This window comes from Mesoplodon densirostris, chromosome 1 (genome assembly GCF_025265405.1).
Source record: "Mesoplodon densirostris isolate mMesDen1 chromosome 1, mMesDen1 primary haplotype, whole genome shotgun sequence".
Lineage (NCBI taxonomy): Eukaryota > Metazoa > Chordata > Mammalia > Artiodactyla > Ziphiidae > Mesoplodon > Mesoplodon densirostris.
Genome location: NC_082661.1, coordinates 4,582,764 through 4,643,711, shown reverse-complemented (window position 1 = coordinate 4,643,711; position 60,948 = coordinate 4,582,764). Strand labels below are relative to the sequence as shown.

The 60,948-nt window shown below is 45.5% G+C and overlaps 1 protein-coding gene across 2 annotated transcripts; it reads right to left on the bottom strand.

Moving 5' to 3' along the window:
• Window positions 1-639: 639 nt before the first annotated feature.
• Window positions 640-26,777, bottom strand: MKI67 (marker of proliferation Ki-67). Of its 2 annotated transcripts, none has more exons than XM_060098406.1 (15): window positions 26,693-26,777; window positions 26,101-26,280; window positions 23,285-23,363; window positions 23,078-23,193; window positions 20,714-20,780; window positions 18,766-18,811; window positions 17,248-18,321; window positions 15,764-15,939; window positions 12,534-12,855; window positions 12,326-12,444; window positions 12,047-12,218; window positions 10,088-10,243; window positions 3,540-9,145; window positions 2,211-2,654; window positions 640-942 (listed from the first exon to the last, which is right to left on the bottom strand). In XM_060098406.1, the coding sequence occupies exons 2-15, from the start codon at window positions 26,190-26,192 to the stop codon at window positions 877-879; spliced, it is 8,535 nt and encodes a 2,844-aa protein (XP_059954389.1). In that variant the 5' UTR covers window positions 26,193-26,280; window positions 26,693-26,777; the 3' UTR covers window positions 640-876. The 2 variants fall into 2 exon arrangements, with proteins under 2 accessions (XP_059954389.1, XP_059954390.1); XM_060098407.1 differs by having other exon boundaries at window positions 26,101-26,285; window positions 26,693-26,771.
• Window positions 26,778-60,948: the final 34,171 nt, after the last annotated feature.

Genomic DNA, 60,948 nt, shown 5'->3' with positions numbered 1-60,948 from the left:
GGAGGAGATTTGCAGAAAGCTCAGAATATGTAAATGACATGAAAGCTCAGAGGGGTGCTACAGTTTGGAATTGAGGGGCACCCTGGCCTATGGCCCTAAGGTTGAGTGGGGGGGATGACTTCTCAGATGAAAGCAGTCCTAGTTTAGACAAAGATACTGAACGTGAAAAAGGCAAGCTACCCGTCATTCCTCAAAGTCTCATTGTTAGCCTGAAAATGGCATCACAAACTGTCTTCCAAATCACAGTTATTCCCTTAAGTGGTCAGGACACCAAGGAGAGGACAGTCCTGTGCAGACGACCCACAGCCCTAGTGCCTGGACCCGAGGTCTCCCCAGTGTAAATGTATATCTTGTAACTTTCATTTTTCTCTTCCTATACCCATTCATTCATATTTCCAGAGTGCCTGCCTGGTGTTGGGGAGGCAGGATAGAAGCCCCGCCTTTCACATTTGGATGGAGGAGGTATGTACATGAGGGACACAGACACACACAGAAACATGTACAACACAGCACGGCAAGTGCCTGAGCCCACGGCCAATGGGGGTTGACCGTGCAAGTCACAAACTCCAGGGCTTCATCTCGCCAAGTTGAAGGCCACACCTTGGCAAACCCTCCCCCCACCCCGCCCCCCACCCACCCAAGTTTTAAATTTTTTTTCAGTTTAGGAGACCCAGCAGTCGCCTTCATAACCTCCGTATGGGGGTTTGGAATAAACTATTCAGAGTTGGAAAATTCCAAGCTTTCTTCCCTTCAACCTGCCCTCCCCTCCAGACAGCATTATTTACAGAATTCACTTTAAAATTTACGGCAAATATTGTACTACAACTTATCGCTAAACTACATTCTTTACATGTTTTTCCCTTTTAAACTTCTTGGCTATTTATCTTCACTGTCTCGATGACTTCTGGTTCTTATTTTCTTGACACCCACATTGTCATTTTCCTGTTTGGGAACAAAAATATAACTCTTAAGTAATTTAAAAGAACAATTATTGTAACCGACTCTGCAAAAACCCCGATCCTTTCTAGGTGTGATGCAGGTCTTTAGTCCTAGAAAATTAATCTTGAGGTTGGAAATAAACTTTAAGATAGAGCCTGTAAAATTTGCCTTAAACTGCTTTTACTATTTAATTTTTTAAAGTTAAATATTGTGTCCTTTGATAGAAAGGTTTGTAAGCTATTTTTAAGTTAATACATCATAAAAGGAGAAAGAAAATTTCCACACAAATACATACATTTTCACTAATTTTCATAAACACCATTCAGAAAAAGTGAATTCAAAGGTATATTCAGGCTGAAATCTTTTTTTTTCTTTTATACACAAAGACAATTATTTAAGACCTTTATTAACAGGTGCTTGCAGTTGGTTGACTGATTTGAAAAAAATTAAGCTGTAAACTTTTATTACAAATAAAAAATGAGGTTCTTAAAAACCTCAACTTGACCAGATGTGAAACAAATTAAAAACCAGAAGACCCAAAAGGTTTCGGCCTGGTTTTTTTCTCAGGCCAAAATCTTTAGGGTCTTCTAAACAACTGAGGTGTTTGAACGGGACCGCCCCTCAATGCTACGTGAGTGTCAGCGGAAAGCACATTTGGGGCGGGACAAAGGACACCAGACTGCCTCCCGGGTGGGAGCTCGGAACAGTGCTACCCACCTAAACACACCTCCACCTGATCTTCATCCCAGCTTTCCAAAGGAACGCCTTCGAAATGAGGCGTTACCCCTCTGGAAGTTTCATTCAATCTCTAACCAGGGACTGAAGACAGCTGCCTGGAATCTTAATATAGGGTATGCAACGAGCAGTCAGAAAATACTAACTGGATAAATCCCTTTTCCTTCCTTTTTGAAAAATTTTTGGCCACGGCAAGCAGGATCTTAGTTCCCTGACCAGCGATTGAACCCGAGCCCCCTGCAGTGGAAGCTTGGAGTCTTAACCACTGGACGGCCAGGGGAGTCCCATGCCTTGTTTTTCCTGAATGATGACTTTGTAATGTGAATTTACTATTCAAAGTGGAATTCCCAAGTCAGATACACCTGAATATAGAGACACAAAATGTGGCTTAGATTCATGCCTCTTACATTAGTCTAACCGGGAGCTGGCGGCGCGTTATTACATATCATGTGCTGTGTCTGCTCTAGCAACATGGGGCAAAAATTATATTGAAACATTCTATGCACTTAAAAGAAGAGAAACAGGAAATTACTTGCCTTTTGAAGGCTGTTGGCACATCTCCTGGCACCCCGGGTTACTCTCTGCTCGGATTCACTCTCAGAAGGCTTTCCTCGAGGGCGGAGAGTAATCTTTCTGGATCTCAGACCCTTGAAGTCTGAATATTCCATTACTTCTTTCTCTTCCTGCTTCTTCACGGGGATTTCCACCCTTTCCTGCCTTGCTGTCTCCTCTGCTGCATCAGGCAAAGGCTTCTGATTCTCCTTCCCAGATCTCAAGTGCCTCCTTCTCTCTTGAACTTTGCCCCCAGAGGTAGGATTCTCGGCTCCATCTTTTGGGCTTTGTAGCTTCATCTCTTGGGAGGTCTTCATGGACTTCTTTTCACTTCTCTTTATTTTCATCTTTCCTGCTGATATAAGAGACCCAGGTCTTTGCTCCTCTATATTGGTTTTAGTGGGGTGCCTGGTACGCAGGGATATTCCCTAAAAAAATTCAAAAGACATCCACAAAACATCAAGAATGAGGAATACAAATCTTAAAACTCAACATGGAGAAAATCATTTGAAAGTGAACTTAAAGGGGAATTAATTGGAAACTTTTCCATCGGTGCATTTTCTAAGATGCCAGTAATCTAATCGAGTCAAGGGAGTGCCTGTCACTTTGTTCCAATGGAGAAATCACCATTTCTACTGATAAATCATAAGTAAGGAATTCAGTATAAATTCCAATCACAATGTCTGAACATCATATACGTCAGTCTGATTATAACAAGCGTTAAAAGGGTATTCCAGGAGAATGCCCCATTATTCAGGTAGTAAATGAATTCCTAATCCTTTAACAATCATTGATAGAGCAGGACAGGAAAATCTCAATTTCTGGAATCGAATTTACAAGCTTCTCTATCTGACCACCCTGACAGTTATGGTCTGCCCAAGACACACACCCCATGTAAATTGTTCTAATTGTTTCAATACTGATGCAGATACTACTTCTACCCAGCACTCCAGGTCTCGGTGTCTGAAACAAGGCAGGACTGAATTGCCCACTTTTTCTCGGCACAAAGCTCCACACCTTTGAAGATGAACACAACTCAGTCACTTCCCGAGAAGTTCTTGGCAAAATGTATAATAATAATTCTGACCAGTTATTTTCCCAAATTAGCCTATTCTCTCTAGAAATCCCCAAAGGATGCTTTACAAAGGTCTGCAGTTACTCAGTGTTGAATGCAGAACCCGCGGGGAAAGGGTACCCACACATACATTCGGGTTATGTACAATTTATAGCAAACGTTATACCAGAATGGAGAGCGCCCACCCAAGATGACATGGTACGATTACATCACACGATTACATCACACCACCCGTCACCTTATTTGGAGCATGTGCGTCTTCTCCTTGTGGATCCGTAGCTTCAGTCTTCGTGTCACTGGTGGGCGGGTGTCCCACAGGATTAGTCCTTTGTGCCAAAATCCTCAGACTTCTCTTCTTCACTCCCGAGGGTTTGGGGGGCTCCCGTCTCTCCCTGGGGGCTGTCCTCTGCTTCTTCTGGAGGGGCTTCTCTTCCTCAGGGTCCTGTGCAGCCATCGTGGGGCATAGCCTCTTCCTGCCCACAACCCTTGCATCTTCTTCCAGTTTCCTCTTGGGGGACGGGGAGATGCAGCTTTCACCTGGTGATTTTACAGGGTCTCTGCTGCCCACAAGGTCTCCCATGAACCTTACTTTAGGGGCCCTGAGGACTCTTCGGGATATTTCTACAGGTCTTCTGTCTGCTGTTTGCTTTGGGGCTCTCTTAACTCCAGAAGCAATGCTTCCCAGTTCCTTGGCCTGATCTGGCTTTTGGAAGAGCTCTTTGAAACTGGCCGGATCTTCCAGGGGTTGGGCCTTTTCCTTAAATGTTCTTAGCCGACTCTTGACACAAATTACATTTTCTGCTGAGTCCAGGTTCTGCCTTGAAGTTTCCTTAAACACATTGATATTGTTCTCATCACCTACTGATTCTCTGTGCATGGTTTCCCCTGCTGTTTGGATGGGCTCTCTGAGTACTGAGAGCTCTTCTAGGTCTACTTTTCCCAGTGGTGACTTGAGCCGCCTCTGTCTACTTGCTGACCTGGTGACTCGTTCGGCTGGTGGAGATTGGCAGGGCACTGCAGTGATTTTCACATCACTCACCGGTTCTTTGGCCTGATCCGGCTTTTGGAAGAGCTCCTTGAAACTGCATGAGTCTTCCACAGGCTGGGTCTTTTCCTTAAATGTTCTTAGCCGACTCTTGATGCCCATTACATTTTCTGCAGGGTTGAGTTTCTGCCTTGAAGTTTCCTTAATCACTTTGCTGTCTTTTTCATCACATACAGGCTCTCTCTGCATATCCCCTGGAGTCTGTGTGGGTTTCCTGGGCGCTGAGGGCTCTTCTACACCCACTTTCTCTGGCGGTGACTTGAGTCGCCTCTTTCTACTTGCTGGCCTAGTGACTGGTTCAGCTGGTGGAGATTGGCAGGGCACTGGAGCGATTTTAACATCGCTCACTGGTTTCTTGGCCCGACCTGGTTTTTGGAAGAGCTTGTTGAAACTGCACGAGTCTTCCACAGGTTGAGCCTTTCCCTTCAATGTTCTTAGCCGACTCTTGATGCCAATTACATTTTCTGCCGAGACCAATTTCTGCCTTGAATTTTCCTTAAATGCTTTCCTGTCTTTTTCATCACATACAGGCTCTCTCTGCATATCCTCTGGTGTCTGTGTGGGCTTTCTGGGCGCTGAGGGCTCTTCTACATCCACTTTCCCTGGTGGTGACTTGAGCCTTCTCTTTCTACCTGTTCGCCTGGTGACTGGTTCTACTGCTGGAGATCTATAGGGTCTTGTGGTGGTTTTCTCATTAGTCATTTTTTCCTCTGCATGATCTGGGGTTTGGAAAAGCTCTTTGAAGCCAGCCAGGTCTTCCAGGGGTGGGGCCTTTTCCTTGGGTGTCCTTGGCCGCCTCTTGCTTCCAGTTACATTTTCTGCAGGGTCCAGCTTCTCTCCTGGAGCTTCCTGAGACACTGCAATGCCTCTGTCACCACCCTCTGGTTCTCTGTGTGAGTGGGTGGTTTCCCCTGGTGTTTGTTGAGGCTTCCTGAGAGCTGAGACATCTACCTGTACATCCACTTTCTGGGAAGGTGTCTTGAGACGTCCCTTTCTATTTGGTGTGTTGACTGGTTCTGGTTGTGGAGATTGACAAGGTATGTTGGTGGGTCTGTCACCAGTCGTTGGTTCCTTGGCACGATCTGGGGTTTGGAAGAGCTCTTTGAAGCCAGCCAGGTCTTCCAGCGGTGGGACATTTTTCTTGGGTGTCCTTGGCCGCCTCTTACTTCCACTTACGTTTTCTGATGAGTTCAGTTTCTGATGTGGAGTTTCCTGAAACGATTTGATGCTTTTATCATCATCTACTGGTTCTCCCTCTGAGTGCCTAGTTTCCCCTGGTGACTGTGTCATTCTGCATGCTGAGAGCTCTGTCTCTATATCTGCTTTCCCCAGAGGTGTCTTGAGCCATCTCTTCGTATTGGTTGGTGTGACAATTAGCTGTGGTTGGGAGGACATGCAGAGCGTTTTGGGAGTTTTGACAACAGCCCTTGGTTCCTTGGCATGATCTGGGGTTTGGAAGAGCTCTTTGAAACCTGCCAAGTCTTCTAGAGATTGGACCTTTTCCTTGGGTGTTCTTGGCGGCCTCTTGCTTCCATTTACATTTTCTGCTGAGTCCAGTTTCTGCTTTAGAGTTTCCTTAGATAATTTGATGCTTTTATCATCATCCACTCGTTCTCTGTCTGAGTGCCTGGCTCCCCCTGGTGTCTGTGTGGGCTTCCTGGGCGCTGAGGGCTCTTCTACATCCACTTTCCCTCGTGGTGACCTGAGCCGTCTCTTTCTACCTGTTTGCCTGGTGACTGGTTCTACTGCTGGAGATTTATAGGGTATTGTGGTGGTTTTCTCATTAGTCATTTGTTCCTCTGCATGATCTGGGGTTTGGAAAAGCTCTTTGAAGCCAGCCAGGTCTTCCAGGGGTGGGGCCTTTTCCTTGGGTGTTCTTAGCTGCCTCTTGCTTCCAGTTACATTTTCTGCAGGGTCCAGCTTTTCTTCTGGAGTTTCCTGAGACACTGCAATGCCCCTGTCACCACCCTCTGGTTCTCTGTGTGAGTGTGTGGGCTTCCTAAGTGCTGAGAGGTCTTCCTGCACAGCCACTTTCTGGGAAGGTGTCTTGAGACGTCTGGTCATGCTGGTTGATGTAACAACTGGTTCTGGTGGTGGAGATTGGCAGAGCATTTTGGGGGTTCTGTCCTCAGTCATTGGTTCCTTGGCTTGATGTGGAGTTTGGAAAAGCTCTTTGAAGCCAGCCAGGTCTTCCAGGGGTGGGGCCTTTTCCTTGGGTGTTCTTGGCTGCCTCTTGCTTCTAGTTACATTTTCTGATGAGTCCAGCTTTTCTTCTGGAGCTTCCTGAGACACTGCAATGCCTCTGTCACCACCCTTTGGCTCTCTCTGTGAGTGTGTGGGCTTCCTGAGAGCCGAGACACCTTCCTGCACAGCCACTTTCTGGGAAGGTGTGTTGAGATGTCCCTTTCTACTTGGTGTGTTGATTGGTTCTAGTTGTGGAGACTGGCAGAGCATTTTGAAGCTTTTGTCAGCACTCATTGGTTCCACTGTGTGATTTGGTGTTTGGAAGAGCTCTTTGAAGCCAACCAGGTCTTCCAGGGCTGGGGCCTTTTCATTGGGTGTTCTTGGCCGCCTCTTGCTTCCAATTACATTTTCTGCAGGGTCCAGCTTTTCTTCTGGAGTTTCCTGAGACACTGCAATGCCTCTGTCACCACCCTCTGGTTCTCTGTGTGAGTGTGTGGGCTTCCTAAGTGCTGAGAGGTCTTCCTGCACAGCCACTTTCTGGGAAGGTGTCTTGAGACGTCTGGTCATGCTGGTTGATGTAACAACTGGTTCTGGTGGTGGAGATTGGCAGAGCATTTTGGGGGTTCTGTCCTCAGTCATTGGTTCCTTGGCTTGATGTGGAGTTTGGAAAAGCTCTTTGAAGCCAGCCAGGTCTTCCAGGGGTGGGGCCTTTTCCTTGGGTGTTCTTGGCTGCCTCTTGCTTCTAGTTACATTTTCTGATGAGTCCAGCTTTTCTTCTGGAGCTTCCTGAGACACTGCAATGCCTCTGTCACCACCCTTTGGCTCTCTCTGTGAGTGTGTGGGCTTCCTGAGAGCCGAGACACCTTCCTGCACAGCCACTTTCTGGGAAGGTGTGTTGAGATGTCCCTTTCTACTTGGTGTGTTGATTGGTTCTAGTTGTGGAGACTGGCAGAGCATTTTGAAGCTTTTGTCAGCACTCATTGGTTCCACTGTGTGATTTGGTGTTTGGAAGAGCTCTTTGAAGCCAACCAGGTCTTCCAGGGCTGGGGCCTTTTCCTTGGGTGTTCTTGGCCGCCTCTTGCTTCCAATTACATTTTCTGCAGGGCCCAGCATTTCTCCTGGAGCTTCCTGAGACACTGCAATGCCTCTGTCACCAACCTCTGGTTCTCTGTGTGAGTGTGTGGGCTTCCTGAGAGCTGACACATCTTCCTGCACAGCCACTTTCTGGGAAGGTGTCTTGAGGCATCTCTTGCTACTTGTTGGCATGTTGACTGCTTCTGCTGGTGGAGATTTGTAGGGTACTGTGGTAGGTTTGTCATCAGTCATTGGTTGCTTTGCATGATCTGGGGTTTGGAAGAGCTCTTTGAAGCCAGCCAGGTCTTCCAGGGGTGGGGCCGTTTTCCTGGGTGTTCTTGGCCGCCTCTTGCTTCCAGTTACATTTTCTGCAGGGTCCAGTTTCTCTTCTGGCCTTTCCTGAGACACTGCAATGCCTCTGTCACCACCCTCTGGTTCTCTGTGTGAGTGTGTGGTTTCCCCTGGTGTTTGTTGAGGCTTCCTGAGAGCTGAGACATCTACCTGTACATCCACTTTCTGGGAAGGTGTCTTGAGATGTCCCTTTCTATTTGGTGTGTTGACTGGTTCTGGTTGTGGAGATTGGCAGAGCATTTTGGGTTTTTTTTCATCAATCATGGGTTCATTGGCATGATCTGGGGTTTGGAAGAGCTCTTTGAAGCCAGCCAGGTCTTCCAGAGGTGGGGCCTTTCCCTTGGGTGTCCTTGGCCGCCTCTTACTTCCAGCTACATTTTCTGCAGGGTCCAGTTTCTGCTTTGGAGTTTCCTGAAACAATTTGATGCTTTTATCATCACCTGGTTCTCTGTGCACGGGCATAGTTTTCCCTGGTGTCTGTGTGAGTTTTCCGAGGGCTGAGGCATCTTCTACATCCACTTTCCAGGAAGGTGTCTTGAGCTGTGTGTTTGTCCTGGTGGGCGTGCCGACTGTTCCTGATCTGGGCGATTTACAGAGCGTTTTTGTGGCTTTGTTCTCTGCATCCACTGCTTCCTTGGCATGAGCTGGGGTCTGTAGGAGACTTGGGATGTCCACCTGGTCTTCCTCAGCCTGTGTCTTCTGAAAGCTCTCGAGGGCGGTCAGGTCTGCTGCTAGTTCACACTGCAGCTCTGAAGCTCTTCTTGATCTCCTCACAGCTACCATCTTTTTGGAATTTTCTTTTGATTCCATGTGTTCTGTCCATGTTTCACTTTCCCTCACGTCTCCCTCCAGCTTCTGCTCTGGTTGTGGTGCTTTCCTCAGACATCTTCCCAAGGTGTTCCCAAGAGCGTCAGGTTTGGGGCCTTGGTGTTTACGCTCTACACCTGGTGTCTGTGAGCGTCTGAGCCCCACGGACCTTCCACACTTGTTTGCACTCGACGTTGTCTTTGGTATCCTTGCCTCAGACGCTGGGGTTTTCATCTCAGCACCTGTGGTTTTATACACGTTCCTAGGAGTTTTCATAATCCTTTCACTTATGTTAATACACCGGCGTCTTAAGGCAGGGCTCGCAGAACTTTGATCAGACAGCTCTTCTGGTGCATCTTGAGTCCTGGGAGACACATTCTGTCCTATAAGAAATTAAAACATGCATGATGAGTATATTCTGTGCACTGTGCGCCAATATGGTGTTTTAGCCTCATAAGGTATTTAAGAGCCAATAAACCAGCCTCCCATCCATCTCAGGATACGAGGCTGCCTATGTGGCCGTAAATTTGCCTGACAGGAACCACACACAATTAAGAACAACGTTTTTGGGTGACACAGAGTGGGGTCATGCCTAGGCAGTGGTAAGGGTCTATGGGGATCGGATAAAAGAAAAACATTCCTTAGGCTGCCAGCCAGGTCTCAGTGAGCTGAACACACACACTTTTTTCATCAAATGTGAGAAACAGCTGTTTCATCTGCTGGACCATCAATGCAATAATATGGATTATACTTAGTGCGCTAAGGGTCCATGTTACACAGGAAACATCAATTCTTTAGCAACAGGAAGCATCTTGAGTGTAGCACACTGTCCCCTCTATGACAGAAACTCAGTGACCAGTGTAAATGAGAGAGAAACAGACTCACATCTCACTCTCATCCTGCAGCAGGTGCCCAACCAGAGATTAACAGGAGTACCTGCGCGGTGCACACCTGCTGCCTTTCTCTTTGGTAATTGACAGCACTCTCCCATTTGAGTAATTTACATATAAGTATGATGAGAGATCGTTACATTTTCCTGCTTGTCAGCCTCTTTACTTATGCTAAATGAAGAAGGCCACGTGTACACACGTAGCTTACGGTTAGTTAACAGGCGTGCCTTTCCGTGCAAGTCTCTGAAAGCCAGTGCTAGTTCAGCTGCTGATAGAAACTTCCCCTAAGAACAATGGGACAGGGAAGCTGGACACGGTACTTTATCAGGAATATCTGTCGTAGAGAAATAATACAGTAGCTGTTGTGAAAAAGGAAGACCATCTACAGTTTCCACTGAAAAGATCAAAGTGCCAGGGGAAAAAAAGGAAACCAACCAGAATTTTCTGAAGCGCACAGCAGAGGTTTTTCTCCTGAATGAGGTACTGGAAGTTCTTTTCCAAGCAAATCCTCTGAATTTGAAAAAGTGGAGGGACACAGGCTCATCCTTTGTGGTTTCTCTTTCACTGGAGTCTTGAACATTTCAGGCAGCCCTGTTACATGAAAATAGCGGAAAAACAGTTAACAGACTGCTCATACCTGCAAATAAGCACGCCTGTCCTCACGTACAACAGAGGAAATGTCGGAAGGCAAACAACAGATCACTCCCTAGAACTTCTGGGAGACAGGGTCTCACAGGACAGGTTGATGCATCAGCTGTGAACCCATATTTTGAAGAGGGCAATGGGAAGTTAGACTCATATATGGCCTCTTCTCTTGGAAAGAAAATGGAATGAAGGAAGTCGATGTCCACCCTCTTCTAGAGTAAACTCCAGCTGTGAGCACTGGCCAGAGGACAGAGGCCGCCCTTCAGGGTCCCTCTCCATGCATCCCAAAATCTAGGGCCCTCATGCTCCTTCGATAAGTCCTAAGTTATGCACTACAAGAGTTTATGTACAAATACAATGTCCAAATTTTAAAAGTGAGGTAGGACTGCCCATTTTTAGTATTGTCAAGTAATAATATCACCATCTTTTCATTTGAACACCAAAAGGTAGTACTAACATAATCTCAGAAAACAAACAAGCAAACCCATCTAGTTCTCTAAAGGGAAGATTTAAGTTTCTCAAACTCTCATTCTCCTCCTGTTCTCCTTACTTTCTCATTCTGACATCAATGGACCAAAACGCTCTCTCAGTCTGGCAGCCGTCTGCAAATTGTGTTTGGGAAGCCTGTTCTGAAGGCACTCAAGCCAGGCAACTCACTTAAAAAGCTCATTCCTCTGGCACCATTCAGGCCTTACTTAAAATATCCAAGATTTAATATTTCATCACATATTAACATTTTGTCATAAAAGTACTCACACCGAGGGGTGGCCTTTGTTGAGTGTCTAGAAAAATGTTTTGAAGGAAGGCTGAGAAAATTTACCATCCCAGGTACTATTTAACTTCTATTTATCTTATAAAAATTTTTTGAGAATTTGTCTTCAATGCTTCGTAACGTATATAGTAGTACACTCACACGTGTGCATAATTTACAAGGATACACAGATACACATATATCTGCGTATTGGGTGGTATAAGCTCAAATTGTTTTTTATGCTATCAGAACTCTGGCTATCACTGTTCTACATTTTTATAGTCTGCTTTTAAAAAGCTAATAAATATGTTGATCCAAATGCGATTCTAATTGGAGGGTATCTTGCATGGGTTTTATAAGTGGTACCACAATTCTCCCATCTTAAAATCTGCCAGGAAATAAAAACAAGATTCCACCTAATGGATTCAAGTGTCAGCTCCCTCCAGAGGTGCTCAGAATGGAAACCACTGGTCAAACAATGTAGCAGAAAATCCCCAACCCAGGGTCCTGCCGTGGTTCTAATCCAATACAAGTGTCAGCAGCTCACATCACACTTTTACTGGCTCAACTATGAATGGTTCAAAGCAGCCTTTGTTTCATGAACCAGCTAAGCTACAGGGAAGGAAAGGAAATCTTGAAGAAGCAAAATATCACTCAAACCAATTGCTCCAACTCTGGCAATTAGAAGAGCAAGGCTGCTTTCTTCACCATAAAGCCGCTGCCAACGTCGTATACCTGCGCTGCTCTCCCAGGTAAAGATGTGCATTTCCTGCCATACCTGCTTCCTACAGGCCACGTGACCCCAAATCGTCAGGGACCTGGCCTTGTTCTCCAGTCCAGCACCCTCTTCCTTGAATATCATGACCCTCCGAGTTGACTAGATTGTTTATCCTCCTGTCCCATGCACAGCAGATAGACAAACATGATACACACCCATGTGGACCCACACAGGAGGATGAAAGGGTTCTGGTTCCTAAGAGCCATGGCTATGCTTTTACCTGAAAGATCTTCACTAAAGTCCATTGGTTTGTTGACCACGAAGTTGCTCAGCATCCGGTAGGGCCGAGCCGGCCCGTTCACTTTCTCGACGTGAGCTTTCCCTATTATTATGGTACAGGGAGAGTTTGCGTGGCCTGTGCTAAATTGATTGTGAACGATGCCAGTCAGCTTCTGGAAAACAATCAGGAAATCAACAAAGCGTCAAAGCCTCAATCCACACTTAATGTATCCCTTAATCATATTATGTGTCAAAGAGCAATTCACATTGGAACATCTACCTTCGGAGTACTGGTTCTCCTTTGCCTTTTGCTCAGGGGTCTTGGAGGGCCACGTTTAACACCTTTGGTCTGGGTCTGCTTGGTACCAAGTTTTACCACGTCTGCCCACGATTTTGCCACTGTCACAGGGAAAAGATGTTGAGACTTTTCAAAACCGGCACTAACGAGAAAATCAACCTTGAAAGCTATCTGCTGGTACAACACTAACCAACTAAGTTGGCCTCAGAAGCGCCACTCCTTCTCTTGGAACAAATCATCTGTAAGATGCCATGCTGGCTTCGATCCACAGAAGCTCTCTTGGAGGGCAGGTTGCCACTTTTTCTCCCTCCTCTCTTGGGAATATCTGTCTGATGTGGAGATGTGCCGTCGCTGGAGATGGAAGACGCCTTGGATGAGCTACGGCATCGGTCGGGTGCATCTGGAGAAGCGGGAGCAGCGTTAGGAGCTGGAGGCCTCACAAACGCATTCTGTGCAGTCGCTTCCAGACAGACTTCTGAAGACTCTTCTTTCCCTCCTGGCTGAGGCTGCTCCTGACAAGATTTAATTAAATGTGCTTAAGAAACCTGACCACAAATATAACTTCTCTGTAGGTTCAAGATGACGGAGGAGGACGTGTGCTCACTCCCTCTTGCACGAGCACCGGAATCACAACTAACTGCTGAACAATCATTGACAGGAAGACACTGGAACTCACCAGAAAAGATACCCCACATCCAAAGACAAAGGAGAAGCCACAGTGAGATGGTAGGAGGGGCACAATCACAATAAAATCAAATCCCATAACTGCTGGGTGGGTGACTCACAAACCGGAGAACACTTATACCACAGAAGTCCACCTACTAGAGTGAAGGTTCTGGGCCCCACGTCAGGCTTCCCAACCTGGGGGTCTGGCAACGGGAGGAGGAATTCCCAGAGAATCAGACTTTGAAGGCTAGCAGGATTTGACTGCAGGACTTCGACAGGACTGGGGGAAACAGAGACTCCACTCTTGGAGCGCACACAAAAAGTAGTGAGCGCATCGGGACACAGGGGAAGGAGCAGTGACCGCAGGGGAGACTGAACCAGACATACCTGCTAGTGTTGGAGGGTCTCCTGCACAGGCAGGGGGTGGCTGTGGTTCACCATGGGGACAAGGACACTGGCAGCAGAAGCTCTGGGAAGTACTCCTTGCGTGAGCCCTCCTAGAGTCCGCCATTAGCCGCACCAAAGAGCCCGGGTAGGCTCCAGTGTTGGGTCGCCTCAGGCCAAACAACCAGCAGGGAGGGAACCCAGCCCCACCCATCAGCAGACAAGGGGATTAAAGTTTTACTGAGCTCTGCCCACCAGAGCAACACCCAGCTCTACCCACCACCAGTTCCTCCCATCAGGAAACTTGCACAAGCCTCTTAGATAGCCTCATCCACCAGAAGGCAGACAGCAGAAGCAAGAAGAACTACAATCCTGCAGCCTGTGGAACAAAAACCACATTCACAGAAAGATAGACAAGATGAAAAGGCAGAGGGCTATGCACCAGATGAAGGAACAAGATAAAACCCCAGAAAAACAACTAAATGAAGTGGAGATAGGCAACCTTCCAGAAAAAGAATTCAGAATAATGATAGTGAAGATGATCCAGGACCTGGGAAAAAGAATGGAGGCAAAGATTGAGAAGATGCAAGAAATGTTTAACAAAGACCAAGAAAATTAAAGAACAAACAAACAGAGATGAACAGTACAATAACTGAAATGAAAAATACACTAGAAGGAATTAATAGCAGAATAACTGAGGCAGAAGAACGGATAAGTGACCTGGAAGACAGAATGGTGGAATTCACTGCTGTGGAACAGAATAAAGAAAAAAGAATGAAAAGAAATGAAGACAGCCTAAGAGACCTCTGGGACAACATTAAACGCAACAACATTTGCACTGTAGGGGTCCCAGAAGGAGAAGAGAGAGAGAAAGGATCAGAGAAAATATTTGAAGAGATTATAGTCAAAAACTTCCCTAACATGGGAAAGGAAATAGCCACCCAAGTCCAGGAAGCACAGAGAGTCCCATACAGGATAAACCCAAGGAGAAACACGCAGACACATAGTAATCAAACTGGCAAAAATTAAAGACAAAAAAAAATTACTAAAAGCAACAAGGGAAAAATGACAAATAACATACAAGGGAACTCCCTTAAGGTTAACAGCTGATTTCTCAGCAGAAGCTCTACAAGCCAGAGGGAGTGGCATGATATATTTAAAGCGATGAAAGGGAAGAACCTCAACCAAGATTACTCTACTTGGCAAGGATCTCATCTGGATTCGACAGAGAAATCAAAAGCTTTAAAGACAAGCAAAAGCTAAGAGAATTCAGCACCACCAGGCTTTCTATTTATTTTATATTGGAGTATAGGTGATTAACAATGTTGTGTTAGCGTCAGGTGTACAGCAAAGTGATTCAGTTATACATATACATGTATTTATTCTTTTTCAAATTCTTTTCCCACTTAGGTTATTACAGAATATTGAGCAGAGTTCCCTGTGCCATGCAGCAGGTCCTTGTTGGTTATCAATTTTAAATATAGCCATGTGTACGTGTCAATCCCAAACTGTTTAAATCTGGAAGCACCAAACGTTTCAACCAGTGTCTGTCAAGTATATGGTAGAGATGGGAGTCTACCTCTCTCACTTAAAAAAAAAAAAAGTGGGGGTTGGGGGAAGGAAGCACCAAACAAATCTTAATTGGGGTATTTCAGGTGGAAAGATGAAAGGAACTTGCTCATGAGTGAGGCTCTTATCTAAGTCCAAGGAAATACCGTCCATGGGAATTTAACCACCTTTGATCTGCATGGAAATATAGCCACTCACTTCCAGGAGCCCATATAAAAGGGAAGGAAAGGAGACATACCTCCCACGCCTGTTAGTGTGAAAGGAAATTAAAGACTTCCCAGGCCCTCTGATGAAGGCGAGCTGTGGGCCAACACCTTTCTAGAGATCTAAGATCACAGCCTAGGGTAGGCCATGAAGAATTGTGAAGAGCTGATGATGAAAATAATGGGTGTGCTGCCATCCAAGATTTTTCTTTTCACCTTGTAATTCTAAAAGGGGAAAACACCAAAACCTTACAGTTCTGTGTCATGATGCCTCCAGATTCTTTCCAAATGTATTTACTATAACCCTAGCATGACCACCTGGCTCTGCAAATGTGGTCAGCAGGAGGCCTCTGCAGAGAAGGAAAGTCCTGAGGACCCACCTGTGCTCAGTCACCCTCGGCCGTGGTTAGGAACCCAGGTGTTCATTTCCCAACACCCACATGAATGAGCTCTCACAGAGACTTTTATATTTTTACTTTGTTATTAGAAAGAAAAAGGTGTTCATTTTCATTCTACTAGTGTGAGGGGTTGGAAAGAATATGGACCGAGGATGTGCGCTCTCATCAGACCCGAAGGGGGGACCAGTGGGTAAACTCACCTTGATGATTTTCTTCAGGACGGTTGGCGTGTGGGTGACCAGAGACCGTCTTTGCTTTGGTGTCTCTCCTCTTTTGAGAGGTGTGTTAGGAGGTAAGTTTTCATCGAATAATTCAGGTCTCAGGCAACCACCAAAGGAGACCCGCCTCCTCTTCAGGGACACCCCATCCATCTTATCTAGAGGAATGGGTAGAGACGTGGAGAGGGCAAAGGAGAACCATACCATAGGTGTGAGTTGTTTCCATTTACCATTAAAGACAAACTTACTGTAAATTCACTGAAACCTGGCACCTCACACACCTTTACTCTCTTGTGATGTTGACAAAAGTGATGTTGCTTCAAGAGCTCAGGAAAGATCCAGGACAAACCACTAAATGCCAAGTCCCAACCTGACAGGACAAGGGCTTTCTTTAAACATTGACAAGTCCTGTGCGGACAGAGCTTAATAAAAGGAGTGGCCTGGAGCAGTGGATCCCACTTTGGAGCAGGGGGATGATGCGGATGAGGCTTCAGCAGTGGCCTGAGAAAGCTTTTCCAAGAGACTCACACTTGGGTCTCACTCAGACCTACCCAGTGAATAGAATCGAGCTGGAAATGTCTCCTGGTGATATTGACAGACGGGCAATTCATGCGTCCCAAGCCCCACTACCCACCTTTGCGAACCACTTGTCAACATAAACCCTTGCGCCCCTTTTGAGGCGCCCCTTTTGTAAGACTTGTGGGAACCCCGTGACTGACGTGCGTGGATCTACTTTCAGAGCCGCACACCCCTGCCCTGGGGGCTCCCTGCAGAAGCAGAGCTGACAGCAGGGCACAGCATCAGAACACCTGGGGGCCCCCGAGGAGCGTGGGAGGCCCTGGAGCTACCACGCCTGCTCCACGGGTCACATCTCTGCCACCCATGGGGTGCCATTAGGTTACTGGCTTCCCCATTTGCAAAAGGAAGATAACAAAACTCCTGTCCCCCCGTGGGCCCTCCTGCTGCCAGAATAGAGGATGGGAAATGAGTGTCTGAAAGGCACGTAAAAGAACACCTGGCACGTAAACCCATGGGGATGGGGCAGGTGTGCTCTAAGAGCCACCCCACGTGAAAAGATTTCCAAGGGATTTCCACTGACTTATTCTAGAGGATCAAACTCATAGGATAAAAGAGCTTATAGCTCAGAATTAAACTCTTGTGAAAAGCAATTATGCTTATGCTTATTCTCCTTTGTTTTATGGTTGACAGAAGAATCAAATATGTTTTGGGACCACCTTATCTCCTTAGACCTCCTGCTAATTCTTCCCTAATAACCAGCACTTCTTCTGGTTGGTTGGTTATCTGGGTCTTCACGCAAATCTATGAGTAGATGATGAATATGTGCCTTTATGTGCCTCACAGAGCTAATCATTCGTGAATAAAGGAAGGTCCCACTAATTCATACCTAGACATAAGGTAGGTGTAAATTTGGGGGGGGAAATAAATTTACAGTTAAATAAACTTACTCGTGGAATCGTCGAAGCTGCTGCCGTCAGCCGAGCTAAGACCGGGTAACCCAGGGCACACCGGATCAGCTGCCACGCCCAGCTTCTCAGGCTTGTTGAGAAAATCGCTTTGAATCTTCCTTTCAACTTGAGGGAACAATGGAGCTGAAATTGTCTGATGCAGAATCTCTGTTTCTGTTGTCAGATCGTCAACATTTGTAGGAATCCTCTTCCTCTTTCTGGGGCAAAGTTTTTCTGGTGTATTTCCCAAACTCTCAACTTTAATGGGCGTTTGAATTCTAGGTAAGAACTTCCGAGGAGGAAACGTTTTATTATCTGCCCTGGAGCCTTCACTTTGATCTAGGTTCAGGGATGCACCACCATTGACAACACTCAGGTCTTCACTCCGCCCACTCCGTGAGGGACTTGGTTGTGAATCTCGTGTGGGGGTCGTGGTTTTCAGTGTCTCTATCTCTGTGCAGAGGCTGCTGGGACTCCTGGTCTCCTTGGGGGTCTGAAATGCCTCCTCATCACTCCTCTTGCCCTCAGTCTGGCTACTTCCTCGTTCTCCTGAAGCAGGGTCTGCCTTAATTTGGGGGCTTTGGCCCGATTTGGGTCTGGATTTAGGTGAGACCAGAGTCTCACTCTGTAAACCACCAGTGCTTTCTTTTTCCGTTGTGCAATGACTCTGTGATCCTGATTTTCTGCGATTCTGTAGAACATTGACTTTTCCTGATTTCACATCTAACTCCACCTTCATTGACTCATAAAGCTTCTTAAAGGGAGACTCATTTTGGTCACTACCCTTAAGACACTTTCTAGAGGAAAAAGCCTTCAGTTCTCCATTACTGATCCCGAATGTTACTCTGGAACCTTCTTGAGAATCCCCAGCAGTGGGAGCTGTTGCATTCCTGCCGTTACCTCCCGGACGTTCTGAGGAATGAACGCTGTTAGGTGTTTTCCCAGCAACAGGCTCTTCTGAGCCACCTGAGACGATACCAGCTCCTGTGACGTTCTTCCCACCCACCACAGGCCTTCCTGAAGCAGCTTCTTCTGTGAATTTTGAACGGGCACTGGAATCTTGAACGTTTCCATCTTGACAATGAGTGATGAAATAAGAGGCAGAAATTCGAGATTTTCTCAATGATTAACATGGGCAATATTCACATTTTAAAATTATTTCAAATTGTCTTAAAAACCTAGCTTTCCACTTAGCCTACAGATTTCTTAATGTCCAAAATGTATTATGAGGGTATTCTGGTACTAGTTCCATGATGAAAATAAATAAATCACTTTAGCCTCCTATACCTCCTATAACCAACAGGAGACACCCAATGCTATCAATCTGCTCCGAATTAGGGGACAACTGAGCATGACAATTCATCTCTCCATGGACCCTCCAACAAGCATATGGCACCCATACATCACCTGTGAGAAAAGTTAACTCAGGTGTCTGCCTATGTCTGTCCCTTCCTTGCCACAAAGCTACACAGAGAACAGATCTTACAGGATCCCAGACAAAACCAAAAATCTACTAACCAAGGGTGGAAGGGAAGCTAGATCTTGAGACCCGACGCAAAGGCTCCTGTGAATTGGCAGAAAAGAACAGTCATTTAGATGCCTTTTCAACTACCGACAGTCATACTTACTAAAATGTTCTTCCTGTTGATGACCTTCTCCACCCAACTGTTCTTAGAGAACTTTCAGAGACTCTGAGGAACGAGCCCAAGACCTTGGGCTGGTACTCGTAACACAAGCATTTCTCGGTTGATTGTTTAAAAATATAGTAATAGAATAAGAAACAAACTTGAAGATTAAAATTGCTTAAATTGAATCTCAGTGACTTTTTATAACTTCCTTGAACTTCTATGAAAGAAGAATCAAAGCTAAAAGTAAACATCATCCACACTCAGTATCTGGGAACCTACCAAGGGCACAGAATTATTGACTTTACACTGTTTTATCAGAAGTTGGCTACAGGACCTGTGGGTGAAGTGGGGCTCCACTTAGCATGTGTGTTCATTGCTGGCAGATACTAAGGGTTTATCTGAAAGCCCAGAAGTTAAGGCAAAAGCGAAAACAATGCACCCAGAGGCCCTGTACCCTCAGAGCATGGGGCTGGGATGCAGCCCTCCCGCTGGGCCACCTTCACATTCCTTCCCAGGCAGCTTTTTAGAGGTGAGGAACAACTACAGAATAACACAGATGTAAGATATAAAAGTCCAATATTGTTTCAAAGGAGGAAAAATAATATCCTCTGAACTATTAGGGGGGAAAATCACAAAATATATCCAAAGGCAAATACTTCAACTTCTTTCTTTAATCAATTTCCGATATCTTGGTATTGAATACGCTGCTTCTCAAACTTCCCATGTGAGGGCTCGGTTTCTAACTTCCAATCTGAAGTTGACAAAAGGAATCATATGACTGAACAATAAAAATGAATTAAAATTTAAAAATGTGTGCAAAATACAAGCCCATATTTTTTGTACTATAATATCCAATAGCCATAAAAATCACTGGCAAATAACATGTTCTAAGTATTCAACTTCAATATTTACATTATCACAATCCAGAAAACGAACAGGTCATAGGCTACTGGGCCCTCTTATCTAACCCATAGTCCAGCTTTTTGGTTGGTTTCCTTATACCTTCTAACAAGTTAGAAGCAGCGTTGGTTGGTGGGTGGGATACCTCAAAAGCTAGCTTTCCCCCAAAGCTGATGAGTAGGGTTGACATTAAAGTTAGTCCTCTGGGGAAGCAAGGGCACATGGCAGGAGCAGGGAACTTCAAATGCAGAGCCCACTGCTGATTTCAGGAGTATCTGTGCTAAGACTCTTAGGCCAGGGAATTCCAACCAGGTCAGAAGAGAATAGCTTGAGTAGCTTCATAAGAAGTAAGAAGGATAGGAAGTCTCAGGATTAACCCAGAACCTTCTAAGTCCTACTAAATCTCCCAGGATGGGCCCAGACTGCATTTTAATAAGGTGGGCCATTTGGAATACGTTTTCTCCACTGATAGACACAGGGCAGTAACTCTCCTCCAGTGTCGTGGGTCATCTGTCTGTCAAAACTGGGAAGCATCATTGGTACCTACAACTCTGATGTGATTGTTTTGGATGAATAAAGACCGATGAGTACAATGGGACAAACACTGAGCTGCCAGATCACGTGGTTCTGGAATCTGAGTTCTGCGTCAGGGTTGCCCTAACCAAAGGTTTGCAAAATCATATTGCGAGATACTTCAGGAGACTTTGGGCCCAAAGTGTAACACCTAGTACTCTCATTTTGAATAAAAGAGGAAGGATAGTTTAAATTATCTTAATATATCTAAGTTCAACTTGTCTTACTACCTTAGCGACATTTTCCTACTATAACTGGTAAGTCGTTCTCCCTTGTGAGAAATCAGTGACAAAGTGCATATAAATGATTTCATATCATCATGCAAAAGAATCAGAGCCCAAAGTTCCATAATATCCCCCCATCACCTGTTCCCATCTTTGTCCTGGAAATTCAGGTGACTTGCTTCCATTCTGATGACTTTCATTTTCATACCTGAAGTGCACAGAATGACAGGCACATATTCAGATTAAAGGTTTGTAAACAATGATAAAACTTCCACATCTGACTAATGTCCAAGGAGCAAGGAACAAAGATCAGGTTTTATTCAAGATATTACCTTGTTCATGGAAAGAAATCAGGAAAGTGTTTTTATGCTAAAATCTTGGGTAAATTCTTTTCTTTTGGAACACCACGGTCAGAGGTTGGGACCAGATTAAATTTCTGAAGCCTGACTAGTCTGCAAGATTCAACAACTTCCCTGACCACCTCCTGTGTCAGAACCAACTGCACAAGAGAGCAAAGCCCGGTGTCTGCCAGTTTTTGTTTGTGGAAATCATCTGATGGCTTGGAAGGTCAACCAGGAAGCTGGGTGGCATTTGACACCTTTATCACTCTGTGATGTCACTCACCGCAGGGTAACCACAGAGCTCTACTTTAAGATCACTATGATCTTTTCAGCTTCCCACTTACTCCATCTGTATCTGAACAAAGACAGGCACATTTTAGGAAGACGCAAAGATATTTAGCAAGAGACATGGTTGTTCTAACATGGTTAGACATGGTTGTTCTAACAGACCTAATCCATTCACAGAAACTTTTATAACACATACTGAACTCGGGTGCCTCGGTGAGACAGCCTGATTCGAATTTAGATGCCATCTAAGCTCTGAAGCAGCCAAGTGTCTGGAATTGTTTCTCATGGTACCGGAGTTCTGAATCAAGCCCTTCTTCCTATGACCATAGTCCTAGTCTTTGTTGGAGGTATTTTGTCATCTCAACTAATCTTAATTTGAGCAGTGTCTCATTTGGGGGACATATTTCTGTTCTCCATTCCTCATCAAATATTTCCTACCTAGAAATAATATTTATTTCTCTATCTAATAAATATAGGAAGCAAAAAACTGACAAAGTTGAAAAACAAAAAGAAAAAAAAAATCTTCAATGCGTGATTTCAGCTTACCTGTCCAGGTAACTAAGAATCAGGGGAAAAATTTACTAGGATTCTAGAGTGAGGAATTTGAATCTGATGGACCTACACAGATGGAGCACTCCACCCAGCAGCTGTGGGACACACATTTTTTCCAAACACCCACGACAGATTAGTAAAAATTTAAGCATATCTGATCATCAAAAGAAAGCTCTGACTCATTTCAGAAACTGGACATGACTCAAATATCCATCCAGAATGAATAAATTGTGTATAATTGTGTATGTAACTGTGGATCTTATTTCAGTGAAATCCTTAAGCAGTGAGAAGGAACAAACTGGGATGAATCCATCCATCCTATCCATGCTATGAATCCCACAACCATAAAAGCAGAACTCAGCTACTACTTTATGGAGTTTAATAAAGGCAGACAAAACCATAGCAGTTAGAGATGCATGCTTAGGTAGTAGAACTCTAAAGACTTTCATGCTATCAGAAAAGCCACATTAGTGGTTTACTTGGTGCGGGGAAGAAGTAATGATTAGAAGATGCATGAAAGAAACTTCCGGAAATGCTCTGTTTATGACCTGGGTGGTGTATTAGTTCTATAACAAAATGCCACACCCTGGGCAGCTTAAACAAGAGAAATTTATTTTCTCACAGTTCCAGAGGCTGGAAGTCCAAGATCAAGGTGTCGGCAGGGTTGGCTTCCCTGGGGCCTCTCTCCTGGGCTCCGGCCGCCCTCTGCTGCCGCTTCGCATGGCCATCCCTCTGAACACCTGCTCCCCTGGCTTCTGTGTCCTAATCTCCTCTTCTTATAAGGACACCACTGGGATTGAATTAGGACCCAGCCTAATGGCCTCATTTTAACTTAATCATCTCTTTCAAGGTCCTATTTCCAAAGACAGCCACATTCCGGGGAGCTGGGGGGTCAGGACTTCAACTTGGGAATTTAGGGAGAGCACAATTTGGTCCATGACGGGTGATGCTCACAAGACTGGTCACTTCATGGTAAGCTGGGTCATACATCTCGTTTTGTAACTTTCTCTACGAGTGTATTTTACTTTAAAATAAAAAAAGTAAAATGAATGCAGTTTCACAACACTTGCAAGCAAATGAAACTCCTTTAGGACCTGGCCACCTTGGCATAGTTACGTGCTCTCAAATCTTTGAGCTGGAGCACACAATAAACCTCACCTGCCATTCCTTCTAGATCCATATGAATTTAGATAAAGACTGTTGGGAATGGCAACCTCAAACATGCTGACATTCACCCGCATTACAGAAGGATCACTGATGAATTGTGAGGCTAGTTTTTTGTGGATCAGAAGGTCTATTTATTTTTAGCCCATTTCTTACCTACCTGAAAGACCGATCAACAACAGTTATCACATCTCCATGTTTTAGCTGTACAGGTTTATCAAAAGTAGATCCATTTACTTGTGTTGGATTTGTGGAACTGAAATTAAATAATATTGCCTACAAGTAGAAAAGAGAGGAAAACATGTAAACTGATAAATGGATAAAAAGTGAAAAGTTTTAAAAAACAGACTTCCAAAAACCCACTCACCTCCTGCTCGTTGATTTCAATTTTGCAGTGTTGTTTGGACACTACGGGAAGCTGAATACGAATGTCACACTCGATACCCCTTAATTCAAAAGAATAAAGATTTCTTAGGTTGCTGCGATTTAAAAAACTTACATCAGTGATTCAAAATAAAACAGCATCTGACTCTATGTTTGATCTGTAAGTGTAATGACATAAAGGAAAGACAAACTGGGCAATGTAAATGATCTTTGCATTTTGCCCACAATTTTTATAAGTATTGTATAAGCAACTATTTTAAATCATTAAAACTTAGAGTACTTAAAAATAATTATAATGGAAAATATTAGAATACAAAATTGAATTGCCTTTCACTAAAATATCTATGCTTATAAGATCCAACTAAAGGAGTACTTTACATCAATTTGGAGAATACTTATTGTTTGTACTCTGTGTTTTTTTTCCCCCCTATAAAAAAGGTTTATGGGGCTTCCCTGGTGGCGCAGTGGTTGAGAGTCCGGCTGCTGATGCAGGGGACACGGGTTCGTGCCCCGGTCTGGGAAGATCCCACGTGCCGCGGAGCGGCTGGGCCCGTGAGCCATGGCCGCTGAGCCTGAGCGTCCGGAGCCTGTGCTCCGCAACGGGAGAGGCCACAACAGGGAGAGGCCCGCGTACCGCAAAAAAAAAAAATAAACAAACGATATTATTGGAACTTCCCTGGTGGTGCAGTGGTTAAGAATCCGCCTGCCAATGTAGGGGACATGAGTTTGAGCCCTGGTCCAGGAAGATCCCACATGCCTCAGAGCAACTAAGCCCGTGCGCCACAACTAATGAGCCTGCGCTCTAGAGCCCGCGAGCCACAACTACTGAAGCCTGCGAGCCTAGAGCCCGTGCTGCGCAACAAGAGAAGCCACCGCAATGAGAAGCCCGCGCACCGCAACGAAGAGTAGCCCCCACTCGCCGCAACTAGAGGAAGCCCGTGCGCAGCAACGAACACCCAACGCAGCCAAAAATAAATAAATAAACTACACTATTAACTGACAGAGTCACAAGCCTCCTATCATTACAGACACTAATCTACAAGCAACAACAAATTATCTAGATGCAACCTTTTTACAGAAAACTAACATTAGCAGGAAGCAGCTGAAGGGAGAATTCCCAAACCCACACAGAAACTAATCAAAGACGCCCTTAACAAGGCTCTTTGGGTCTCTGGTGTTCCTGTTACCATCCTGTGGTTTTACACGTTTGAACAAACCGTATGCCTCCTCTCCGTACTCAATACGAACCTCTGGAGTCTAAGTATATCCCTTCCTACCTGTACCACGACCAAACGCTTACGAGTGGGTTTCTGGATTATAAGATCTCGCATAAAAATACACTTAATCACTACAGTATAATAACAGAATTACTGCTATTTGGTACCAAAATGTTTTTTGTTTTTCCCTTTTGAAGAGAGTGGAAGCTATGGAAAGTGAACAGCTACTTTAAGCCAAAGAAGAGAATTTGATTTTTAGGTATCAGAACATCCCAGCAAGAGAGAGAAAAAGACTATCTCATTAGAACTGAGACTCTGTTTGGCAGGAGACTGCCATCAGGAATCACTACAGATCAATGGTTCTTAACCTCGGTGCTGTTGACATCTGGGGCCAGCTAGTTCTCTGTAGTGGGAGCTGTCCTGTGCCTTGTAGGCTGCTTGGCAGCAACCCTGACCTCTGCTCCCTGACGCCAGTGGTGTGTGCCTCCCACCTTGTGACATGAAAAACATGTCTCCAGACTTTGCCAAATAGCTCCTGGGGGGCAATACGGCTCTCAGTTGATAACCACGGCTGCATACTGATTCCAAACTCAATTTTCCAGCTGATGTCATGACTGGACAATTGCCAGAGTGCTAAACAGTGATCACCTCTCATATGCCAGGCCCCATACCAGACACCGAGTACATAATTATTAACTAGACAGTCCCTGTCCTCGGGGAGCTTAGTAGTGAGACAGACAAACCACAGCCTCACCACCATGTGTGGGGTTAGGAAAGACAAGAGCAGGGCTCAGTAAAGGCTTCTTCTCAGGTAACATGGATCCTGTCTCTGACTGATTGTTGTAAAGCAATCAGTCACGTAGGAGGGTAGAGAAATTCCAGAGATGAAAGTTCGAACTGGCTAAAAGCCCCAAGGTGAGAAAGAGCTTGAAGTGTGGTGGAACATGGCAGGAGGGGGGCTGGTAGGAGGATGGGTTGTGGGTAGAAGGGGGTCAGGGTTCCCCAGGGTGGGTAACTTATCCATCACATGTTAGAAAAGGAGAGGAGGTGTGATTAATGGTGCCTGTTACACAGGGACCAGAGTTACTGCCACCAACACCAAGGCAACAAAAGAGAAGTTCTCAAAACACAACCAGAAGGACTTTCCTTCCCATTTCCATTTTCCCAAAAAGACCAACAAGCCATACACAGATTCCTTCCTTCACTTGTTCAATACTATCCCTCAGCAGCCAAGGAATGCCCAGTTTGCAGAGATTTCAGATGAACACAGTGGCTTTCTAAAGACAGTCTGAAGTGAAGCAGGATTTGAGAATCCTTTACATTTTTCTCCAGTTATATTTTTATCAAATCAATTTAAAAAGTTTTGTTTGACTGAAAAAACACAACTATGTAAACACTGTCTTCGAATTCTGTTGCATAATAAACAACCAGTAGCATTGACAATACACAGGAAGTCCTGAGCCAACTCGAGGGCTGACTGCTCCTAGAGCTGTGTATCTGTCTGTTGATCTCTGGTTAGTAACATTGAGGGGTTTTTTTTAAGCTAAATTGTCTAAATTGTCCGCGGGTGGGCAGGGCTCACCTTCCAAACAAGCAGGTATGAAGGCTCAGTGGAAAGTGGGGGCCGTCGACCCCGCTCCTTTTGATGGTAACGAGGCGTCTTGTAGGACCCATTTTCTAAACAGGAATTTTGACTATAATCCGTACCGGAAGGTCAGGCATCAAAAGGTTTGCTGAAGCAGACTTACAAGCAATCCTTTGACTGCACTTTTACACGCCACGGACAGAATAACAAAAATAAAACACACAGGGGGTGAGGGTTATTCTAAAGCAAAGAGCTAAGAAGTTACTTGTAAGCGACCAACTGGGGTCGCGTGTACTATTCACCGCTGCCCCTGCCGCCCCGACCCACGCCTTACCTGACCCCGGTGGAAGCCCCAGCCAGGCCCGGGGCGGCCTCCACCACCCAGCGCCTCCCAGAGACCTGCGTCCAGGACGCCGCCCGCCAGGCTCTTGGCTCCCGGGAGTTCCCACCGAGACCCCACGCCAGAGCCCAGGACGAGCCGGGCCAAGGCCACGCTCCGGCGCTGGCCCCCGCATAGCCCCGAGTGGTCCACGCGGCCTCCGGCCCCGCCAGCTGCCCCCGCCCCCGGAGCTCCCCGGCCGCGGCTCACCCAGGACGAGTCTCCCGGGGCGACACCAGTGGTTCCGCCGCTCGTCGGCGAGCAACCCGAGTCCGCACCGGGAGGGGCCGGCGACGCGCCCACCTCCGCTGCAGGGACCGGGCCTCAGTCCTCCGGCCCGCCCCTACCTGCGCCGTGGCCCCAGTCCCCGCTCTCCCCGCCCTCGCCCTCGCCGGTGGCCCGCTGGCCCTGCCAAGAGACGTCCCGGAGGTGCCCGGCGTTAGAGGCTCTGGCGCGGAAAGCCACCGCCGCGCCCTCCAGATTCAAACGATAATATCGATTCAAATTTGGCGCTAAGCGCTGCGATTGGGCGCAGGGGAGAGGAGGCAGACCAATGGGAACGGAGGGGGCGGAGCAAGAGGGGACAGGCTCCGTGGGGCGGGGCGGACGGGCTCCGCCGGGCTGGCTCCGGTGCATCCGCGGAAGACGCCCACCTGAGGGTCCTCAACTTCCACGGCACCGACGGGACTGAAATGCAGCAGGGTGCCTCCGCCGCGAAACCCTCCTTGCCTTCTTTTCTCTAAGGACCAAACACAATTGTACAGTTAACAGTGGTACATAATATGTTACTCATTGCTGGAAGGTTTACAATTTTTAAAAATTCCTATACCTTCCTAAAAATAACCAATTGTTGTAAGCAGGTTCTTGTGTCTTTTCCCAGTTACACATGCATTATTCTCTTATAAAAACGCACGAAGGCTACCATAATATACACATTGTTCTGTACTTTGTATTCTCTGCTTCACAAACTCCGAGGATATTAATATTGAGTACGTCTTCCTCCTTTCTTTCTTTTTTGGTGACAGCAAAGTATTCGGCTTTAGAAACCATAATTTATTTAATCTCTGCTATTGCCATATATATAGGTTTACCATGTTTTCCTCTTAGAAAAAATTCTTTAATTAATATACCTGATGCACTACAAAATGGATGAATTGTAAAATAATTAGCCACAGGATTCCTCCACGTGCGTGATGGGACAGGGGGAGGGGAGAGCTTCTGCAGGCCCTCGTGGTACGAAGTGAATTGGGGGTGTCCGCCGCCCTCCAGCTCACTCCACACCTTTGGAGCTTGGCTTTCCTTGATCAGGAGCTGCTGTTCTGAGGACCCGAGGGTCTCTTTGATCCTTGCAGGAGATCCATGAGGTCAAAACCACCTTTGTAATAACAGACGGTCCTTGCCCTTTTCACTCATTTCTCGTGCGTGGAGGGTAGCATTTCCCCTGTGCAGAGCAGATGTGAGAATCCAGCTGTCTTTTACTAAATCAGGTATCACAGAGATTTGCTGTGATACCTGATTTAGTAAAATATATATTTTATATAAAATATAAAATAATGCTGCTCTTTTCACTAATTTGTTTTGGATAATAGAGGTATTTTTCATTAAAAAGATGTTTCTATGTGAAACATGAAATGGGTTCATCATTGCTTTAAAATGAATTGATAAATGAAATTTAAAAAAATATTCAGTTAATAACCTACATAAACAAAAACTCTTAGTGGTCCTCAGTGATTTTTAAGAGCGAAAAGGGACCCTGAGACCAAAAAGTTGGAGTCTTTCTATTCCCGAGATACAACGCAGAGATAGATTGCCTACAGCAGTGTGGGAAAGCACCTAGAAAAACAACGTGAATGTGTAGGATTCCCAACTCCTAATCCTCTGTGACAAAGCTGATGTGGGTTGGGTAGTGTAGATGCCTGGATACTATTAACCTTCTGGGGGGTTAGTTTCATTCCCTCACTTTTACACTATCAAAGAAAGTCATCCCCGATCAACCCCGTAAAATGCTACTTTGTCACTCTAACCACTGCTTGTTATCAGGGACTGCTCTGTGACTCTGTCCGGGCGGCCTAGTTAGAAGTAGGAGGTGCTAGATTTCCTGTCAAATAATCTTACAAACCCTCCGCCACACATACGTTCAGTTCTCCAGAGGGAGCAGGGAATTAAAGGAAAGACTTCGGGGACTGCCAAAGTGGGGCGCTTTGATCTGTGGGAGGACCCCTCTTTAAACCGACTGGAGGGGTGGGATAAGGAGGGTGGGAGGGAGGGAGACGCAAGAGGGAAGGGATATGGGAACAGATGTATACGTATAACTAAACTGATTCACTTTGTTATAAAGCAGAAACTAACACACCATTGTGAAGCAATTACACTCCAATAAAGTTGTAAAAAAAAAAAAAAACTGTTGATGATACGCTTGAGCAGCGGTGTTTTCTGTTGAATTGGAGGCTCGGCCCACAGCCTAAGTTTCCATTAAAGCCCAAGTCTCACTGCTCGGAGGAGCATCCGGGTTTGCAGGGCTGGCATCTATCTGCACCAGGGCGCCTCTCCAGCACAGTCAGCTTTGAACAGGACGCGGAATAAGGACCCTGTAGTTAAAGCACCGCCAACCCCGATGGGCAGGAAAGGGCTTTCCAGGGAGTCTGTGGACCCGGGGAGTTTTCAGGGAATTCACTTTCAGACCCTCACAGTCCACCCGCACTCGTGCCCAAAATCGATCAGCCCGAGAAAATGTCTGGGGGTGGGGGAGGGGTGGTGTCCCTGCCCCTGGACCGCGTCTCCCGGCCATCCCCCCTCCCACTCTCACCTGCCAGAAACTCACTACTGGGCCTTGCCCGGCACCCAATAAAGGGAAATTTCAGCAATTCCCTTAAAATCCATGCCCATTCGCCCAATTAGAGCGTGCACTTCCAATAAATTGAGTATATGTTTAATAAATATTTATCACATTTGAGATGTTTGTGTTGTTTGGTCATCTCTGTTCCAATAAATAGTATCTTTTGTAATCCCGGACACCCGGTCCTCCTGGGCCGTAGAGGAGGGGCGAGGAGGGAGGCGCAGGGCCTGGACTTCCAGACGCCCCTCCTGGACCGTCCCACCTCCCCGCCTCCCCCCACAAGCTCAGTCTATCCGGGCAGGGTCTCATCCTGGCACCCCCGGAACCGCACGGGGCAGGTGCTCCGTCCGAGTCCACGGCATGACTCGGGTCCCAGCCCCGCACCGTGGCCCCGGGACCCTTGGGCGGGCGGCTGCAGGTGGGGGTCTCGGAGTCCATCAGCAGCGCCGTAGACTCGCAACTTCATTCCCCCTCCCCGTCTCTCACTCACCCTGCTCCTCTGCCAGCCCTTAAAGTGTGGGTCTGGGAGGAGAAAGGAGGCCCAGGGGTGGGGCTGGGGTCCTTCTGGAATGGATGGTGCGCGCTCTTCCCTCACGTTGGTCACTGGCCCTGCTGAGACCCTGGAGGTCCCTAGAAGTCTGGTCACTGTCAGCTCCAGCCCCCAGGCCCAGGCACTGACCTGGCCGAGGGCACCTGCGTGGCTCCAACCTCCATCCTCGAAGCTGGACTTGCTTCCCGGGGCCCCAAACCGGGCCCCTCTCCTGGGCTCCCTGCTTAGGGTCCCAACCCCCCCTCTCCCCAGTCAGAAGCAGGACTCCCCGGCCATTCCCCTTGGCCAGCATTCCACAGGTGCGGTGACCAGGTGGTCTGCGGGGTTGCCCCTCCCTGACTTCCCACTTCTGTCCCCACTAGGTCCCCTAGGCCTTCCTTCCCAGCTCCTCTGGCAGGCTAACTCCAGCTAGGTCCAAGCACACATGAGACTACACCTCCCTCTCCAAACTCCCTCATCGCTTTCCTATTCTCTTAGTCCCAACTCTGAAGGTGATGTGATACAATCTTGCTGACCTCTGGGACCTCAGCTCAGAGCCCACTGTAGAGATCACAGATCAGATCACAGTAGACAGAATGAGCTGCTGCAAACACACACTAGATCATGTGACTTCCTGCGTCACATCCTTCAGAGGTGGCTAATTGCCTTCAGAATTGAATACAAACTCCTGCCAGGACCTATGAGGCCACATGTGACCTGGGCCTCTGCCTCCTTGGTCAGTTTGATCCCAATCCACTTCCTGCTCAAGCCACCTGAGTTCTTCCTTCCCCAAAGGTGCCCAGATCCTTCTAGCCTCAGGGCTGTTGATTCTGCCCATCCTCCCCGGGGAGCCCTTCACTGGGGGAGGAAGGGGAAGTGGGCTTTGCAGACAGGATGAACCACAACTAGAACAGGTAAAGAACCCCCCTGGAGAGGAGTCAACCTGGATGTTCCCTGACCAGTGAAGGCCTTCTCCAGCCAATCCTATGTGCCCTTCACCTACCCTGTGTGCCCACACGCGACTTAACAGCCTGGAGAAATGGGGAACAAGGACATTGATTTCTACTCTCTGAATTTAGAAAAAGAAACTGGGACAGAACATGGCATCAGAAAACATGGGAGAAAAACAAATACCGTATGCTAACACATACATAAGGAATCTAAAAAAAAAATGGTTCTGAAGAACCTAGGGGCAGGACAGGAATAAAGACGCAGACATAGAGAATGGACTTGAGGACACGGGGAGGGGGAAGGGTAAGCTGGGACGAAGTGAGAGAGTGGCATGGACATATATACACTACCAAATGTAAAACAGATAGCTAGTGGGAAGCAGCCGCATTGCACAGGGAGATCAGCTCGTGGTTTGTGACCACCTAGAGGGGTGGGATAGGGACGGGGGGAGGGAGATGCAAGAGGGAGGGGATATGGGGATATGTGTATATGTACAGCTGATTCACTTTGTTATACAGCAGCAACTAACACAACACTGTAAAGCAATTATACTTCAATATGTTAAAAAAAGAAAACATGAAAGAAATTTTGGAAAACATTTTTAAATTTAAGCTGCTAATGGTATATGCTGTCATTATAGACTATTTGGAAAATATACAATGTAGAAGGAAGAAAAAGTTACCCCAAAATGCACACACACACACACACACACACAGAGTCATATTTTTGTCTGTCTACTGTTTATTTTGCATAATAAACATTACATATCTGTGTATACACACACCATTTTATTTCCTATGCTTTCATTAAGCATTATAACATAAGCATTTTCTCATTCACTTTTGGTGAATATCACTTTGATAACTTTATTTCCCTGTGTTGGAACATTTAAGGTTTTCCCTAGTATTTTATTATTATAAATAATGTGGTGATGAACATCTTGGCAAAAACCTTGTTTTGACATAACTGATTATGTTCTTAGTTTAGATCTCCCCAAATCTAGTTTCTGGACCAAGTAATATTTGCTCCTTATCATCTAACTGCTTGCTTTTCAAAGGCTTGTAACAATTTTTCTACTCAGTGAAATACGTGAGAATGCTTATTTTACCCCCAGTTCTGTGCATTCACATTTTAAGTTCTCTGCTAATTTGATTAGCCAAGGATGGAATATTGTTTCAATTTTAATTATTTTATTTTATTTTTTTTAATTTCTAATTTTTAAATTTTTATTGGAATGGAATTGATTTACAATGTTGTATTAGTTTCAGGTGTACAGCAAAGTGATTCAGGTGTACAGCAAAGTGATCAGTTTCAGGTGTACACATATATATTCTTTTTTAGATTATTTTCCATTATAGGTTATTATAAGATATTGACTATAATTCCCTCTGCTCTACAGTAGGTCCTTGTTGCTCATCTAGTTTTCAGTTTGAATTTTTAAATCACTGGTAAGGTTAAACACTTTTCTTTACCTTTCTAAAACTTTTCATCTTTTTTACTTTGGGGCAACAGTCTTTTTGTGCCATCTCCCTAAGTGTCTTTAATGTCTCTGAGTTTTCCTTGTCGATTTATTTAACAAATATATAAATCCTTGTTCAGCGGAGTTAGCAGAATTTTAAAAGTCTGTCATAAAGCCAAGGAATATTTAAAGCCACTTGTTGGAGTCCTTGGATAAACGTATGTAAAGGATAGAACCCGCCCGCTCTCTGAGAACATTCTATGTATGGCTGACATACGTGGTGGGGGTAAGGAACAGACAGGCTCAGAAAAGCTATCTTCAAAGATGACCCAAAAGTCCACAGTGAAACTTCCAGAGTAAGTCACTTGAGTATAAAAATGGGAAAATAAAACTAAAATAAGATTAGAAAGGACGTGGGGTCCTTGATCCCTGGATTCCTTGAAAGGACATTGGATTCCATGATCTCTGTCCAGGAATGGCTTCACTTCAAGTTGGAGCACTGGCATATCCACAGGCAGATGACAGTGTAGGGCTCTGTCAGCACATCTAGATCCCCAAAAGATGCTGAGTGAAATCACTACTTCAAAGGGGAACTGACATAGAAGGAAACAATTTTATTGGAGAAGGTTATGACCTCTAGGTGTAGGATATGTGAGTAGTTGAACTAGATTGGTAATTGATAATCTCTTATAAAAGATTATTCCTTCCATTGTCAAAGATTTGAGTAACTAACAATTTGAACCTTTCAATTCTGTGGTCTTCATAATTCTTGGACTCCCAGGGCCAGACGGTGCCCCTGGAGAGAATCTCACAGGCCCTCTATCATGAGGTGAGGGGTGTGTCATTATTGAAATTCTCCTGGAACCACTTTTCAGTATGTGGTTCTTGCAAAACGAAAGGAAAGATCTATGCGTTTAGGTTTAGATATTTGAGTTGCTTGAGAACAGAATTTCAATACTCTAATAATTAGTTCAGACAAGTTTCTATCCTATTACTATAGGTTTTTTTTACTGTAATAAAATCTTCAGAGATGATCAATGATGATTTATATGTAGTTATTAGAAGATTATAGAATTCTAGGTGTATATCTATCATTGGGAAAGCCCTCATTACAGCCTTAACTAAAATTTTGCCTTTGAATCATTGGAAATTTCTGGGTAGGGAAAGGTAATTTTCCTTGAGATCGACTCTCTTTCTCTTTTGCCAGTTTTAAAAAAGTGTCCTTTACATATGTCCACGCATAAAGGAAGTTTTGCCGTGTAACGTATTGAAGAGTTAGTGATGGCAAGTCTGAAATATTTACTTTACAAATACAGTTCACTGACGAGCAACCAAGTTTCCAGACTCAATGGTTCCCTATGGGTGATAGACTCCAAATTGAGCAGGACAGGGACCCTAGGTACAAAGGTGAGAGAGGAACCATATACAAACCAGTGCATCAAGCAACCTGAAGAAAGTACAGGCCAATTTGGAACACTTACTGCTAAGAATAGAATAGGGACCCCTAGAAATTTGAAGCTAAAGAGTTATGAGTCCTAACCTCCTGTATTAATACTGTAGGAAAACCCTGTCACCTAAGCAATAAAGAAATGAATTGCAATGGAATGTCCTAGACATTTATCATAACAAAAGAGAGAACAGTGAGGAGAATAAGTTCCCTAGAGAACAAGGAAAGCATGACAGGAAGATACAGGTTTACAAAGAGGCCTTCAAGTATAGAGGCTACAGAAAACTTGTCTTAAACATCCTTACTTGGGGTGATCAAGCTTCAGATAACCCAAAACTGAAGATACCTTTAGTAAGTCTCAGTGTTGAATACTAAATATAAATGTAAGTGCAGAACTAAGGCTACGTGATGGTTTTAAGCAAAAGAGTATGTTTTGTAGAGGGTATAAGCCCCGACAATGTAGACGTAACACAACGAATAGCAACTGGGGTGGGGTAGAGGTGAGGGTATATGGAAAAGAAAATAGGCTCTCTGATTGCCTTCTAGGTATGAACTGGGAGTAAAAGAATATTACTTCAAATTAAATATTGTGTCAGAGAAGCTTTTAGCTAATTATCAAGAAGGCTCATATTAAGAAACCAAAGGGCTCAAAAAGAAGGGACAGAGATATTATATAAAGCTGTCAGTGTAAGTGTAGCCATTAGGCCATAACTACAAATACTCTGAAATATCTAAACATACAGAAAAGAGAGACAGAGAATACAGATAACATAGTGAAAGACTACATAGCTATATCAATATATATTTTAAAATATAACAAGATTGGTATCAAATACATCAATTAATTCAATAGCTTTAAGTGGACTATTCAAACACAAAGATTTTAATATTTCTGTAAACTGCTATGGAGTAATTGCCTCCATATATTATCAAGTGCAAAAGATAAAGTGGGAAAAGTTGCATATAGCATGCTACGTTTATCTAAAAAACGGGCTTATGAATATGTATGCATATTTGCTCTTATTAAAATGAAACAATATACATATAATTTACATATGTATATATACATATATAATATATATATTATGATATACATAATATACATATAATGTGAAATACATATGCTGTAAAAATGGAGGAGGGAGCACAGGGAGAAAAGCTAGATTTCTCTGAACTTTCCTTCTTTGATAGATTTGACTCTTGAATCATATTAATATTTATATAAATATAAAACCAATTGAATCAAAGATATAGGAAACCCTAAAAGTAGAAATTAAAGTGAAACTAACATTCAGGCAGCAACGGAGCCACACAAAGAGCAATACGTTGAAGTCATTTAAAACACAATAATTGAACGGTGCATCCCTTGATAGCCATTCCACAAGGATATAAATGAACTGAAAAATAATATCAAGCAGTTTTCAATAATTGCATTGGTAGTAATATTGATGTCATTATTCTGGACTTATTATAATGGGAGAAAAAGCAAATAGGTAATTATGTGAGTATCACTAGAGAGTTTTTCAGCCTAAGAAAAAAGGATAAAAATATGAAATCCAACAGTGAAGTGTTCTGTGGATACCCTGCAAAGAAGGGACCCTCCCCTCAAGTTTGATTTGTGTGTAGGGCCTGATGGTGCCGCCTCCATCCCCCAGAGGGTATGAAAGTCTCATGACTCAGATAACTGAGGTCTCAGGGAGCAGGGTAGGCCTTTCACCAGGTCTGAAATGGCTTGCGAGTGTGAGTAAAAGAACCTGGCTGGGGTTTTACTGTGGTCAGGAGGCGGGCCGGCATGAGGGTAAGCTGGTGGTGGGGTCTTGCTGGTTTGAAGCAGGGAGCATCTAGGGATGAGGCTTAAGAGCACAGGGAGATCAGCTCGGTGCTTTGTGACCACCTGGAGGGGGTGGGATAGGGAGGGTGGGAGGGAGGGAGACAAAAGAGGGAAGGGATATGGGAACAGATGTATATGTATAACTGATTCACTTTGTTATAAAGCAGAAACTAAAAAAAAAAAAAGCTGTCATCAGTCAAACATCAAAAAGCAGAGTTGGATTCCTTGTTACAGTAAGTAGATTTTGAATGGGGAATGGCAGTATGAATTCATGGTATATATTTCTTTTAAAATGTGAAAGAGAAGACATATTTCCTGATATATTCCCAGAAAGACCTAGAACTTACCCAATAGTCATGAGTGTCCTTACTTCCTAGATTGTGGTCTCTCAATACTGTTTCCTACTAAAAAAAAACAAGTTTCCCACTAAAAAAAAAAAACAAGTTTCTCTATAGAAATGGTAAATCCTGTATCAGGTGCAAGAACTGATCAGGATGACCCTAGAATGACTTGTCACACTAAAAAGCAAGGATGGGGATGGGACTTCCCTGGTGGTGCAGTGGTTAAGAATCCGCCTGCCAATGCAGGGGACACGGGTTCGAGCCCTGGTCTGGGAAGATCCCATGTGCCCACAGCAACTAAGCCCACGCGCCACAACTACTGATCCTGCACTCTAGAGCTCGCGAGTCACAACTACTGAGCCTGCGCGCCTGGAGCCCATGCTCTGCAACAAGAGAAGCCACCGCAGTGAGAAGCCCGCACACCAGGACAAAGGGCACCCCCCGCTCGCCACAACTAGAGAAAGCCCGTGCGCAGCAACGAAGACCCAACACAGCCAAAAATAAATAAATAAAATAAACAAGTAAAAAGAGAGGATGCCTCTCAGAGACTACTGGGGTCACGCCTAAAGGACCCAGGAGCCGCTGTGAAGAGGCCCCCCATGTCCCAAGTGGGGAAACTTTGATCTCCAGCTAAAAAAATATTGAATAACTACAGAGTCTTGAAATGCACAAAATATATTTAAATTCCTCAAGTTCACAATGATTTCTTCAAAAAAAAATGAAAGAAAAGAAACTCACTGGACACCTTCAAAAGATATAAGGAAACCGGTCCACTCTGGCAAAGCAAAGGAGAAGGTCAAGCTTTCATCTGCCTTTCTTCCAGGATTTGTGCCTCAGTGCAACCACGCAGCTGATTAGGGAGACTTTCTCTTTATAGATGCATTCAGTAAGTGACGGGAGAAGGGAAATTGTAAAAGAGTGTCACCATTCTGCAAATCTTTCATGAAAAAATAAATCCAGGCAATGATCATCAAAGGCTACTCACATCACAGAAAGAGACTGAGCATTGAGTGCAAGCAGAGAGCAGTATACACCTGGACCTCCCAGTGGTCTGCGAAGAGATCAGCTGGAATGGGATTTGGCCTCCAGATGGAAATACCAGTGTCCGGGAAACACGAGGGAGAGGGGCAAGTAAGAGGCGGAGGTAGAATCCAGATGTGGGCAAGTCTGCAGGACAAGGAACTGCTTTCTTCAGTATACTGCAAGGAGCAACAACAACAGAACAAAACAACAACAAAAAGAGGGCGAAGGAACCTATTTAAAGGAACAGATGAGAAGGTCTTGGACTTCAACCATGATGGAGTAACAAACTGGTTTTAGACTCACCCTCCCACTTCAAACAATCGTAAAACGGAATGAAATATGTAAGGCGTTCTCTGCGGGAACTGGGCCATAGCCAGCTCAGGCTGGCATCCTTGAGAGAAGAAACCACGCAATTTGAGCCATGTGCCTCCTGGCCCCGATTTCTGTGCGGGTGCAGGGAGGTGAGACCGAGTGGAGAGGAGGCATCTCCCCTTGCCGTGGGAGCAGAGACTGGAGATTGGGCTGCTGAGAAAGACAGGTTTGGCAGGCGTGATGCTGCAAGAGGAGGGCCTGTGTGCAGAAAGGCAGGCATGCAAACACCTCGGCTGAGGGTCCTTAGCCAGGGGCTGGACTTCCCAAGTCCAGGGCAAGACTCTGCAAGGCCTGGCAGTCATTGGAAAAAAAAACCTGTCCACCTAGATTTCTATATCCAAGGAAAATACCCTGTTTAAAAAAAGGGTGAAATAAAGACATTTTCAGGTAAGTAGGAATCTAGAGAACTAGAACTCATTCCCAAAACACCAGGAAGTGCAATTTAAAACTACACAGAGATACCATTACACACCCACCAGAAGGGTTAAAATTAAAAAGACAGAGAACAGCAAACGCAGGGGAGGCTGCAGAGCGCGTGGGCTTCTCAGACATTGCTGTGGGCATGTAAGTGGTGTGACCAGGTTGGAAAGTCTCAGACAGATACTTATAAAGTCAAATATGCATCTTTCCCATGATCCAGCAATTCCACTCCAAGGCATTTGCCAAAGAGAAATGAAAGCATATTGCCACAGAAGGACTTGTGTGAGCAGCTATATCCAAAACCTGGGAACAATCCAAATATCCATCAACAGGGTATGTCCTAAGAGGCTATGTTACAGTATAAGCTGTGTTATATTTACACGGTGAAATATGGCAAAGGAATAAAAGAGAATGAAGTCTTGGTACATAGGACATTGTGACTGAACCTCGAAGAACATATTACATTGGGTGAAAGAAATTAGACACAGATGGGTACATGTTGCCTGCCCACTTATGTGATTTTCTAGAACGGCAAAACTCCTCTAGGATAACAGAAGTACAATCAGTGGTTTCTGGTGGGCTGCGTGGTAGCAGGATGGATTGCAAGGGGGCAGGAGGGGACTTTCAGGGGTGATGGAAAGCTTTTACATTTGGATCGATACGTTGATCACGCAAGTGTTTATATTTGACCAAACTCTGAGAACTATACACTTGAGATCTGTACGGTTTTTGGTATGTGAAAAATTTTACCTGAATAATAAGCATTTAAATAAGCAAATAAAAAGCATTTTAAATGCATTAATAAATAATGCATTTAATAAATTAAATAAATGCATTAATAAAAAGCATTTAATAAGCAAATAAAAAGCATTTTAAAATCAAACGAAAGCAATTCATGGGCCTTTTTGGAATTGATTTGGAAAAATCCACTGTTAAGGACACATCCATGAGGCAGTGGAGAAACTGGGGCACTGAATGAGTATTTGATGATATTAAGGAAATATTTTTGGTGTCATAATAGAATTATTATTGTGACAAAGGTATTGTTATGTTAGAAGAGTCCTGACTGTTAGAGATACACTCTACCTATTTATGGAGGAAGAAATAGGATATCTGGGATTTACTTCAAAATAAATCAGCGGAGGTGAGAGGTGGAAGTGTCCTGGGGGTATGGATGACACCAGATGCCCACGTACAACAACTGTTGAAGCTGGGTGATAGGTACAGGGGGCTCGTTACCTTACTCTTACTGCCTCTCTGTATGTGAGGCCGGGGCCTGGACTTGCCTCCTGGGACCTCGCAGCCTCAGTCCTGCTGCGTCCCCAGCCGGCCTCCCGCGCAGCCCCGCCCCGCGCCCATCCCTTAAAGAAGTTTCTGTTAAAATGTTTACAGTACAGTCATTGCTAGCATTTCAAACAAAAATCCAGCTTTTGGGCTTTTCTTGAAAGCAAAAAAAAAAAAAAAAAAAAGCAGTCCACCCGCATCAGGCCCAGTCGCCTTCCGCCATCTGCTGGAGCCGAGTGAGTGACCGGAGCGCCACTGGTCCGAGGTGCTTCTGTTTGACCCACCCGGAAGCGAAGGGAACCCGCCGGCCCGAGCCCATGCGGCCCCCGTAGCGCGAAGGCTGGGGCCGCAGCGCCATCTGGCGACGCAGCGGGGCCACTGCGCCCTTCGGGTAGAAACGCAGGCTCCGGTGCGGGAGCGCGGCGAGGTCAGCGCAGGTGCAGAACCGCGACGCTGGGACTGGCGCTAACCACCGGTAAGGCTGCTGTTACGAGATTTTGGAGGGAAGACAGTTCCATGCTTCCGTCTAGCGTTTGTGCTGAGGTCACTGCACTTCTCAGAGTTGTGCTGACCCAGGGTGATGTAGACCCCTCAGCCTGTGCCAACACGTGGGTTGCGCTGTATCGCCCGGCAGGGTGGGCCCTGGAGACCCAGAGGGTCCAGTCTGCTCGGTTTTCTGGAATCACGGATCCTTCTCAAAACAAACCCAAACTAAGTGCTGCCGGAATAGGACTGATGGGGATATAAACCATTATCAACTGAAAAGCTCTGAATTCAGTTAAGTGCAAGTCTGTTCCAAAATACGATGGGAGAATGGCTTTAACTGTCTCATGAAGCCTTTGGCTCAATATTGCAACATGGAGCTAATTCTTTTGAATCACTTACTACTGCTGTAATAATAACTGACTGTCTGAAAACTTTAACCTTTTTGTATAAATTTACTAACTTGGAAACTTTAGACATATTGGCCCAATTAGCCATTATGTGTTTTAGGCATTTATTGTGTCCACTGAATGTCAGGCAGTGTGTTAAAAGGATGTGACATTCCATGTTGTCCATAGGCACCCAGCCTGCAGGGGGAAAATACCCGAGAGACTTACTGATAGTGTATGATGGGTGTGACACTTGCTACAGCGGATCCTGAGTATTATTTATAGGATTAGAATAGTGCGCCATCTAGAGGAAGATCTCAGTAGTCAGACTTTGCAGTAACCACCCCAAAGATGTCACATCGGGATATGGATGGGAATGAACCCCATTCTGGTTAAGTTCCACTTCTGTGCTGTTGGGAATGTTCTTCAGGTAAACTTTGGAGAGAGATTGAAGTGAGAGAGGCGTGAGGGAGGTTAGAATCTATCTTCCTGAGCTTACTGCGTGGAGTGTTTAGTTAGTTAACATGATTATAATTTTTTTTTTTTTTGCATTACGCGGGCCTCTCATTGTTGTGGCCTCTCCCGTTGCGGAGCACAGGCTCTTGACGCACAGGCTCAGCGGCCATGGCTCACGGGCCCAGCCGCTCCGCGGCACATGGGATCTTCCCGGACCGGGGCACGAACCCGTGTCCCCTGCATCGGCAGGCGGACTCTCAATCACTGCGCCACCAGGGAAGCCCCATGATTATAATTTTTGTCGAGGGTCCGCCCTGTGTCAGGTGCTCTGCTAAGCCCTGCAGGTTTCTCCTCTGCCCTAGATACTCTGGTTATTCCCTCCAGCGGCAGGACCGTATGAGGTCCTGGGGTGCAAAATGTAAGGAAGTGCTTGTGTTACCCAACGCAAGTTCCTGTGCCTGATGCCCAGTGAGGCCAAGCAAGCCGAAACATCGGGGTTTGGAGCAGAGAGAGGTTTACAGCAGGGCCGTGCAAGGACACAGGTGGCTCGTGCCCCCAAAGCCCCAAGATCCTTGAAGGGTTTCAGCAAAGCACTTTTCAAGGCAAGGTGAAGGAGGGAGGGGGCGTGGTTGGTCGCTGCAGATTTCTTGGTGTCGGAATCCTTTGTTCTTACAGCTGTTCAGGGAGGTCAGGTCACGATGTTCCCGTAAACCGGCAACAAGACAAATGCTATCCTCTGTTCTGCAACTTTGTATCTCTATGTGAATGGACTCTTAAAGGTCAGAGCCCTGAGAACAGGTTATCCTGTAGATTTCAGGCTATAGACAACGTTCTTGTACAAAAGGTGCAGAGCCAGCATGGCTAAGCACAGGCAACAGAGCCCGAAGGTTAAAGTAAAAGAACAGATCCAACATGGAGTCAGAGTGGTTCTTCCCTATGGCACTTGATCTCAGAGGCTCACCCTCCACTTGCATGACCCTGAGAGCCCCTCCTTAAATTCAGTGCCCCCCCCGGCCCCCTGCAGCCACATGTGTGCCTCTCTCATCTGGCCCTGGTTCCCAGTTTCTGAATGAGGAAACAGAGAGGTTGATAATGCTTCTGCCATCACACAGCTTGGATGTTTCTGAGGTGGAACATGAATCCTATGGCTTTGTGTGACTCTGGCGTCCTTACACTTAACACCTAGGTTATGTAGTTTCTTCCTGTGGCTCTAGGAATCCCTGGCCGTTTTTTAAGAAGATATCTCCATTTTTTAAAAAGATATCTCCACTGTTAGCAGCTTTACTTGATTACAAAGCAGTGGAGAAGGGCTCTGGGGTTCACCTCAGCCGGGAGCCTCGAGGGCCTGAGCTGTGAGTCCCTGCTTGGATGGGAACGGTGGGTTAGGACTTAGGTGCCATAGGCCAATGGCCACCTTAGGGCTGAGTGTACAACCTGACAGGTGAAGATGTTGCTGAAATTTGGCCTCTGTACACTAGTGCCGGATTAAATCTCAGATACAGAGTTTTGGGTGAAGTAGAAGGAAGTAGCTTTATTGCTTTGCCGGGCAAAGGGGGCCACGGCGGGCTAATGCCTTTAAGACTGTGTGTCCCACGCTGCAGGGGGGCAGTGAGGAGTCTTACAGTGTTCAAGGAGCAGGGCGTGATCAGCTCGGGCACATTCTTCTGATTGGCTGGTGGTGAGGTCATCGAGAGTCACCATCATCCACCTTCTGGTTCCAACCAGTCTGGGGTCTGTGTGCTTGTGGGCAGCATCCAGTTAACTTCTTCCGCCTGGAGGAGGCTTCAGTATCTGCAAAACAGCTCAAAGGACATGGCTCAGAATAGTATCTATAGTCCTTGAGGAAGAACTACAGGTCCTTGACTTTGTTTAATGGCTAAAGTATTATTATTTTGTCTTGCTTGACTGTTTTCCTTTCTTTCTGCATTTTCTCACTTCTCTGATTACATTTATTCTTTTTTTTTTTTTTTTTTTTTTTTTTTTGCTGTACACGGGCCTCTCACTGCTGTGGCCTCTCCCATTGTGGAGCACAGGCTCCGGACGCGCAGGCTTAGCGGCCATGGCTCACGGGCCCAGCCGCTCCACGGCATGTGGGATGTTCCCGGACCAGGGCACGAACCCGTGTCCCCTGCATCAGCAGGCAGACTCTCAACCACTGCGCCACCAGGGAAGCCCTACATTTATTCTTTAACTAAAGGATTTTTTTACAGCCAAAAGGCAGGTGGAGGACAGGAGTGGGGGTCTGTTCTGGAAAGGCCTCACAGGGTCCTGCGTGGTTATAAAGGCTTCTGCTGCTGCCATGGACGGGCCTGGTTGTGTACAGCAAGCCCGCCCTGTGGGGAACCGGCCCTCACTCTTCTCTCACCACCCCACCGAGGCCACACGTGCCTCTTGGCACTTGTCACAGACTGAAGCTCTATTTTGCATTGTCACTTAATACAAACACTGATGCTGATCATGTCGGAGGGCGTAGCAGTGTCTCCCATCTGTCGTGAGCCGGCCAGGACGGTCCCCCGTTTCCTGTGCTATCTTGTTATGCTTCGTGACAATCTCGTGGGAGAAGAATCGTCCCCATTTGGGATAAAGAAGATGTGGTGCGTATATACAATGGAATATTAGTCAGCCAGAAAAAAGAATGAAATAATGCCATTTGCAGCAACATGGATGGACCCAGAGATGATCATACTGAATGAAGTAAGTCAGGCAGAGAAAGACAAATACCATATGATATCGCTTATATGTGGAATCTAAAATGACACAACTGAATTATCTATGAAACAGAAATAGACTCACAGACATAGAGAACGGACTTGTGGTTGTCGGGGGAGGGATGGATTGGGAGTGTGGGATGAGCAGGTGCAAACGATTATATGGAGAATGGATAAACAGCTAGGTCTACTGTAGAGCACAGCAGCCTATATTCAATATCCTGTGATAAACCACAGTGGAAAAAGAACTTAAGAAAAGAATCATCCCTATTTGACAGATGGGGATCTGAGGCTCAGAGGGTGAAGTGACTCGGTCCGTGGCACACAAGTGGTCTGTGTCAGAGCAGGTGACACTCAGGTCTTTGTGTGATTCCACTGCTCCAGACACCCTCTCTGCAGCCTCTCTGCGTGTAAAGGACTCTCTCTTCGTGCACTACTAAGTGAAGGAGGTGGCCGCTGCCTCATTTGTTTTTTGTGGTGAGGATGATGCTCCACTAAGCCCTGTCCAAAGACTGTGGACTAAGTGGTGAATGGTGTGGAAGGACCCAGAGGAAGTGCTGAGATAACCATGCTGCCGGCAAGGGAGATTAGGACCAAGCAGAAGCAGAGCCTCCGGTACCAGGGCTGTGCTGTGTGTCCTGGGGTCCACCTGCCTCCGAGCAGACTCAGGGAAACCTGCTCTTTCATTGACAGGATGTGGGCACCTAGAAACTCGGAACAGCTCACTTGGTACTTGTTTTAAAAATAACCTCATTCTTAAAATTTTGGAAATATTATTTTTTCATTAGCCATGTCTGCTTGTAATTGGATATTTATGCCAATGAGAAAGAATGACCAGGTTCATTTCTAAAATGTTACAAAAGTGATACACATTCAGTTTTTATTCTCACATTCTGCATAATATCCATTAAGTCTTCTTTTGGCATGAAAATGCATCTTCCTGGAGTAGCAGCTGCTTTGGAGAGATGTGGGCCTGGGTTTACCATCTTTCTCACCCCTTATTAACGTGGTGACAACTTTCACAGGAGAGCAATAATAATACTGACTTTGGGGGTTTATTTAGAGAATGACATGAGATAAGATGTGTGAAATGGCTGTTAGGGGCTGAATTGTGTCCCCCCAGATTCATAAGTTGATGGAGTTCTAACTCCCAGTACCTCAGAGTGTGATTGTATTTGAAGAGAAGGTCTTTAAAGAGATAATTTATGTTAAAATGAGGTTACTAGGGTGGGTCCTAATCCAGTATGACTGGTGTCTTATAGGCAGAGGAGATTAGGACACAGACACACACAGAGGGAGGACCAAGCAAGGACACAGGGAGAAGACGGCTGTCTAGGAGCCGAGGAGAGAGACTTCAGGGGAAGCCGGCCCTGACAACACCTCGATCTCGGCCTTCCAGCCTCCAGAACTGTCAGAAAATCCATTTCTGTTGTTTGCCCAGTCTGTGGCACTTCGGGATGGCAGCCCCAGCAGACTCCCACACCCGCTCTCCCAGGCCTAGTATATATTAGGCCCCCGGTAAGTCCTGATTTCTTCTTCCTCTTTTTTTTTTTTTTTTTTTTTTTGCGGTATGCGGGCCTCTCACTGTTGTGGCCTCTCCCGTTGCGGAGCACAGGCTCCAGACGCGCAGGCTCAGCGGCCATGGCTCACGGGCCCAGCCGCTCCGCGGCACATGGGATCCTCCCAGACCGGGGCACGAACCCGTATCCCCTGCCTCGGCAGGCGGACTCTCAACCACTGCGCCACCAGGGAGGCCCTCTTCTTCCTCTTTATTGTCTTCTTTTGGGAGGCACCTGATTATTATTACGACTTTTTAATCACGGTCACGTTAATAGCAACAGTTTTTTATTTCTTTTTTTGTTTTTTGTCAGTATTTTTTAATTGAAGTATAGTTGATTTACAATGTTGTGTTAATTTCTGCTTACAACAAAGTGATTCAGTTATACATAGATATACATTCTTTTTTAAAAAATATTCTTTTCCTTTATGGTTTATCATAAGATATTGAATATAGTTCCCTGTGCTCTACAGTAGGACCTTGCTGTTTATCCATTCTATATATAAAAGCTTACATCTGTTCACCCCAACTTCCCACTCCATCCCTCCCCAATCCCCACCCAATCCTTGGCAACCACCAGTCAGTTCTCTATGTTCGTGATTCTGTTTCTCTTTCTGACTTACTTCACTTTGTATGATAATCGGTAGTTGCATCCGTGTTGCTGCATATGGCGTTATTTCATTCTTTTTTATGGCTGAATAATATTCCAGTGTGTGTGTGTGTGTGTGTGTGTGTGTGTGTGTGTGTGTGTGTGTGTATCACATCTTCTTTATCCATTCATCTGTCAATAGACATTTAGGTTGTTTCCATGTCTTGGTTATTGTGAATAGTGCTGCTATGAACATAGGGGTGCATGTATCTTTTTAAATTATAGTTTTGTCCGGATATACGCCCAGGAGTGGGATTGCTGGATCATATGGTAGTTCTATTTTTAGTTTTTAAGGAACCTCCATACTGTTCTCCATAGTGGCTGCACCAATTTACATTCCCACCAACAGTGTAGGTGGGTTCCCTTTTCTCTACATCCTCTCCAGCATTTGTTATTTGTAGACTTTTAATGATGGCCATTCTGACCAGTGTGAGGTGGTACCTTGTTGTACTTTTGATTTGCATTTCTCTAATAATTAGCAATGTTGAACATTTCTTCATGGGGAGGCACCTGATTTTATTAATTCACTTTCTTGAGGTCAGGAATTGTGTCGTGCTCATTTTGGCTTTGGCAATGTCTAACACAGTCAAGGTTTACAGCATGAGTGAATCCGGATGCTGTTTCTCAAAGTGTGTTCTGTGGCACAGAGTCCCAAAAGACTGCATTTGAAAAAAACGGTCCCCTGGTCAGATGACTTTGGGAAACACTGTGAACCAGCTTGGGGAGGGGACATGGGATTCATCAGGGAGGGGGCTACCTCTGTGGTCCCCAGGAGCCCACCGACAGGAGAGCAGAGGCCTCTCTTGTGGGTCTGTGACTCCTTGTTGCAGGGGCGAGCCTCTGGTGACTAACTCGACACTTGGCAATCACGCGTGCGACTGAGATCCACTTGTGAGATAATGACTGCAGTCATCTAAGGAATCCGAAGATTCGCTTCAGTTGATGAAACTTGAAACTTGGTGGAAAATTTTCCTAATAGCTTTTTCACCCTGGTTTGCAGGTATTTTCTCAATACCTATTCATGACCTTATTTATAACTTGGGCAATATGTGTTTCTTATAGATGCAAGAACGTAACATTGGCTCCAGTTGTTATGGAGCCATCACATACATTTATTTCATAAAATAGCACAAGGTTCACAAACCAAGATGATTTGATTTACATAAAGCAGGGTAACCCATTGTTTGTTTGAGGAGTTTGTTTCCGAGTTGAATTTTGGATCACCATGACCTGATGAGGTCTTCCTGTTTATGGTGGGGAAACCCTACAGGCAGAGCTTCACAACTCTACTGCCTTTAGCTTTCTAGGAGTGATTTACTTGCATTGCTCCTGTGTGTTATCTACCGTGGTCCAACGTTGTCTAAGTTGACTTGGAATTCAGCGAGGCTTGACTGCAGTTTCCCTTCTAAATGGGCCGTAGATCTGTCCAGATATCACTGTCAGAAAACTGTGCTCACAGACGTGTGTTGTTTGATGCTAATTATGTTGTGTATGTTTTAATTAATCTACACATTTTTTTTTTAATTAGGGAAAGCCAGTAACTACCTCACACTCTCCAGCTTTACATTCTTTTCCTTTAGAGGCAATTCATATTCCTGCTAGCACTCACTGCCCGTATAGCTGTGGCCGCATAGGGAGAAGTCTCTGGGTCTTTGGTTGCTGAAACACTGGAGAACCTATGATTGGTGGCCTTGGCTCAACTTAAGGGGGCCAGGGGGTGTTTTTCATGGGCTGAGGCTCCTTCACCCTTTCCCCAGCAGTCCTTGGACTAGCCCTGGAGCTGGCCTGGCTAGTACCCTGTCCTCCTGGAAGTTAAGAATAAAGAAAGAAAGAAAAGACTGGCATTTATTGAGTGCGAAATCTGTGTCAGGCATCTGCTAAGGTCTTTACTGGGGTCATCTGATTTTATCTTTACAAAAACTCCATGAAGAAGATTCTTTTGTAGAGGGTCATAATCATAAGTATACTACGTTGCAGTGGTTACACAGCTCATGAAACAACAATTTAAATTTTTTAAAAATAAATCAAAGTTGTACACGCACCTGATTTAAAAAAACAAAATAGTTTTACAAGGTTTGTTGAAAGGCACACATCCCCAACTCAGAGCTCCCTTGTCTATGTCACCTCCCTCCCATGACACCTCCCCCCAAGGTCTCCCTTTTGCATTGTACCGATGTATTCCGTGCTGGCACGACTCCTCCTGGGCGTCTCAGTTTTAAGCATGGTCTTTTCTCTGTGAAGACGAGAATGCACCCCTGTCCCTACCTCTACGCCTACCATACACACTCATACCCTTATGTCCACCCGTCCACTTCCTATACTTACCCTGCAATCCTGATTAGAGCCATGTCCGCCATCACAACTACATACATGCTGTTCGAAGCTCAGCCACGTAGTAAATTATGGTCACTGTTTATTGCACATTTTTTGTTGTGTTTTTCCAGGAGTCAGTTTTCTTTAATTTTCTTTCCCAATCGCTCAGTGTGGTGCATTCATCATGAGGTCATTTGTGTTAACCCTCAAGACCTCTGGGTGCCTTCCCTACTCTCAAGTTTCCTTCTTGAGGAAAACCTCTCCCAGAGCTCCTGTCCTGGGCCATCCAGTCTGTACTGTTTGCTCCTGACACCCGTGTTCCAGAAACGCTTTTTTTCTCTTTCTAACTCTCAAGCACACCTGCTGGTCATCTCCTAAGAAGGGCTCATGGGAAGCCTGGTTCTGAAAAACATCATTATTTCACCTTACACTTACTGCATTTCTAGGTAGGAAATAATTTCCCTTGAGAACCTTGGTGGCTTCTGTCCACCGTCTTTGGCTCCTGTTTGTTGCCCAGAATCCTGAAGCCGCCCGGGTTCTGGATCCTTAGATGGGCCTCTTTTTCCTTTTGCCTCTTCCTCTCTGGAAGTTTGAAGGATCCTTTGTTTGTCCTCAGAGCTCTGAATTTTCACCATCATGTATGTTCCTATGGGTCCAGCTTCATCAGTTGTATTGGGCTTCTCGTAAGCCCCTTTCATCCAGAATTTTGTGATCTGGGACATTTTCTAGAATGATTTGTTAGCTAATTTCTTCCCCTTAGCCTTCACAGTTCTTTCTGTCTGGAAACTCCCGTTATTTGGATATTTGACCTCCTGGGATGATTCTTTAATTTTCTTATTCTTTCTTTCCTGTTAACCATTTTTTTTTTTGCTCTGTGAGATTTCTTTGATTTTGCGCCCCAATCTTTTCGTTGACTTTTTTCCATCTTTCTTATAATATTCTGAGTTGCCAATAACTCTCTTCTGTTCTCCAAATATTCCTTTTCATGATCTCTGTCTATGTTATACGGTTGTGAGCTCTGGTCTCCTCTCTCCGGGGATATTAAGGAAAGCTTTTCCCTGCTTCACACACAGTCTCAGTCTCCCTCAACAGGCTTCTTTCTGTCCATTTGTTTTGGTCACTCTTTCCTGGGTGATCTGCTTTCCTCTCCTGGTTCCTGTCTGCTCACCTTTATGCACACATGACAGAATGCCCATGGCATCTCTGAGTTCCTGGGGCTGTGGGCTGGGAGCTGGGCAGTGGGCTGGGTCACCCGGGTGGTGGGTGGTAGCTTCCACCCCATGTCAAGGTCTGTAGGTCTTTCCTCACGGGTGGTGGTGAAACAGAGCAGGACCCTAGGGTCTTGGCCCCGCATGTCCTCTGCCTGCCTTTTGTCTGTGGAAAAACTTTAGCTGAAGAATAAGTTTAATCAGAAAAGTGAGAAAATGCAGAAGCAAAGAAAAGCAGTCAAACAGGACAGGACAGTAATAGTTCAGTCATTAAGCAAAGTCAAGGACCTTTACTTCCTCCTCAAGGGCTGTAGATCATATTCTGAGCCACATCCTGGGAGCTGTCTTATAGATACTGAAGCCTCCACCAGGTGGAGAAGTGAACTCCATGATGACCAGGCTGGAGCCATGACAGAAGCTGCCACAGTTCCGAGAACTGGCCTCAAGGAAATGGGAACAAACCGACCCTGGAACTGAAGATTAATTATATTGATACTTCAAACAATCAAGATGATGCTGATCAAGATGAAACTGAGGACCAATTTCAACATGACTGTCTGAGCTGCCTGTGCTGTGTCTGCGTGGAGCCCCCTTCCTCAGGCTATAAAAGCTCTTGCCCCAATGGTCAGTGGGGCCGACTCAGCCCTCCCCCATGGTTGCTGGCCTCCAACATAAAGCAAACTTTCCTTTCCACCAACCTGGCCTCTTTATTGGTTTTTGAGCGTCGAGCAGCTGGACGCCACTTTCGGTTACAGTCGGATCCCCCAGAGGATATTCCCTGTGTCCCCTGCCTGGAGGCAACAGGCCTTGCTGCCCAGGGGGAGAAAGGCTGGCATCTCGGCACCCGTGGGCTGTGTGTCCTTAACCCCTCTGTTCCTACAGGAACTCCCGTCCTCATCTGTGTCCAGTGACCGCTGGCCCAGGGACCTCTGTTATGGACCTCTGGCCTCCCCTGGAGGGGGAGGGACAGTGTCCTGGTAAGCAGAGTGGGACGGGGACTCTGGCTGCCTTGTGACCTACGGTCAATACCACTCCCACCCTTGAAACCCCTCCCTCTGCTCCCAGAGGCCCTTGTACCACCAGTGCTCCAACCTCTTGGGTTCTCTGGGTCAACCAGGGTAGCTTTTGGCCTTCTCGGCCCGAGCTCAACTTTCAGGGCCTGCTCAGTCAGTTACCACCTGTCCACCTGCCTCCAGCTTTTCCAAAATGTTCTTGCAGTCGTCTCCTGTGTGAGAGGCTTTTATTTTTTGACTTTTGTCTTCGTATAAGACGAAGCCCCTCTCTTTCCACCTGCAGCTGGAGGTCTGTAATTCTTCTTGCAGAGTGATGCTCCTTTGTATGATGAGATCACATTGTCTTTGTCAATCCCCTTGTTGATGACAGTGGGTCATTTCTGATGGGGGCTACTGCGAGCTTCTTGCAGGCTGTGAACATTCTCGTGCATGCCTTGGGGGGCACATGTCCTCATTTCTGTTGGGTATGTATTTAAGAGGGAAATTGCTAGCAGGCATAAAAGTCTGTGCTTCCTTTAGCAGACGCTGGCTGACACAACATTTTCCAAAGTGTTTGTCCAATTTTCACAGCCACCAGCAGCACCTGGATGACTCCACACCCTCACCTGTATTTGAGCCCTTCTGATGGGTGTCACCATGACCTTACTGTGTTTTCAACATATTCCCCTGTCGAATGACGACATTCAGCACACCGTCATATTCTTGAAGGCCTTTGGGTGTTCTCTTCTGTGAAGTCTCTGTTCTTTAGCCCAATTTTCCATTGGATTGCCTTTTTCTGATGAATTTGTGTTTAAAAATATATTCAGGGCTTCCCTGGTGGTGCAGTGGTTGAGAGTCCGCCTGCCAGTGCAGGGGACATGGGTTCTTGCCCCAGTTCGGGAGGATCCCACATGCCACGGAGCAGCTGGGCCCGTGAGCGATGGCCGCTGAGGCTGCGCGTCCGGAGCCTGTGCTCCGCAACGGGAGAGGCCACAACAGTGAGAGGCCCGCATACCGCAAAAAAAAAAAAAAAAAAAAAAAAAAAAATATATATATATATATATATATATATATATTCAGAATGTCAGTACTTTGTGATATAGATAAAGGCAGACATACATGCATACACATATATGTATATACACACGTGTAATCTTCTACTCTGTGGGTTGGCTTTTCATTCTCTTAATGGTGTTTCTTATTTTAATTTTAATTGTAACACAGTCCTGTTTAATGATTTTTCTTTGTAGTATTTTGGGGGTCTTGTTTAAGAAATCCTTGCCTCCTTTAAGTTCGCAAAAATGTTCTCCTGAGTTTTCCCCTAAAAGTTTTATTTTACCTTAGTCTGCAATCCATCTAGCATTGTTTTTTGTGAATGTTTTGAGATAGGAGTATGTGTGTGTACTCTCTCTCTCTATATATATATATATAATATTTATATAAAGATATATAAAATATATAAATATTATAAAATATAATATGTAATATGTATTACATATCAATATATAATATAAATAATATATATAAATATATATATAAATATATATATTTTTCCATTTTTCCCCAATGGACATCCAATTGACCTAGCACTGTCCTTTCTCCTCTGCACTGATGCATCACTCTGCCCTAAACATATATATATATTTGTTTGTTTTGTTTTTGTTTTGGACCTCTTTATTTCTGGTAATGTATGTCCTCCAGGTTTATTCTTCTACAAGGCTGTCTTGGTTATTCTGCATTGAGTTTATAATAATTTCGAGAGGATTGACCTTTTAGCAGTTTTCAGTCTTCAGTCCAGAATCTTGGAATCTCCCTTCATTTGTCATTAGTCCTCTCAATAGTGTTGAGTTAGTTGGAAAGTTTTTTGATGGTCTGCGCACACACTTCACTCACTGCCCAGTCATTCCTTTTTTAACCCTTCAGCCCCCATGTCAGCCTTGGACTAACAGAAACCCATTCTCAGAGATGGCTCTCCTTCCTTGTTAACAAACCCAGTAAACTTTTCTAACTTTGTGTCCCTGTAGACTTCTCTGAATTTTTAACACCAGTGCCTCCTGGTGGATTTTGACTTTGCTTAGTACCACTTGCCCCTTCCATTATGACAAGCTTACAGTGAAAAAAAAAATTCAAATTCACATCCCCATACTTTGAATTCCAATTTTGTTCTCACACCTAGCCTCTTTAAAATATTAATAGACTTTACATTTTATGAATGTTTTGGGATCTACAGAAAAAATTGAGTGGAAAGTATAGTTTCCCATATACCCCCTCAACACCCCTCCCCCCCAGCCCAGTATCCCCTATTATTAATGTCTTGCATTAATGCAATACCTTTGATACAACTGATAGCGAATCTTGATACATTATTAACTGAAGTTTATAGTTTACATTAAGGTTCACTCTTCGTGTTGTACATTTTATGTGTTTTGACAAAGGTGTAGCCATCAGTATCATATAGAATAGTTTCACTGCCCTAAAATTCCCATGTGCTCCATCCATTCATCCTTCCCTCAAACTCCTGAATCACTGGAAACCATTGTCTTTTTACTGTCTTCCTAGTTTTTCCTTTTCCAGAAGGTCATGTAGTTGGATTCATACAGATTCTTTTCTCTTAGCAACATGTATTTTAAGTTTCCTCCATGTCTTCTCATGGCTTGATGGCTCGTGTCTTTTTGTCACCAATATTCCATTGCATGGATGTCACAGTTTGTTTATCCAGTCACTTATGGAAGGACATCTTGGCTGCTTCCACGTACTGGCAATTATAAACAAAGCTGCTATAAACTTTCATGTGCAGGTTTTTGTGTGGACATAAGTTTTCAACTCATTTGAGGAAATACCAAGGAGTGGGGTTGCTGGATCAGATGATAAGAGTATGTTTAGTTTTGTAAGAAGCTGCTGAACTGTCTTCTAAAAGGAGCTCAACTGCTTTGCATTCCCACTGACAATGAATGAGAGTTTGTTCCTGTAGTTTCATATTCTTGTCAGTACTTGGAGTTGTCAGTGTTTGAGATTTTAGCCATCCATTAGGTATATATGGCATCCATTGCTTTTTTTAAAAAAGATTTTTATTTTATTTATTTATTTTTTGGCTGTATTGGGTCTTCCTTGCTGCACGCGGGCTTTCTCTAGTTGCTGTGAGCAGGAGCTACTCTTCATTGTGGTGCGCAGGCTTCTCATTGTGGTGGCTTCTCTTGTTGCGGAGCACGGGGTCTAGGTGCACGGGCTTCAGTAGTTGTGGCACGTGTGCTCAGTAGTTGTGGCTCACGGGCTCTAGAGTGCTGGCTCAGTAGTTGTGGCGCACAGGCTTAGTTGCTCCCTGGCATGTGGGATCTTCCTGGACCAGGGCTCGAACCCGTGTCCCCTGCATTGGCAGGCGGATTCTTAACCACTGCGCCACCAGTGAAGCCCACATCTTCTTGTTTTAATTTGCAGTTCCCAAGTGACATATGATGTTGAACATTTTTTTCATATACTTCTTTGCCATTTGAATATCTTCTTTCTGTTCACGTTTTTTGCCTATTTTTAAATAAAGTTGTTCATTTTCTTATTGTTGAGATTTAAGAGGTGTTTTTGTATGCTTGGATACCAGTCCTTTATCAGATATGTTTTTGCAAGTATTTTCTCCCTGTCTGTGTTTCGTCTTCTGGTTCCCTTGACAGTGTCTTTTGCAGAGCAGAAGTTTTTAATTTTAATGAAGTCCAACTTATCAATTTTTTCAAGGATCTTATTTTAACACCTAGAATTTTTGTTTTGTTTCTGAGCCTTAAAATATGCAAAAGCTTGACTTTGAACTTCCTCCAGAGCCAGACTTTGTGTCGTTTTCTTTATTCCCCACACGTCTCTTGTCTTGCTATCCCATCATGGCCTTTCCCTTTTCTTCAAAACCAGATGAGGGCAAATAACCCTGGGGTGCTGCTGTCAGCTGTCTCTCTGCCAGGCCCACTTCCTTGTCCCTGTCCCTGTCCCAGACTCTGGCCCACTCAAGGCCCCACTTTGGCCTGACTCTGGATTTCACTGGTCAGAAGTTCATCCTACAGATCACCCCTGGGGCCAGAGGCAGGCGGAATCATCATTTGTTATGGAAATGACCTTTCATTTCAGAAGCCCTGTGGCCTCCTCCTTGTTCATAAAAGTTTACATGTCTCGCGCTCCGTGATTGGCTCCGACTTGCTCCTCATTGCTTGGGTGATGGGTGTAATACCAAAGCGGGAGATGATGAAGGACAAGGCCATTACCTGAATGGTTGCCTGTTGCCTGTCTGGGTGAGGGCTGTGTGACAGGGGGAGCGGTGTGTCCCCTTCCAGAGGAGAAACCCCTTTGTTTTGCAACAGGAAACCTCTGGTAAGCTGAAGGCAGCATTCATTTTAGACTGGGAGCTCTCAGGTGAGGTGCAGCTGAGGTTGAATGACTTCAGCAGTTACCTCTTCATCGTCATGCCACTCCTACCCAGGCCATCTCCTCTGTAAACACAGACAGTGACTTTTTTAAAGAATTAATTGATTAATTTTATTTTTGGCTGCATTGGGTCTTCATAGCTGTGCGCAGGCTTTCTCTAGTTGCGGCGAGCGGGGCCTACTCTTTGTTGCCGTGCGTGGGCTTCTCATTGTGTGGCTTCTCTTGTTGCAGAGCACGGGCTCTAGGCACATGGGCTTCAGTAGTTGTGGCTCACAGGCTCCGTAGCTGTGGCTCGCGGGCTCTGTTAGCCCTGAGCACAGTGGGTGCCTGGTAGGTCCACAAACCATGATGGTTAAATAAATGAGCAAGAACGTTGGTGTCCGAATCTCTGGATGACCTTGGCCTCTCCTGCCTGGGTGTTCTAGAACCGTTCCACACCAGCTGTCTTAGGGGGGACGGCAGCTTTTGTTCTCTCTGGACCCCAGTTTCCCATCTTCAAACCTTGATGTGGTTAAAAAACTTTTTGCTTTATCTATAAAGCCCTTTATTCAAACCAATAAAAGCAGGGGTGTGTTTTGAGGGGGGTGAGGTGAGTGAGGAGACAGGAAGCAGACCCCAGCCTTGGAGCCCCGTTCCACCTTGGAGACCCCTGGGGGTCCTAGGAGCACGTGCACAAGCCGCTGGTCTAGGTGGCTCCTAAGATCCTTGGCAGTTCTGCACTCACTGGCCTCCTATGGCTTTCCGTCCACAACCTGACTCATCAGTTCAGCAGCCTCAGGCCAGCTGTTTCCTCGGACTCCCTGTGTTCATTTGAGGGGCCAGCACTCACCAGGGTGCCGTCTCTTCAGGCCCAGCCTTCTGTGATTCACAGAGGAGCCCTTGGGAGGGGCCTCTCTGCATTTCCAGTCTCTCCCTCTTATCCCGCTGTCACCCTGCCAGCTGTCACCCGCCCTCACAGCTGCGGGTCTGGACGGTGCCACAGGCCTCCTTCCAACCCCTCTCTTTTCTCTCCTTCCAACCCCTTGTCTTTCTTCCATTGCATGAGGCATGAACAGAGCTTCCAGGCTAAGCCTTTTAAAGCGCAACTTTAGCCCGTCACTTTCCTCCTCAGAAGGTCTAAATGCCGCACTGCGCCCCAGTAACCGGGAGATAAAGCCTCTCTTCTCGGCACGGCACTTCGGGCTGAGCCAACTCTGGTTACCAGCGATCTTCCCAGTTTTGTCTCTTAGGGTGCTCGGCCGCCACCCGCACCTGCGCCAGGCTGCCTTGCGGGCTCCCTTGCAAACCGTGAGGAGAAAGGAAACCGAGGAAGAAAGAAAGATACACGTGTACAAACAGGAAGGAGATGAGATGGAATTTCCGCTCCTCCCTTGTCTCTGGCCGGCTCTCCCAGCCCCGCCCTCCCTGCTGGAGGACAGAGACGTCCCAGCCCGCCACTCACTCCTTCTACAAGAGGTAGAGAGAAAGAAGGAAGGAAGAAAGAGAGAGAGAGGGAGGGAGGGAGAAGGAAGGAAGGAAAGAAAGGAAGGAAGGAAGAAAAGAAAAGAAAAAATCCCTTAGAATAATGGCAGAATTGTGGTGATTAAATGAGCTGACAGGTATTTAATCATAATTCATTAAAACTCTCAAAGTATATCTCAGTGATTCTTGGTCTGTCCTATATAGATTAGAGTATGATGTAAGGGATGTGGGTATATACACCTGCTCATTGCAAAGGAACGGGCTTTGGAATGAGGCTGACCAGGCTGCAGTTCTGGCTCTGCCGTGAGCTGTGTGGCCTCTTGTGAATTGCTGAACCTCTCTGAACCTCGTTTTCCTCACCCGTGAAAGGGTAAATAAAGCCTGCTTCTCAGGGAAGCTGTGAGAAGGAAATTAGTCAACTTAGGTGGACCTTACAATACATGATGGTTTCACTTTCTGTCCCCCTTAAAGCAAAGCTCCCTCTGGGTCTCTGCCTGGAATCCCCCCTGTCCTGTTCTTTGGGACCCACAGATTCCCAGGCTCTGAGCCTGGATGTGGAGGGCCGGCCTCAGGGAGAGAGAAGGTAGAGCAAGGAAGTCCAAGGGAAAAGCAGGAATTAAAGCTAATGAGGGTCTCCCTGTGCAGCTTGGGCTGTAGGGAATCCCATATGGGGGGCATGGTCATGGGCCACAGCTCCATGATTCAGGGAACTTCTGGCTGCCAACGGTTAAGGCAGGATCTGGGTTTTATGTGAGGGGAAAACACGAATCTTAGATCACTATTTCTTATCATGTGTAAGATAACATTATTCACACTCAAAAGGAATGATCACGTGTATTAATTGAGAAGCTGGCGTGTGGAATAGGTAAATTAGGGGATTTTTCTTTAAAATGTGTACAACATTTTGAGCCGGGCACAGAAATTCTACCGCAAACTCCAGATTATTTTGAGAAGCTGATCTAATAAAATGAAGAATTAGAAAAACCACCCATAACAGCTTAAGGAGAATTCAGTGATTTGACAAGCAATGTACATGGTATTTTTTTTTTTTTTTTTTTTTTTGCGGTACGCGGGCCTCTCACTGCTGTGGCCTCTCCCATTGCGGAGCACAGGCTCTGGACGCACAGGCTCAGCGGCCATGGCTCACGGGCCCAGCCACTCCGCGGCATGTGGGATCTTCCTGGACTGGAGCACGAACCCGTGTCCCCTGCATCGGCAGGCAGACTCCCAACCACTGCGCCACCAGGGAAGCCCTGTACATGGTATTTTGTTAAGTGAAGAAAACACACTTTCTAAAACAAGAATGTGTAGGATGATCCCATTTTATGGAAAACAATACGAGAAACATATAACATATATAGACAGCAAACCATCTGGAAAGACATATCCTACTGCATTTTTTCTTCTTTTGAATTATTTTTAGTGCTTAGGTTGAGTATTCCTTTGGTAATAAGAAACAAACAAACAAAAAGTCCTACCTTTATGTAACTCTTGGGAGAAATACATGCTCCACCTATGAAGTAGTCTTGCAAAAATAATCAAACTCCATAGATGCTGTAGATTCAACTACCAACTCCCAAGAAATACAGGGGATGGAGGACTGTGTAAAGGGGACCCACAGGAAAGCAATCAGACCAATACAAACTGAGGGAGGGGAACGCTATGGGTTAAGCCACTGGCTTCTGTAATAGATAAAGAAATTGATGAGAGATAAAGATGGAGACAGGAGGAGGAGAGGGGAGAGAATTTAGAAATTAAAAGAGGCTTAAGAGGGCTTCCCTGGTGGCGCAGTGGCTGAGGGTCCGCCTGCCGATGCAGGGGACGTGGGTTCGTGCCCTGGTCCGGGAGGGTCCCACGTGCTGTGGAGCGGCTGGGCGCGTGAGCCATGGCCGCTGAGCCTGCGCGTCCGGAGCCTGGGAGAGGCCACAACACTGAGAGGCCCGCGTACCGCAAAAAAAAGAGAAAAAAAGAGGCTTAAGAAATGCACCAGCCAGTTAACAGCATGTGAAACTTATTTGCGTTTTGACTCAAACTGTAAAAAAAAGTTATCATCCAGGAGATTTACGGGACAATCGGAAGGTGGAACTCTGACTGACTATGTATGCTGTTAAGGAATTCTTGTTAATGTAATAGGTACAGAAAGACCGACTCTTTCAAGATGGATCTCAAATATCTCCAGTTGGATGGCCAGGCTGTCCAGGATCTGCTCCCCAGTAATAAGGGGGGAGGGGGGCAGGTGGGGGTCCCCCAGACAGCAGGACCGGCCACGAGTTGCTGAATATTGAAGCTGGATGGTGGGACCCGGGGTTCACATCACTGCCCTCTTTACTTTTGTGCCCGTTGACATTTTCCTTAATAAAGAAGTCTGAAGAAGCTGCGCTTGGTTTTCTCAAATGACTCAGACCAGCTCCCTGGACTAGAGGTTTCTGCCCACCTTTCTCTGGAGGACCCTGCAGTGCCCCTCCTTTGCTGCTTCATCTCCTTTTCCACTTACTCTTAATTATCTGGAGAATTCTGGGGCTGGACTCGCTGGAACCTTGGCCAGGTGCTTCGAGTCTTTCCATTCTGAAAAGATTTCTCTGTTGAGTATCTGAGGACCACAGCTTTCCGAGCTGGGAGGCCTCCTCGTCCCCCATGGCTGTGCTACGCCAGCCACTGCCACTCAACGGTGGGCAACAGGGCACCACCTTGGCCATTCAGGTACGTTACCAGCTAAACCAAAATTATTAGCCTTAATACAATTTTAAAACAATTATTGAGCTAACTGGATGCAAATTAAACAAAATGAACCTATAAGTATATGTTTTTCAAATTAGTAATTGGATTTTTTCATGATCTTTGGTGTGACATTGATAAGCTGCTGCTCATAACGGTCTAATTAGGCAATATGTAAACTTTGGCACTTGGTTCTGTCCTAGTGGCTTTTTCAAATGATGTTTGTAAAATGTGCAATTTCATATTACAGATTAAAAATTAAAAACTGCAGGAGGCTAACATTAAAATGAGAATTCATTTCAGGGAAAGCCCTGTAGACAAAATTCACCCTAATAGAATTGTGCATTAGGGGCCGCAAATCACGATGTATAGTTACACAAGGGAAGCCTTGTCAAAACCAGTATTGTTGGTCTGTAGTTCTATTCACAGTATTAAACCCATCAGCAAAGCCACTTTGGGGAAAATGTGAACATTATCAAAGAACAGTAAATTAGCAAGAAATTAAAGCATATACCCTTGCATTTCCAAAACAAAAGATCCCTTCATTAAAAACCTTTCATCAGTGGTTTAATATTCATAGCAGTAATTTGCATAACTAAATCAGTTTTCACTGATGAGAGACGACCAAAGTTTTTTCACTAATTTCTTTTCTGAATGAGCTCTCTAGTTTTTTGATTAAAATTTCACACCAGTAGTTGAACAGAATTGAATCCATGGCTTAGCCATATTTGCAAGTATCATCTTTTAAAACACCAGATTAAATGTTACTTCTTAGGAAGGCAGGTATTGTTCAAATCGCTTTGTTTACTTTAACTGCATATATTTTTCTCTCCTGGAAATTTGGGCCTTGAGTAGAAAAGGTTGACAGGGACACAATCAAGTTGATGGCGTTCGGAATTGTTTCTGGTTTTTTTTCTGAACCTGAGGGTGGGCATTGTGTGAAGAAGCTGCTGCGGCCTTGCTAGTTCTGGCGAAGTCATCTGCCTGCACACGTTAGGGATTCCAGCATCTCTGTGAAAGTGCCGTGATTTTCTAGCGCTGCTTCTCCTTAGAAAAGGTGGTAACGTGGTGAGGAGAAGAGGTGAGGAAGCTAGATGGTTAGACCCTGGGGATGGAACAGAGGGACTGTGATTTGCAGGCTTTGGTCCTTTGGCTGTGACACATCCATCCACTTGTCTAGCAGTTTAGTCCAAGTTAAAACTAAAGTCACAGCCTATGTTCAGAGCGAGACAGTGCATGATTATTTTCTTCCCTCTTTCAACCTGAGGGGCTCAAAGATAAATTGGTGCACACTTTTTGGAAGAAGGTAGTCACATGACTTTCATCAGTTGTACGTGATTTTCAGACCTTTTGAAAAATTGTGAATGAAAATACCAGTGGCTCTCCCGGGTGTGGAGCTTTGCTGCTAACTTGAAAAGCCGTACCATGAAAGGTGCATTGCCCCTTCTTCTGCGAGCAGCATCTCCCCACTTTCTCGGTCCCAGGCAATCCCAAGTCACTGCCTGAAACGTGGCTCAATAATTCTAACTCTGGGGAGTTGTGGGTCAAAACCACTATCTTCCCAGAGACATTCAGCTCTTACTGGTGAATCAGTTTCTGGAGAGTCCTACATTTTGGGGACCAGTTGTATTTCTTGATACCCAAACCAGGAAACTCAACCATTGACATAAAAATGAGGACCTTAGGAGAACATTTTTTAAAAAATTAGTTAATTAATTTTTGGCTGCGTTGGGTCTTTGTTGCTGCGCACGGGCTCTCTAGTTCCGGTGAGTGGGGGCTACTCATCATTGTGGGGCTTCTCACTGCGGTGGCTTCTCTTGTTGCAGAGCACGGGCTCTAGGCACGCGGGCTTCAGTAGTTGTGATGTGTGGGCTCAGTAGTTGTGGCACGTGGGCTCAGTAGTTGCGGCTCGCGGGCTCTAGAGTGCAGGCTCAGTAGTTGTGTCTCACAGGCTTAGTTGCTCCACGGCATGTGGGATCTTCCCAGACCAGGGCTCAAAGCTGTGTCCCCTGCATTGGCAGGCAGATTCTTAACCACTGTGCCACCAAGGAAGTCCCAGGAGAACATTTTAATAAAGTATTTATGATGGATCGTCTTATATTCCTTTCATCCAGTCAATGTATTTATGTAGAACCTATTGGACACCCAGTACTGTGCTTTTATTTCACAGAGATCCTGAAACTCTCTGTGCTGTGGGTTCAATAAGTGGCTACACAGCGAAATTCTTGTCTGGTAGTTGTATGAAGCCGGGGATGGCAAGTTCCACTCTTCAGCAGATGAGATTATTTAGGGCAGGACAAAGTCAAGTTAAATTTTTTTCTCTTCAGATTATCAAGTCAGCTTACCTACCTGTTAGCTTTATATAACAGGTTTATATCACTAGCAGATCAATCTGAATATCTTCGAAACTAGGGGGAAACATCCCGTTTCAAGAGAACTTAAGAAAAAGCTTTTTTCCCTTTGACAGGCCTGTATGTCTCGTTTCATTGTCCACGGCTCTTAAACAGGCATTTTTATGGACTGGTTCCTATGGCTGCCCTTAGCAGCCTCCTCATCCCTGGAAAGTGAGGGCAGAGAGAGTGGACATCTCCACCGCTCCTGGAGGCATCAACGGGACAGTGGAAGCAAAGGAGGAGAAAATTG

Coding starts and splice junctions, on each gene's coding strand:
- MKI67 (XM_060098406.1), bottom strand. CDS start 26,192: ATGGGTCCTACAAGACGCCTCGTTACCATCAAAAGGAGCGGGGTCGAC. Junction 23,364..26,100: donor CATACCTGCTTGTTTGGAAG/GTGAGCCCTGCC, acceptor TTTTGAATTAAG/GGGTATCGAGTGTGACATTC. Junction 12,219..12,325: donor GGAGAACCAGTACTCCGAAG/GTAGATGTTCCA, acceptor ATTGTTTTCCAG/AAGCTGACTGGCATCGTTCA.